General features: G+C 46.2%; 2 long non-coding RNA genes across 2 annotated transcripts; one reads left to right on the top strand and one right to left on the bottom strand.

The window, feature by feature from the left end:
• Positions 1–42,135: 42,135 nt before the first annotated feature.
• LOC144785590 (uncharacterized) lies at positions 42,136–44,732 on the top strand. Its single transcript, XR_013601977.1, has 3 exons — positions 42,136–42,202; positions 43,447–43,578; positions 44,288–44,732. It is a non-coding gene; the product is annotated as an uncharacterized LOC144785590 (long non-coding RNA).
• Positions 42,670–45,678, bottom strand: LOC144785589 (uncharacterized). Its single transcript, XR_013601976.1, has 2 exons — positions 45,193–45,678; positions 42,670–42,934 (listed from the first exon to the last, which is right to left on the bottom strand). It is a non-coding gene; the product is annotated as an uncharacterized LOC144785589 (long non-coding RNA).
• Positions 45,679–72,089: the final 26,411 nt, after the last annotated feature.

Below are 72,089 nucleotides of genomic sequence, written 5' to 3'. Positions count from 1 at the left end.
TCACACTCAAGCTCTGGCTAATGCCATCAAATTGTTTCATCACAAGCTCCAATCAGGATGCTTCATTGAACAGATAGATTTACTGCATTTCCTGTCTAAGGTTTTACCTTCAGACTTTTTGAAAGTCAAATTCCACAAGCAAGGTTGGAAGGTGTATCCAGGCTGGGGCTTCGTGAGGCTAGATACCTTTGCCAACAGGTATCGGTGAACCTGTTTACAGTGCAGTAAAAAGCACAACATTTGACTACCCTGTGTTTTTTTGTCCACGAGGGGTGTGATCTTCTGAGGAAAGGAAAGCCCCAGCACTTTGTTCAGGTCCTCTGGAAATGGAATAAACAACCAAGTCCCATGTTTTCAACTGCAGGGAAAGTTCCTTTCGGATCAGTCCTGCAGCCCCCTAGCTCACCAGGGCAAGCATCTAGGTACCAGTTATCTCTCCACTCAGAGCTTCAGGAAGGTCCAGTCTTCCAAGGGCCTTCTTGGAGGCAGAAATTACAAAGATTCTTTTTGTCCCTAAAGCAGACTAACAGGAAGCCAGCGCTTGTCCATTGCGGAGCAGTTCCAGTGCCCAAGTGGTGGTGGAATTAACAGGAGATTCAGTGATGAGTCCTTGAGTGAGTACTCCACTTCTTCTAGAAGGAGTCAGGAGTACTCTTCCCACAGGGTCTTCGTCTTCAGATGCAGACTTCCCAGGTTGAGGAATCTTCTGAGGAAGGGGTGGTTGAGGAGCAATATTTATCTTGTGCATTAGCCAGTAATTGGAAACATTGTGCCACCCAAGCCTAACTATTTGTCACAGTCCCTCACCTCTTTTACAGCACAACCTCATTACCATACTGTAAAACTATACAGGAACCCCTTCTTCAATATGGCAGAAAACAGCTTTCACCAGGCAAGCCAGTATTGAAATTTGTGGCTATTCCCCTATTTTGATGAGTACTCTCTTCTCACCTGACAGGGTCCAAGCTGGATTTCTCCCCTATTCTGAATAAAGCTGGGCTGTATAGGTTAGTGTTGGGAATAGCAGGAGAATCCATACCTGTCATCTCCATAATAAAAGGGGTAGAATTAAGGCTAGCCTTGAATCAGCACATCTGTTTGTGCCTACTGACGGATAGCCAAACCCAGCTAAGAGCTTAGACATTAAGACTACCTGTGCTTCTAGGGTTCAACAATGGCCACTGCTTGTTGAACCGGGGTCATAAACTCTCCCAGCCATGGATGTGTATTCCATTTCTGTTGATGAGAGGATCAGTAGAACTGACTTTAAATCAATTCAGACTCAGGCAGTATAAGCTACATTTTTATAAAACTTACATTACACCATTAAATCAGATTATAAAAATGATGTAGGTTAATAATGTTACTGGTATTTTCCCAGGCAGGGCTAAAAAAGTAATTATTTAATCACAATTAGGCCTGTCGTATGGAAACTGTAGCTAGACCTACACAGTGAATTAACTTTTAGGCCTTCAGTTACTACGAGGACACAGTTTTTAAATGTATAGCTTGCCACTTTTCATGTATTCATCAATCTGCATTGTGGGCTGACAGGACTCACTTTAGGGGTGCACTATTAATATCTTAAACTAGGTTTTCCTTCATGGCTAAGACATTTATCTTTGTCAAATGTTACTGTGTTGCCTTTAAGCTGCAGCTCAGCAGTTCCACACCTGGCAGACACACATTTTGATATAAATATAGGTGGTGTAATTAGACACCAAAACCCATATCTGATATTTTCCTTCTGTACCATGAAAGCTATTTCTGTGCCATCAACTGTGGCCTCACAGGAACGTTAAATAAACCACTGAGGTCAAACCAATATTATAAATGCAATTTTAGGGCAGGAGCACATGTGCATTGTTACTGTGTGGCAGTGTCACAGTTCACAGAATCATAATTCCGGCAAAATTAGATTAAATAAAAAGTGAAAATCTTGGTTGACAATACAGAAAAGGCGAAGTGCTACTGTGCAGCGTATTATAAGAAACTGTCAGCAAAATGCATGGGCAGACAAAAACAAAATTGCTAAGCTATGACTTCTTTTTTTTTTTTTTTTTTTTTTTTGTAAAATTTCTATGACTTCTTTTTATGTAAGCATCATTTTGAAGTTCACTGTGATCAATTATAACTGTTTGTGCTAAGTAATCCTGAAATGTTAACTTGAAAATAATTCTATATTGCGTAGTATGGAACATGTAAGTTCAATGTGATTGCCAAACATATATTTATTCTGGACTAGTCACCCTCACTCACACAGAATGTAACTGTTTTTCAGAAGTCTTACAGTATTCACAGTGTCCACATTTGTTCTGACATGAGGTTGGTTGTATCATTTATACTAACATATTTTCCCAAAGACACATAATGAGTAGGATCCTTTGAAACATCAGGCTCAGCATGTATTGATGAACAGATTCCACTATGGATACGTGCTACTTAAAACCCTCACCTTAAGTGATGTGCATGCCACATGCACAAGACTGTACAACACTTTTCTGTTGCTCATGCATTTTTCTGCATAAATGTTATTCTATGCATACTGATGGTCATTTAATTCTATCGGTCATTGTACAGAATCCTTTGCTACCACTTCAAGATGTTACATGCATTCAACTCATTTATTGAATTAGTAGTTTTTGGTTACAGCCTTTGTTTCAGTTAGTGGGCTGGAGGCTTATTTAAGTCTACCAATAATGTTCTACCTAACCAGGCTACATTGTGAGAATGTCATATCCAGCATTTTGCCAGAGAGTACTTAGCGCTGCCCATGTGGGTTAGGACATCACACTGGGCCAAGTTGCAAATATTTTATAAACCACTTGGCATTGAGGGGGCAATATCACTGTGTGGGATCACAATGGACTCTAGGATTTTGGCCATTAATATGACAATTTAGCGGAAAGTCAACGTTTTTGGATTAAATTACACCTGCCTAGGGAAACACCCCAAAGGTGTACCAGAGAGGGAGTAATAGAAGAAAAAGTGATACAAATGTGTGGAAGTGCCCAAAAAGGTTTTGCTTCATATAAATACCCATGACCTAGTCACCACAAGACAATGTTTAAGAATTAGCCTAAGATATGTTAGGGAGACATTGTAAGCAATTGGGTTACTAGTTGGGGGGGGAGGGGTGAACCCCTACTCAAGCACCAACCACAATTCTTGTCAGGGTGAAGCCACAGGCAAACCCCAAATTAAACTGTGCTTAACCCTCCTTCTGGTATATGGCACCCAGCAGTCAGGCTTAAATTAGAGGCAATGTGTAAAGTATTTATCCAGGACTTAGCTGTAGTAAAGTGAAAACACAAAACAAGAAAAATCCCACACCAAATTAGGAAACTACAGTACGTGTTAGTAAATAAAACAAGGCCAGAATGACAAACATCTAATCAGTAGAATTGAACATATGCAATTTCAAAGATTTCAGTGAATATAACACCAAAAAACACAAAGCATCAACTGTGGATATTTGATCTCTAGTCAGATAGAAAGTCACAAGTTCAGGCCACGATTAAGTGTGCTAAAGAACGGTGATGGATTAAACCCAGATCTGTTGACTGGGTGTGAGTGTTTGATTGGTTCAGATGCTCCGTCCATCACCACCCCCTTTTGTACCACTTTGTTCGCCATAAGCCTTGCTCACTTTGCCACTGGATTCAAGCAAGCCAGGCTGAAGACGGCTGAAATGCCAGAAACCAGTCCTCGGAAGCTTGTTTCCGGTCCAGGGAAGGCATGGCTTGGCAGTTCGGGCTTTACTGTTCACATGAGGCACAGGGTCAGACTGATTTGCATATGGCCATGTCTGAACTGGGGTGGCAGAGTGGGCTATAGAACAGTGATGGATTAAACCCAGATCTGTTGACGGGGTGTGAGTGTTTGATAGGTTCAGATGCTCCGTCCATCACCACCCCCTTTTAGTCATATATGATATGGACAATGATTTTGTGTAGGCCTTCCTTGTTGAAATACAGGGGCAAAATAGAGGTTCATGACTCTGTGGAAGTTTTGTTGTGTTTAGACCTCCGTCCATCACCACCCCCTTTTGTACCACTTTGTTTGCCATAAGTTGGCAGGGTATGCTCAGACGTGAGTCCCTTGCTCATTTTGCCACTGGATTCAAGCAAGCCGGGCTCGGCTGAAATGCCAGAAACTGGTCCTCGGAAGCTTGTTTCCGGTCCAGGGAAGGCATGGCTTGGCAGTTCGGGCTGGACTGTTCCCATTAGGCACAGGGTCAGACTGATTTGCATATGGCCATGTCTGAACTGGGGCGGCAGAGTGGGCTAAAGAATGGTGATGGATTAAACCCAGATCTGTTGACTGGGTGTGAGTGTTTGATTGGTTCAGATGCTCCTTTCATCACCACCCCCTTTTGTACCACTTTGTTCTCCATAAGTTGGCAGGGTATGCTCAGACGTGAGTCCCTTGCTCACTTTGCCACTAGATTCAAGCAAGCCGGGCTGAAGACAGCTGAAATGCCAGAAACCGGTCCTCGAAAGCTTGTTTCCGGTCCAGGGAAGTCATGGCTTGGCAGTTCGGGCTGAACTGTTCCCATGAGGCACAGGGTCAGACTGATTTGCATATGGCCATGTCTGGACAATGAATTTGTGTAGGCCTTCCTTGTTGAAATACAGGGGCAACATAGAGGTTCATGACTCTGTGGAAGTTTTGTTGTGTTTAGACCTTTTTGGCTACCTTTCTGACATTACTGATTTTGTGTCACCAGAATGTCATCCTCAGAACCAAATGAACAGCCTAGTGCTGTTCCTACAACTCAGCCACCCAATTTGTCCTGTTGTGGATATTTTTCAAAATGTGGCCAGGTGGGAAAAAAGTATCTGAGAAATATAACCTACGTAAAATATGCTAAAAGGAGTTTAGTAGGGAAAACAGGAACTATCATTACAGCAACAGTACCAGTGAAATGTGGCAACATTTGAGAGCTGTACACCTTACTCTGGCTGAGTTAGCCCATGCTGCAGAGATTGATAACTCCTCAGGGGCATCCATGTCTTTTGAACCTGGTGACACTGTGCCTGCCCAGGTACTCTGCACTCAAGCACATAACAGCACTCCTTATTAACCCTGGGCGGTGAACTACTCTCTGTTCGAGGAGTTTGCAAAGTTTCGATAACTTTGCGGTTCGGGTAGAATGCGTAGTTACCGAATACTATGCAATCTACAACATAGTGTAGCTGGTTTTCTTCTTCGCGCGCTCAATATGCGTTCTTGTGGGCGCGGTAATGACTAACAGTGATACTGCGTTTGCAGACTCGATTTTCTATCCGTTTGTGTGCGCCACGAGATTTGGAATCCGGACGCATGATCCTACGAGACTGTGCGAACGCGAACTCGTCATTCGGACACACTATCTTCCTTCCGGCGGCAGTGTTGGTAGGATTGCGTTCCTGAACACGCAGAAACTACAATCTGGCAAAGTATATCTCTCTCGCACGATAAAACCTTCTCGAAAATAATCATTTTGCTCAGAAAAACTCCTCAGATTGTGATTTGGCTGTGGTCTTTTGTGCAAGGATACCTTTTTTTGTTTTTACTCTTTTTTTCAAGAGGAAAGAAGTGCCCCTGAGTCTCCAACTTTCTATTCCTGTCTAGCAGGCTCCTCCCAGTGCTTTGTCCATGTGCTGTTCACTTTCATTTGGATTTGGAGCTGGAACGATCACTTTTTGTTTCTGTCTGCTGCATCATGTGATTGGATTGGATTTGAGGATTTTTAGATTAGAGATTTCATTTTACAAGTAAGTTGGAGAATTGGTGTACATCTTTGTTTGATTGGGGCTTGTTTGTACCTTTCATCATTTTTAAAATGTATTGTTGTGGGTGGCATGTAGTTTCAGTAGGGGCCTAGTTGTTTTTCGTTGACATTTCAGCCAGTAGACCCAGAGGTACCCATGGGTGCATGTTTCTGTGGTGTCTGTGGAATTTAAACATCATGTAGGGTATGGATGGCTTAGGATTGAATTGCTAAATGTGGTTGTGTTGTATTTCACTGTTTGGGTGTGTGTGTGTTAAATACCTTTGTTGGATGTGTATTGCTTGATGTGTAACTTTCCAATCCTTTCGTAGCCCTGTTGATTTTCGTTTTTGCATTTTTGTATTAAAGGTGTGTTGTTTAGCAGGCCTCCTTTGTCTGGTCATATATAGACCTTCTTTAGCTCATTGTTTTCCATGGCATGTTGTGACTGTGAGTGACCATGTGGTGTGGGGCCATTTTGTGGTGATAGTTTAGTAGTGTGCTTCTTTTTCCAAATAGACCTGCATGTCTTTTCTTTGATTCCCTTGGCTTATGCTTGTTGTTATTGTGGCCTGGCCATGTGGGTGGCAGCCTTTTTGTGAAGGCAGGCAGTGTGCTTTTGGCATATCCTTGCATTGTCTGTCTTCCATTTATTTTTGTTGTGGGTGGCTAGCGGCCATTTTGTGGAGCCATCCAGGCAGTGTGCTTGCTTTTGCCATGGGCTTCTGTTCCAAGCTTGTGGCCTAGTCTGCCAGTAGGCCCAGAGGTAGTCCTCATCATGGGTGCATAAAAACTATTTCTGTGTTGTCTGTTGAATTTTAACATCATAGATGGCATTTAATTGAATTGCAAAATGCGGTTTTGGTCGTGGAATTTCAGTTTTTGGGTGTGTGTTAAATAAATAGGGCTTTTCAGCCAGTAGGTAACCCTAGGCGTTCAGCTCGCGTAGTTTTGGCAACTCTGCACAGCTCGACAATGCGGACTTACAGTTTTTGCCTTCATTGCGTGCTCAATATGCATGTTCACACACGCGATATTGACTTTTTTTACAGATCGCGATGCCTGACACGCAGAATTTGCAATCCGGCGAACAATATCTCTCGAGCAGCATAAAACCTTCTCGAAAATGATGATTCAGGTTGTCATTTGGCTTTAGTTTTTAGAGCATGGAGTCATTTTCATTTTTTTTACAATTTTTTAAAAGAGGAAGGAATTTTCCCTGAGACTCCAACTTCCTGTTCCTGTCCTTTGTATGCACTTTTTTGTTAGTGTGGGTGGCCAAACCATGTGGGTGGCGGCCATTTTGTGAAGCCAGGCATTGTGTTTTTGCCATAGGCCTGCATTGTCTGTCTTGGATTCCTTTTCTTGTTTTTGTGAGTGGCCTGGCCATGTTGTGGCAGCCATTTTGTGGGACCAGCCACTGTGCTTTTGCCATAGGCCTCCAAACTTGTGGCCTAGTCTGCCAGTAGGCCCAGAGGTACTCATCAATCATCATGGATGCATGAAAGTTAAACAACAGTTTTTGTGTTATCTGTTGAATTTTAACATCATTATGGCATGGATGGCATTGGATTGAATTGCAAAATGTTGTTGTTTTTTTTCTGGGGTATATTTCACTTTTTGGGTGTGTTATATAAATGGCTTTTTTGCATGTGTATGTGTTGTTGTTGCTCCCTGATCCTGCATCCATCCCACCTGATGCACACATTCAGGGCAAACAGGCTCCACTACATTTATGTTTTTGTTCTTTGCTATTCCTATTTTTCCTGAGTGTATACAGTACACCAGGAAAGCCCTGACCTTGTTGTCAATGTCTCATAAATGGCTACACTGTTGTTGTTCAATGGTTTACTAAAATGTAATAATTCTGACCACCACACACTAAGAAGTTATATTTTATATTAGTTTGATATTACTATCGTTTGACTGATGTTCTACTGGCTTTTTTACTTTTAGGTGCACAAAAGACTAAGGAGGAGGTGTGTCTTCATCGCCCGTTGTGGTGCCAGACAGATATCCTGTTGCTATACTTAACATGATGTGTCAGTGACCTGACCAGACATCTCAGCGACTTGTGCAACTAAGAGCTGCTGACATCTGAAGAAGATGGCCCCAAAGAAAGCAGGTACCAGGTTCTCCAGTACCAAGAAAGTTGCTATTGAGAAGAAGGAACAGAAGTAGAAGGAAGTGTCACTTAAGTCTGGTGTGCCGTCCAAAACCTTTTTTGGGGCACCAAAAATGAGGCCTCCAGGTGCGGTGTCCTCCAGGGGCCAATCTGGGGACAGCACCTCCGCATCAGTGGGCTCAACCTACCAACCCAGGCCCAAGCAGATTAGTGTGGAAGAGGTAGCCAGCCTAATGGTGGAAAGCAGTGATGCTGAGCCTGACCTAAGCTTATCGCAATCTCAAAGTAGTACATAATCAACGTAGGAGGAAACACAGCAGATAAGTGGTCAACAAAAACAGCGGCAACCACCGCCCGCAATAGTAGTTGTTGTTCCTCCCGAAGTAGGGGTAGTTCAGGAAATTGAGCCACATGCAGAGGAAGAAGAAGAGGAAGTCACTCCTTCAGGAGAACCATTCTCTTCCAAATCCCCAGAAAGTAAAAGGAGGGTTAGTCCATCGAGTTCTTCACTAAGCATCCCTTCTGATGATCTAGATGTCACTTGGGAGCCACAACAACCTGCGCATGCGAGGGAGACACATCCCAAGACCAGGCTAGGGAAAAGGAGGTCGATGTAGAACAGCACAATAATGATGAGGATGAGCCAGTCATAACGAACATCACTCCCAGCCCCGAGGAGATGGAGACCAACATTAGTACCCTATCCAAAATGGCTACGAGGGATGTAACACGCATACCTCCAACACAGGTAACACCAACACGCCCTCCAGCTTCCATACTTACATTAGCAAAGGCCCAGCAGCGTCCTACATCCAGCACAAGCACCACCTCAGTAGAAGTAGGTAGTGGTACTGCACAGAGTCAAATTCAACGCACACCCTCCAGTTCATCCGGCATTAGAAGTGGCACCTCCAGCAGGAGACAAAAGTTAAGCTCCCCAGTGTGGGACTTCTTTACGGTTAGTGAAAAGGAAGAGAACATTGCTATATGCTCAGTTTGTAATACCTCTGTTAGTCAGGGTAAGCTTGGTACAAACTATGGTACCGGAGGCCAAATGACCCATCTGAAAAAACACCCCACGATCAACTGGGAGGACCACCTTCGCCGCATAAAAGCTGGAACCATTGCTGTTGGTGGCGATAAATGAGTAGAAGGTCCGATCACGGTGGAACAGGAAGAAGAGGGAGACATTCTCTCTGGTAGTGGTACACAAAGTAGCCCTGTCCCCAGCACTGCAGTGGTACCGCCCACTTCCTCAGCAACATCTCAGTGGCACAAGAGTAAGAGTCAGCCTATGAGTACTGCATTGAAAAAAAGTGCGGCTTTAGGCTTAACAGAAAAGAATACCATGCAGCCTACCATTATTAGCATGTTTCCTAGGCCAGAGGGGCAGAACAAATGCAACCACACAATAGCACGTTTGTACAATGCGAAGCTGGCTAAAATGTTAGCACTGGGCCTTCTCCCTTTTTCTTTTGTTGAAGGGGTCGATTTTCTGGAATTTGTGACAACCATCTGCCCAAAATGGAAGGTTCTCAGACGCTACTATTTCGCGAGAGTTGCTGTTCCTGCACTACATCATGACATGCTGGAATTGCTTGGAAAAGCCTTAAAACAGAGTGCTGTTCAGAGTATCCACCTGACAACAGACATGTGGACCAGTTGCCAAGCCACTGATTACATGTTCATCACTGCACACTGGATTTCTTTTTCGGGTGTTAGAGAAAAGATATCTGCAGGTGTTGACACTGCTGAGATTTTTAATGACACTCGCAAACATGCAACTGCAGCCATGTTTGCAATGGAGAAATGTCATACTGCTGCAAACATTTTGGATGAGTTTAACAGCAAGGTCTTTAAGTGGCTGCGCTCAAGAGTGCTTAACATTGGTATTGTTGCCACGGACAATGGCAGTAATGTAGTTAGGGCCATGAAATATGGTGGCTATTTCAGGGTCCCATGTTTGGCACACTGCATTAACATTTTTGTTCAAGACTTTCTGAAAAATGAAAGCAAAGTCAGCAACTTACTGACCACCTGCAGAAGAATATGCACACACTTCAACCATTCTTTTAAAGCCTGGAAGCAGCTCAGGGTCATTCAACGTGAGCATAAAATGCCAGTCAAAGCACTCATCCAGGAGGTGCCAACACGTTGGAACTCAACTTATTACATGCTTGATCGTCTGCTTGGGCAGTACATACCACTCAATGCTTATGTCATGAAAAGATTAGGGGATCCTACTGTGAGAGGCATGACCGTTGAGATGGGCCAATGGGACCTTGTCAAATGCCTGACAGAGATACTACTCCCTTTTGAGACCGTCACACCTGAAGTCAGCAGGGAGGACTGTACTATGGGCCAAGCTATCCCATTGTTGCACATGCTAGAGCAAGAGCTGAAGGAGGTGTCTGAAACGTACACAGGTGTGGATGACAAACTATATGCATATTATTTGGCGGACACCTTAGCAGTTCGCTTATCTGAAAATACAAGGATTCAAAATAACATTATGTCACATCCACATTTCATTACTGCCAACATTTTGGATCCACGGTACAAAGTATTACTGAACAGTAATGCAGTAATTCCTTTTTCAGAAGTGGATGTTGCCACATACAAAACTTTGATAGCTGAGGAAGCCACTGACTTCATAAAAACAAACAGCTCTTAATTAGAGGCCGGCCACCCCAGGCCAGAACAAGTACTACAGGGCATCCGGAGTCAAGTTCTACTTCAGAGCCGGAGATCAGTGCGTTTGGCTCCCAGCAGTCACCAACAGTACCAATAACATCAACAACAGGATCATCAGCCACATCGAAAAAATTCGGCAACTGATTAGTTTCTACGGATAGGGTATGGTAAGTCCATTGCTGTCAAAAGAGGCCAAGCAAATCGGAGCACCCCTGAACATTGAGCGGATGGTTCAGGCCCATCTGGATGGTACAATAGAGGTCTTCATAGATCAAAGCCCATAAGTGTATTGGTATAGGAAAAGAAGCCAATGGCTAGTGCTCAGCAGGCTGGCGATAATGTATCTGGCTTGCCCTGTCACAAGTGTCTCTTCTGAGAGTGTTTTCAGTGCTGCTGGTGCCATTGTAACTGTGAAAAGGACCAGTCTCTCTCCTAAAAGTGTGGAGAGATTAACCATGATCAAAATGAACCAGCACTTTAATACCACCGGAGTACAAAATACCCGAATCACAGCATGAAGAGGAGAGGGACTTGACGGAAGTAGTGTGTTACTGTTAGATGACCTTCTACTTCGAGTCAAACCACCAGAGTTTGAGGACAATCTCCACTTCCCTGACAACTAGGCTTTCAAATTGTTACTTTTTTCCTTACTTTATTTGTGTGTGTCTCTGTCTTTCTGGTTCGAACCACAAAGAACCCATCACCACCGACTTCTCTTGTTATTTGATTTCCATATTGGAGTTGAACCTCTGTGCATTTCACTGTCCACTCCTCAGAGTCCTGCTCCCTCTTCCTGACTCACCCTATATAAATGTTTTCCCTCAAGCCAGACATTGAATAGAGAACAGTACAAGAAATATTGCCTCTAACAGTCCCTCCAGAACAAGTGGAATATGACTATAGCTATCAGCCTTTTGATTCTGAGCCGAAACTCATCACTGTCAGAACTAGGCTACCATCTCAGAGTCGGCTGGCATTCAAAAGCTCATCAATGTCAGAACAGAAGGTACTTGGCAGAGAAAGACAATACTCTTTAAAGAACTTGCAAATGCCTGACATGTCACATTTCTGCAAACTCAATTGACCAATGACTGCTACCCAGGCCGCGGCCCATCTCACGGCACTGACCATCTGAACCAACTTCAACAGTGACAAAGTGCCACAGTTGAATACGAAAACCAAATCAACGACTAACACTCAAAATGTATGTGGAGTAATAATGAGGCCACCGCCTCTACAAAAAAACACACACCTGTCAGAAGAACTATGCAGGCATCTGACAGCCAAAGCGAAGAGCAAGACAGGTTATGATGGCATGCGTTGTTTGCAGACTCTGAGTGATTGCTGTTTTTTGTGTTGATGACGGGTTGTGCATTAATGAAGTCAAACTGTACTAGTAATTAATCTACCAACTCAAAGTGACTCAAGTGACAGTCAATGTTATATTTTCTTTCTTGTTTAGTAACCAAATTGTACTCCTTCTACTGCATGCCAATATCCGTTGCATTTTTTTAATATGGAATGTGGACTTAGTCAGAGTTGTACTCAGTACACTACAGACTAGGTTGGACTTGGACAACAACACACATACAATGATGATGACCATACTATCTTCGCAGTCAGTCAGTTGGATCGGAGATGATTGATGGAATCACTGTGTTTCATGAAGTGGCATAAAAGGTAAACACAACAATTCATTCAGAACCACAGCAGACCTACATGTCCATGTAGTGGTGGAATAGAGTGTAGTGGTATCAGTGACAGTGGCGCATTGATTTAGTCAATTTATTTTGAAAATGCAAGTTTGCTATATATGTCTTTGTCTGGCTCTGTCAAAATGTAAGCTAAATGGAGGTTGGGTTACGGCCCAGTGCAGTGTAGGCCTGCTTTGTCCTGTTGTTGTTGTAGCTTAATGCTGTAAACAGAAGAGTAGACACAATGTATCCAAGCCGCCTCAGTCTGAAAGTGTTTTCTCTTCTCTTCTTGCACTCCAGCGTAATTGATGCTTTTTTTTATTCATTAATTTTTGCAATCTCCTTTTTGCTTTTCCATCTACACTTACAGGCCAGCCTTTATCCTGTGCTATACTGGGAGAACCAACTCACACTTACCATACTAATCCGCATCAGTCATGCAGTGGCACCCTACCAAGATTGTTTTGCGGAGCATCCGTGGAAGGGAGGACCAAGACAAAAGACAAGATTCAACTCCTCAATTTGACCAGGATAATACAGTAACTTTAGTATCATTCATCATTCGTCTTTTAATTTGATTCCTTTTTTCTCTTCAATCATTACGACTGTGTGTTTTGTTATTGTTTGTTAGCTAACTGATCCCTACAACATTTTTTTAATTTTCTTTGCTATCTTTAAAAGTAAGCCCGGTACAACATGTAATTTCGGTCTCTCTGAGGGCATACACCCAGGCAAAGCAATATACTGCTGCCCTGTACTGTCTAATTGTCTAGTAGTAGTTAGTAAGTACTACTCAATATCATAAACCATCAAGTTTTCTTCATCATTATGCATGCATTTCCTTTATCTCCCTTTATAGATTTATTGGATAAGATCATGCTCGTCTGGCAAGATTGTGTTTTTCTTTTGTTGTGTCCATGCATACTGTTTTTCTTTGTCAAACGTTTCCCCAAACCCCCCTCCCCATCCATTAATCAAACCATAACCCTCTTCCCCCAGGCTGTGTGATTTATATTGAGGTGTGATGTGACCGCATTAAATGTACACCAACAATTATCACACTGATAGGTTTCAGTTTTCGATGCCCCGCCCACTGCATATATTACGCTTATGAGTTAGCAGAATGTGTCTAACTAATGATATATTCATTTATGCATTTACGTTTATATTCCTTTCTTAGTTATTCATTTATGCGTATGACATTATTTAAGTTCTCTTAGCTTAGCCTGTGTGCCACCATTTTGGAGTGCTTCTCTCTGCGTGCGAGTCACACTTGCTCACCCCCTCCCGTAGGAATAGGAATATTCCGAATGTCATCAGTTTTTGTTTCTTGGCTAACTGTGACCGAAACTAATAGCAAAACCCCTTATCAAACCGTTCTCATGTGCTGGAGAAGCTGAGGCTCGGCTTCATGGCCTTGGGTGCCAATAAGAAATGTTGCTACTGCAGGTGTGGATGCCTCTTGTGTGAGACCATTGTTCGCCTTCTCTGGGGTCCAGTATTTTTCCAGTATGGGCGTGTTTTATTCTGCTGTACCATGTTATAATGTATTACTGGTGATGAGTTGAGTCAGTCCTCTCGGCGCACTCTTAGGGGTGAGGTCGGACGGGGCCCTCTCATATGGGAGTTTGTGGATTAATAAAATTGCTTTGTTTATTCTTCTCCACTGTCCGGCTGACTTATTACTGGGTAACTATAGGTGAGTGCGGTAAGTCACTCGGGTGGTTTTGAGCCACGCTTATCAGATGGCGCCCGAACAGAGACTCCGTGATAAGGATCTTTCTCACCCGTAAGTGGGTAGCAGAAGGCCGAGGACCCTCTGGTCGGCACGGTGGGTCTGGGTACCCACTTTGATGCCGAGCTTGGTTCTCGCAGCGCTGCGCCACCCTGCTGATCGGGAGAGGTCCCGGTTCATGATCCTGTGCCGGAGTCTGGAAGGCGGAACTTTGGAGCTGACCGTGTTGGTCCTGGCAGCCGGCGGTGGAGAACGGTAGTGGTCGGTACTGCATACAGAAGGTGAGTGGTCCGACTGCTGATTGAGGGAGCTGGAGTGCTCCAAAGAGACCGGTGTATCTCCGAGACCGGTGTGTCTCTGGTGATTGGAGGAGCTGGTGTGCACCTGGGGCTAGTGTGCTCCGGGGAACTCAGAGTGCGAGTGGTGCTCTGACAGACTTGACGGAGGTTGGGTGGACGTTGGTTTGTAGTCATCCGACCGGGTGGTACTGCGGTCGAGGCGTGGTTCGCTGCAGAAGGATTCTGGGACTTACCTGAACCCCTAGGGTGGCGGTTCGCTGGGGACGGGTCCCGGATCTCATGCAGTGTAGTGCGCAACGGTCTGTAGTGTTGCCCGGGAGGCGGATGTGTTCCCCAATCTCGTAACAGCGGGTGTGCTGTTCGGTCTGGGGTAGAGTCCAGGTTCCCCAGGACTTGGTCGACGGGCCTTGTCCCATTTTGGTAACACGTGTTTTGGCAGGGATTTGATGCATAGGGAGCGTGAACATAGGTGTGTGTATTTAGTAGTGATTGTGTGATTTGTTGGGAGTGAGTGGGTGAGTGTGAGTTTTATGTTGGTGTGTGATTGCGTGAGTGGAGATGCCGTGTTTCAGTAAATTACGGTGTCTCGGGTGCTGCTGCAGTGCCTCGGACACTAGATTGGCCGAGAGCCAACCCGCCCCGGTGGAGGGCTCCCCGAATTTCGAGATGTATGTTAAACATGGATTGACTCCGATCTTGTTTACTACTTTGTGGCATAGATATACAAAGGGAAATGTGGATTTACAGTGGCCTTTGACTAGTTCTTTCGATGGAGCAAAATTAGACTATTTACAAGACAGATTGTTTGCCAGGCGCAGTCGTCAGAGTATGTTTGATTCCTTGAGGATGTGGCAGAAGGAGGTAAAGGAACGACAGCTGAGAGAGGAGAAGGTGGCTCAGAAGAGAGCGGCACAGAGAATGGCGCAGAAGGCGAGAGAACACACTAAGAAAGAGAATGAGCAGCGGATTGAGCGCGCAGATAGACTCTTCAGGTTACAAGACAATAAAAGTTATGTAGTGAGAGAGGAAGAACAAGATGAGATGGAGGACATTTTGAATACTCGGCCCTCTCCCCCATATGTCCCACAGTCATTGTATCCCATGCCGGCGGTGGTTTCAGTTCCCCAAACGGGTGTCCCTCCCCTGTCCGGCACCCCTGCTTCCTCTGTTGTTGAGCAGGCTTTGTCTTCTGTCACCTCTTCATTGCCTACGCCCTTGGTCTCTCTCTTTGCGACAAGCCCACCTGCCCCTTCTGTGATTTCCTCTGCACTTCCCACTGTTTCTGCCAGTACTACCCCCCAGGGCACATTACTGACCCCGACTCGAGGTACGGGAAGTGGGCTGTTTACTCAGGTACGAAAGTTGCTTACGCGTTCTGCTGTAGGGTTGGATGAAAAGACGGTGGTGGCTAATCAAGCCTGTCAGTGGGCCAGGAATAATATTTACTCACTCGAAGACATTTGGTCCACAATGAAAGATTACGAGCCTTTGATGCAACAGCACGCTTTATGACATATGTCGACGACATTGATAGCGTTGTGGGAACAGGGATATGGTGGAGAGGCACCGGTGATTCTTCATGACATTAAGAACAGAGCCTATAGGGCTAACACTGGAATGAAGGATGTGTTGCGCAGTTTGAGGTCCTTGTTGGAGTATAGAAATGAGTTGCCGTCGGCGGGAGAGCCCCGTTTTCCTGGGGTACATCCAATGCGCGAGGTACACCCTATTTTCCACCCTGAAGTGTTAGACCCGGTAACAAATAATGTCACCCGAGCTTGTGTCGACGCTCATTTCCAAGAACAATGGGTATATACGCCTTGGAAAAGGAGCGAGGTATTAGCACTAAAATCTCAGTTGCCTGACTCGAGAAAAAATCCGACTGCTTATTACAAAGAGTTAACAGAAGCAGCTTCCTCGACAGTCATGACTTTAGCAGATATAGAATTGTTTTTTGGGTTACTGGTTCCGGTGGATGTGTGGAGACAGGTGAAGGGTACGGACCATGCAGAAGAGCTGGGTGGTACCTGGGAAGAACTTAAGGATTGGGACAAGGAGCGAAAGCCAGGGAAGAAGCCGAAGGCTGAGATTTTAGCGTTACCAGGACGTATAATAAAATATATGCACTCCCTTATCCCTCCTAAGAAGGTAGATTAGGATAAGTTGACTGCATGTAGACAGAAAAAGGATGAGGCGGTTTCAGATTTTTTCACTCGTTTTGAAGAGACTTTTATGGACTTCAGTGGTCAGGATATCTCCCAAGATGGAGGCCTGCGACTTTTCGTTGATAGATTCGTAACTAATTTGTTACCGGAAATATCAGCTCGATTGCAGGCGTCAGCGAGTACGTGGACGCATCCACTCCCTCTGGTATTCTGAGTATGGCTCAGTATTATGAACATAGGGAGAATGAGAATAAGGACAGACAAGAAAAGAAGGCCAAGGATTTAAAGACAAGAGTGTTACTGCAGCAGGTGGCGAAGGGTCGGGGACGTGGAGCCCCGCCTACGGTAGCGGGTCGAGGCGGAAGTAGTTACGGAAGGGGAGAGAAGAGAGAGCGTTTGGGGCAGAATCAGTGTGCCAACTGCGAAAAGGAGGGGCACTGGTGGAGAGATTGTCCGGAACTTCGGTCCACTGCCGGACAAGGCAGGGGACGAGGTCGGGGTGAATCTCGCAGGGATGATAGACAGTCTGACGAAGGTAGGCGACCGGGAGGGAATTACTTTGATGGAGACAGGGATCGACAACACTTTTAAAGAGAGGGTGACAATGGTGGAGATAGACAGTACTACAATGATGCATATACTATGTTCGACATGACTGGATTCTCTTATAACTAGGACAGCGTAGGACAGAGCATGAGACCGGTTTCTGTGGATATTGATCAGCGAGGGCCCCACGTGACTGCAGATTTGTCGGGTTCCCCTCAGAAATCTTTAGTGGGTATGGGTGCTCTGAAAAGTTTGTTGGCACGTTCTCAGGTCCCAGGGGCGGCTCTGTCTGGCAAGAATAATATCTCCGTAGGGTTCTCAGGTACTCCGGTGATTAGCCCCATTTCTAAGCCTCTAGCTCTTACGATTGGTCCTTTCACTGTTGATTCTCCTTTCCTTCTGACGTCGAATTGTGGCGAGAATTTGCTTGGTTTGGATTTACTGAAAAGATTGCATGCTACCATTTACTGTTCTCTGGACGGTGTGTACCTCACGCTGGGTTCTACTGTTGCGCATGCGCAGCAGTGCTTTTCAAAAGATGAGCCCCTCCCGGCTGAGTTTGAGGGGATCCCCGAGAGTCTGTGGGCTAGTAGTGATACCGATGCGGGAAAAATGGATATTGCCCCTGTGTCCATCAAGGTTAAGGTGGGAGCCCGACTGCCTCGGATACCCCAGTACAAGATATCTAGGGATGGAGAGAAGGCTTTGTTACAAATAAAACAGGACTTGATCCGCTCAGGGGTAGTAGAGGAGACGGACTCTAACAGTTGTAATAGTCCTATTGTTCCGATCCTTAAGAGGCCCTCCACTGATGCCAGTGATGGAACACCTGATGTCTACCGATTTGTGATTGATCTACGCCACATTAACAAGGTGGTTGAGCCCCAATATCCGGTGGTCTCTGATATTACCACGATCTTGACAATGATCCCTCCCTCTGCCAAATATTTCTCTGTTCTGGATTTGAAGAATGCGTTCTTTAGTATCCCTGTGCACCCAGATAGCCGTAACCTATTCGGATTCTCATTGGCTGGCCGAAGTTTTAGATTTTGTAGAATTCCCCAAGGTTATACAGAAAGTCACAGCATTTATAGTCAAGCTTTGAAGGCACAATTGGATGATTTGGAATTCCCGAGGGGTAATGTTTTATTGCAATATGCGGATGATATTCTCATAGCATCAGACACTGAGGAAGGGTGTCGAGAGTCCACTGTTAAATTGTTGCACCATTTGGCTCACAAAGGACATAAGGTGTCCCTTCCTAAATTCCAATACTGCCGGCTGGAGGTTACCTACTTAGGTCATCTCCTATCGAAGGAGGGGAGGAGGCTGACACCGGAGCGCATCAAGGCGATAACTAACATGGCTGTATCTAACACGCAGCGAGAGGTGCGCGCGTTTTTGGGCATAACCTCGTATTGTCGCCAGTGGATACCTAATTACGCCTTACTAACAAAACCCCTTCTGTATCTGACTACTAAAGAGGTGCGCGAACCCCTACCTTGGACTCCAGCATGTCAAGAAGCGTTTGAGTTACTAAAAACTGCTTTATGCTCTGCACCTGTTTTGGGAACACCTGATTACCAGAAGCCTTTTGTTCTTTATGTACACGAGGCGGAAGGTTGCGCACTGTCTGTCCTAACTCAATGTTTTGGGGGGAAACAGAGACCTTGCGCTTATTTTTCTGCTATGTTTGACAATGTGGCGAGAGCGTTGCCGAGCTGTCTAAGGGCTACAGCGGCTGCTGCAGTCTCAATTAGACAATCGGCAGGGCTCGTGCTGGGTTCAGATCTCACAGTAATGGTACCGCATGCTGTGGACATTTTATTGAACAGGACGCAGACGCAGCATTTAACTAGTGCTCGTCTTACTGGCTATGAGATGACATTATTTGCACCCCATGTTACGATCAAAAGATGCGCCACTTTGAACCTGGCTACGTTACTACCTATCCCTTCAGATGAAAAGGACGATGAAGTCTATGATTGTTTGTTTCGGGCAGAGGAGGAGACGAAGGGAAGGATAGATTTGACGGACACCCCCCTTGATGATCCCGACGGGGAGCTGTATATTGATGGTTCCTGTTTTAAACTTGCGGATGGTACCTCAACTGCAGCATACGCAGTCACAACATTGAAAACAGTGGTGGAGACTTCTAGGGTCCCGTACCACTCAGCCCAAGCTGCAGAAATAATAGCATTGATGTGAGCGTGTGAACTGAGTGAAGGATTGGATGTGAATATTTACACTGACAGCCAATACGCCTTTGGCGTGGCTCATAGCTATGGGCGACTGTGGGCAGAACGGGGGTTTTTGACATCACACGGACAAAAGATTCAGAATGGCCCATTGATATTATGACTATTGACAGCCTTGACACTTCCTAAACGACTGGCTGTGATCAATTGTAGTGCACACAAGGCGGTGATAGATGATGTAGGACGGGGAAATGCATTTGCAGACCAAACATCTAAGGAAACGGCTAGGACAAAACTCCCACGAATGTTTGTGGCAGGACCAGCTAGGTGGGTGCCGGACGTTAATATGTTCGCGAATACTGTACAGAGTGTGCGGAACATACAAGAAAAAGCGACTGAGGACGAGTTGAGAACATGGAAGAATGGTGGGGCGGTTGGACTCGGATGAGTGTTGGACGGATGTGTCAGATAAAAGACGATGGCTACTCCCCGATGCATATGTCCTCCCAGTGGTGACAATGGCCCACGGGTGGGCTCACATTAGTGCAAGGGGGATATGCAAATTGTTAGACCCAGTGTGGAGCAATAAGAACATTGCCAAGGTGGCAATGCACTTAGTGCAGCAGTGCATGGTTTGTCTAAGACACAATCCTGGGAAGGGAACAGATGTTCCAGTTGGCAATTTTGCCCCTCCATCTTTCCCTTTTGAAGTGATACAGATGGACTATATTGAGATGGAGAGGGTTAACAACCTTAAATACGTCCTAGTGGTGGTATGCTCATTTAGTAGGTGGGTGGAGGCTTTCCCAACTAAAGATTGTACAGCCATCTCGACAGCTAAGATGCTGATTAAAGAGTACTTTTCGAGGTATGGCTTGCCCCGGGTGATCTGGAGTGACAACGACGCGTCTTTTAATGCTGAATTAATGAAGCAGATCTGTAAAGGATTGCAAATCTTTTAAAAGTTCCACGCAGCCCAGCACCCCCAGGCTGCGGGTCTGGTTGAGAGATTCAATGGCACCTTAAAACTCAAAATGGCCAAGATACAGGAGAGTACAGGGTTACGCTGGCCAGATGCACTTCCCCTGGCTTTGCTTTCCACTAGAGTGACAGTTAATTCCGAGACAGGTGTTTCCCCCCACAAGGTTATATTCGGTAGGCCTGCCAACGTGTGGGGTGTCCCTAGACCTAAATGTGTCTCGGAAATTGAATATCCTTTGTTGATAGATTACCTGTATGCTTTGACTAAAGATCTTCGTTCTATTCATCAGCAGGTAGCAGACACCCTGAAGCCGTTGCCGGAGGGGCCAGGCCACAGCATTCAACCCGGAGACTGGGTCGTCATGAAGAAGTTCCAATGGAAGTCCTGCTTGGAACCCAGGAGGTCGGAGCCGAGGCAAGTGCTCCTGACCACCCACACCGCACTTCGGGTTGAAGGCCGGAAGGCATGGACACATGCCTCAGATGTTAAGCGCATCCCCCTACCACTGCCATATGACGAATGGGTGAGAGGCGGTGTTGCTGATCACGAATGTGAGATGGTTCCACGCTACGTTCCCTTTTCGGATGTTTCATTGAGGGGTGAGGAGCCAAATGAAAGTGAAAAGAGGCCGGTTCTGATTGCAAGTGGTGAGGCCTCTCCTGATCACAGTGAGCAAACATCGGAGGCTACATCTCCTGCTATTGACCTCCCCATTCTGTTCACAGATCCTGAAGTGCGAGGGAGCACCCGTTATAATCTGCGGCCCAGAAAAGAGAGGAGGAAAAATTGAGCACTGGAAGAAGGGCTGAGCTAGGGACTAGGCATGGACAATGCTGGACAGGTTAGCTTACTGGTAGGGATGGACTGCTGGTAAGAGCCCGGGTGCACTATCGAGACATTGTCAAATGGGACACTAGGATTGCGTCTGGGCCCAGGTTTAGTGCTCCTGAGTTGCTGCAGTTGTGCGACTCCGTCGAGGGATTAGGGAATAAAGATTGGAAGTCTGCCTGTGAGGCTATAACGGACACAGGGAGAAGATCCCTTTTGAGGGTGAAGAACCCCTCTGGCCGGTTTCGGAGTGACTGGAACTTTTAGAATATTCTCTTAGTTTAGTTTTGGACTTTTAGCTAGGTGATATGTATCCTTTTGGCCGTCCTATCCCAGAGGAGGAGCAGCCTTTTGCAGCTCCTCGCAGACCAGAACCAGATTCCCCATGGCTTGCTCTGCCCCGAAAAGGAAAAATTGTGGTTATTGTGATATTCATCATTATATTTTTAATAATTCTTGGGATACTGTTCTTCCTGGATGAAGCCTACCCTGTTCATGAGTTTATCCCTACTCCTTCTGTCCTACCCGAACATAATATGGTTTCTGTTGATTATGGGGAACAATGTATGCGTAAGGGCTATCGAGATAATGTTTTTATCAAGACTCTACACCACGGGTACTCACAAACTTTCTCTCGGGGGCCAAATTTACAGTGTGGTTTGTGGCCGAGGGCCGCACCGGTGGAGGCGGGGTTAGTGGGGGAGGGGGAAGGGGCTAGAAAGAAAAAAACTGTGACCATGAAGTTGAACACAGGCCCCTGCAGCTGAGGCGTTCATCCACTGAGCCAACAGAACAGCATACACACACCTCTCTTTCTCTCTCTCTCTCTCTCCCTATCTCTCCCTCCCTCTGTCTCCCTCCTTCTATTTCTCTCTCTCGCTCCCTCCTCCCCTCTCTCTCTGTTTCCCTCTGTCTCTCCCTCTTACTCTCGGTCTTACCTCTCTTTCTTTCTCTGTCTCCCTCCCTCTCTTTCCTTCCCTCTCTCCGTCTCCCTCCATCTGTCTCCGTCTATCTGTGTCCCACTGTCAATCTCCCTCTGTCTCCCTCCCTCCGTCTGCCCTATGTCTGTCTCCCTCCCTCCCTCTGTCTGTCTCCATCCCCCCCTCTTTCCCCCTCCCTCCCTCTGTTTCCCTCCCTCCCTCTGTCTCCCTTCCTCCCTCTGTCTGCCTCCCTCCCTCTGTTTCCCTCCCTCCCTCCCTCCGTCTCCCTTCCTCCCTCTGTCTGTCTCCCTCCCTCTGTCTCACCCTGTCTGTCTCCCTCCCTCCCTCTGTCTGTCTCCCTCCCTCCCTCTGTCTGTCTGTCTGTCTCCCTCCCTCTGTCTGTCTGTCTCCCTCCCTCTGTCTGTCTCCCTCCGTCTGTCTCCCTCCCTCTGTCTGTCTCCCTCCCTCTGTTTCCCTCCCTCCCTCCGTCTCCCTTCCTCCCTCCGTCTCCCTTCCTCCCTCTGTCTGTCTCCCTCCCTCTGTCTGTCTCTGTCTGTCTGTCCGTCCGTCTGTCTCCCTCCCTCCGTCTGTCTGTCTGTCTCCCTCCCTCCCTCTGTCTGTCTCCCTCCCTCTGCCTGTCTCCCTCCCTCTGTCTGTCTCCCTCCCTCTGTCTGTCTGACTGTCTGTCCCTCCCTCCCTCTGTCTGTCTCCCTCCCTCTCTCCCTCTGTCTCCCTCCCTCTGTCTGTCTGTCTCCCTCTGTCTGTCTCCCTCCCTCCCTCCCTCTGTCTGTCTCCATCTCTCCCTCTGTCTCCCTCCCTCTCTCCCTCTGTCTCCCTCCCTCTGTCTGTCTCCCTCCCTCCCTCTGTCTGTCTCCCTCCCTCCCTCTGTCTGTCTCCATCTCTCCCTCTGTCTCCCTTCCTCTCTCCGTCTCCCTCCCTCTGTCTATCTCCCTCTGTCTGTCTCCCTCCCTCTGTCTATCTCCCTCTGTCTGTCTCCCTCCCTCTGTCTGTCTCCCTCCCTCCCTCTGTCTGTCTCCATCTCTCCCTCTGTCTCCCTCTATTCCTCTGCCTCCCTCTGTCTCCCTCCCTCTGTCTCCCTCCCTCTGTCTCCCTCCCTCTGTCCCCCTCCCTCTGTCTGTCTCCCTCCCTCCCTCTGTCTGTCTCCATCTCTCCCTCTGTCTCCCTCCCTCTCTCCCTCTGTCTATCTCCCTCTGTCTGTCTCCCTCCCTCTGTCTCCCTCCCTCTCTCCCTCTGTCTCCCTCCCTCTGTCTATCTCCCTCTGTCTGTCTCCCTCCCTCTGTCTGTCTCCCTCCCTCCCTCTGTCTGTCTCCATCTCTCCCTCTGTCTCCCTCTATTCCTCTGCCTCCCTCTGTCACCCTCCCTCTGTCTCCCTCCCTCCCTCTGTCTCCCTCCCTCCCTCTGTCTCCCTCCCTCCTTCCCTCTGTCTGTCTGTCTGTCTCCCTCCTTCCCTCTGTCTGTCTGTCTCCCTCCCTCTGTCTCCCTCTGTCTTTCTGTCTCCCTCCCTGTCTTTCTGTCTCCCTCCCTCTGCCTTTCTGTCTCCCTCCCTCCCTCTGTCTGTCTCTCTCCCTCTGTCTGTCTGTCTCTCTCCCTCTGTCTGTCTGTCTCTCTCCCTCTGTCTGTCTCCCTCTCTCCCTCTGTCTCCCTCTGTCTGTCTCCCTCTGTCTGTCTCCCTCTGTCTGTCTCCCTCTCTCCCTCTGTCTGTCTCAGTCTGTCTCCATCCCTTCCTATGTCTGTCTCCCTCTCTCTCTCTGTCTGTCTCTATCGCTGTCTGTCTCTGCCTCTATCTGTCTCCGCCTCTAGCTGTCTCTGGCTGTCCCTGTCTCTGACCCTATCTATCTCCGTCTGTCCCTGTCTATATCTATCTCTGCCTCTATCTGTCTCTATATGTCTTTATCTGTCTCACCTCACCCAGCTCTCACTTGCTGCTGCCCTCCACCTCCCTCACCCGGGCTCTCACTCCCTGCTCTGCCCTCCCACCTCACCTGGCTCTCACTCCCTTCTGCCCTCCACCTCCCTCACCCGGGCTCTCACTCCCTGCTCTGACCTCCCATCTCCCTCACCCGGGCTCTCACTCCCTGCTTAGCCCTTCCAACTCCCTCACCCGGGCTCTCACTCCCTGCTCTGCCCTCCACCTCCCTCACCCGGCTCTCACTCTCTGCTCTGCCCTCCACCTCCCTCACCCGGGCTCTCACTCCCTGCTCTGCCGTCCCACCTCACCTGGCTCTCACTCCCTGCTGCCCTCCACCTCCCTCACCTGGCTCTCACTCCCTGCTCTGCCCTCCCACCTCCCTCACCTGGCTCTCACTCCCTGCTGCCCTCCACCTCCCTCACCTGGCTCTCACTCCCTGCTGCCCTCCACCTACCTCACCTGGCTCTCACTCCCTGCTGCCCTCCACCTCTCTCACCTGGCTCTCACTCCCTGCTGCCCTCCACCTCCCTCACCCAGGCTCTCAGTTCATGCTGCCCTCCACCTCCCTACCCGGGCTCTCACTGCCTGCTGCCCTCCACCTCCCTCAACGGGCTCTCACTCCCTGCTGCCCTCCACCTCCCTCACCTGGCTCTCACTCCTTGCTGCCCTCCCACCTCACCTGGCTCTCACTCCCTGCTGCCCTCCACCTCCCTCACCTGGCTCTCACTCCCTGCTGCCCTCCACCTCCCTCACCTGGCTCTCACTCCCTGCTCTGCCCTCCCACCCCATCCGGCTCTCAGCCTGGCTGACACAGCCTCCGGGACACCCCAGTACTTAACAGGTCTTTAAACGACCATTTGTTTGTTAATGAGGCTTTGTTTACCTCTTAGCGCCCCTGCAGCTCCACTCTTGACTGTGGCTGGAATCGCCCGGGCCCCCACAGAGCAGTGTCTCTGACTCTCACTGCTGCTCCCCGAGGTGTTTGCTGAAGTTAAAAAAAAAAAAACCACACACACAGGTGCGATGTCTCAAGCTCCGCGGGCCGCCACTGTAGGCTTGCCGGGCCGCTACTGGCCCGCGGGCCGTACTTTGAGTACCCCTGCTCTACACCATGCTCATGCTGTGTATAATGTGACAGATTGTTGGGTTTGTGGGTTGCTTCCTTCAGCTGCCTATAAGAAAGATAGGTTGCTGGCACTTCCTCTAACACCTGTAAATAGCTGTGTGGGTTAGTACACCTTAATAGGTATGGTGAAATATTTTCAACAGCCTGATTTTTGGGACGCTCGATTGCCTGGTACTGGGTCGACTTTGACGATGCGTGTACGCCCTATGCCCCCCTCTTCTCTTGGACGGTTGTTTACTGACGGACGTTTCGATCAGACATTTATAGAGACATGTTCGAGGAAAGTGGGACGATTTATGACACCCAACGATACTGACAAAGTGAGGGAGAGTTTCCTCCAGTTGAACTCCTCTCTGACTTATAGACACCCTCTTTCGACAAATAGTAGTGGCCATTCCTTGGTACCCTTGGCGGTTGTTGGGCCTTCACCATTTTTCTGTATTCAGGGGAGAGGTCCCATGAAGGTTGGAAACAGTTCCTGCAATGTCACTGCCTCAATTCGCCTACCCCTTGGTCCTTCCTTAGTTACTCCCCCGAACATCTACTTTGTGTGTGGGGACACTGGATATCTGTGGTTGCCTGAGGGATGGGGTGGGATTTGCTATTTGGCTTAATTACTTCCCCCTGTTTATGTAGCACCCTCGTACTATCATAAGACTCATCGACGGTTTACTATAATGCCTGGGCAGCGTCAAAGGAGGGCCCTCCAAGTTGAAGACGTAGATCAGACGGACACTTCCTTACAGCAATGCACAGATTTTTCAAAGGGTTTACTGCCGTTCTGGGGGCCCATCTTTAACAGTAGAGCCATTCGGAGACTGTCAAGGGTGATGGAAAAGGTAGTGACTACGGAGGCTGATATTGCAGCCAATGTGACGATTGAGATGCAAGCTATGAGATTATTTACAATTCAGAACAGGATGGTGCTTGACGTCATCCTTGCAGATAGGGGTGGAGCCTGTCGCGTCATCGGGACGTCTTGTTGTGTGTACATCCCTGACTCCGCCCGATGGTTAATTTAGCTGTGCAGAAGCTCCATAGGTTAGCGGCTGAACTCCATCAGGACACCGGCACTTGGTCACTACAGACATGGTTGTGGGGCATTTTCTCTTCTTGGGGTTGGAAAATATTGATGGGGTTGTAGGAGTTGTTGGTGTATTACTGACTGGCTGCCTGTGTGTTTATTGCCACCCCCTTGTTGTTCCATGTGTGCCAGTACTATACGAGTTTCTAAAAGACCAACACGCCAATATCTTGTTTCCAATGATGTTGAGCTTCATGATATACATTGGTTGATGCTTATTGATGATGATATCTTCGATTAGTGTAGTGCCCGTCCCTTAGCATGTTGTGTAAAGACTCTCCTTTTGGCTAATAAAGGCTGCACTCATGTTAGCCACATCCTGCTAAAAGGAGGGTCTGATAGGTTTCTGTTTTCGATGCCCCGCCCACTGCATATATTATGCTTATGAGTTAGCAGAATGTGTCTAACTAATGATATATTCATTTATGCATTTACGTTTATATTCCTTTCTTAGTTATTCATTTATGCGTATGACAATATTTCAGTTCTCTTAGCTTAGCCTGTGTGCCACCATTTTGGAGTGCTTCTCTCTGCGTGCGAGTCACACTTGCTCACCCCCTCCCATAGGAATAGGAATATTCCGAATGTCAGCAGTTTTTGTTTCTTGGCTAACTGTAACCAAAACTAATAGCAAAACCCCTTATCAAACCGTTCTCATGTGCTGGAGAAGCTGAGGCTCGGCTCCGTGGCCTTGGGTGCCGATAAGAAATGTTGCTACTGCAGGTGTGAGACCATTGTTCGCCTTCTCTGGGGTCCAGTATTTTTCCAGTATGGGCGGGTTTTATTCTGCTGTACCATGTTATAATGTATTACTGGTGATGAGATGAGTCAGTCCTCTCGGCGCACTCTTAGGGGTGAGGTCGGATGGGGCCCTCTCATATGGGAGTTTGTGGCCTAATAAAATTGCTTTTTTATTCTTCTCCACTGTCCGGCTGACTTATTATTGGGTAACTATAGGTGAGTGCGGTAAGTCACTCGGGTGGATTTGAGCCACGCTTATCAACACACTTGACGGGGCAGATGTGATGAAAGCAACACTAATTCAATTTGAAGGCAGGGCGAGGATCTTCTTCTGCTTGCCTACCCATGCTCAGTCTATGTGCAAGTAATTTTTTTTTATAAAGGGACATCATACATCATAATTAATTGTCAGCATTGATTTCATCATTATCATTACCATCATCCTATCACACAGCAGTAAAGGTTATGAATTATGATTGTGTTAGGTGACTCACTCAACACAACTACAGTTTGTAACTTCTTTTTACTAAGCTGTCCCCGCCTCCATTATGTTTTATTTTAACTTAGCAGTTGCAATATTGTTTGTTTGGCAGTCTTCTTCTGTACTGTACTTTACTTAAGCTCTAATACTTCCCCCACAGTCTCTCTCAGGCACTGACTGTCTCTGTTTTTTTTTGTAAATGCTACTGCCAGTGTCTACTACTACCACCACCACCATGGCATCTTCTCCATTCTCTTGGGAAACCATACAGCCATCGCTGTGCCAAACTTAATCATCACCAATCACAGGTAAGATAAGTTTGGTTGGAGGTATATTGGGCAGGAGGAGAGACTGACAGTACTAGTAGGACAAATAACTCAGTGAGGGGTACCGCATCTATCTGCTTGTGTGTTACAAAATTGACAGATTATTTAATTCCAACACTGGCTGCTGCCCTCCAGCAGCAAGGAAACCATGTGACATAAATTCGTAAAACAGTAACCCCCCCACAAAACATTAACATTGTATGTTTAAATATAAATAAATATAATTTATTACCCTAACAAAAATAAACTATTCCGCACCTGACCCACCCCTTTCCCTAACCCCAACCAAGGTCCAGAACGAAAAAATCCTAACAATGTCCATAAACCCCAATGCCCAATTCCCACCCACCAACAAAAGAAATAAAAAAGGGGCAATGCATCGGCGTCCCAGATAGTTCTAGATTTGGCGGGCTTTAAGGCGTTTGTCCACCAGGATTTTAACCAGCTCCTCTAGTTGCTCCTCTCGGCGTGCCACCTGGAAGAGCATCTGGCAGCGAAATGCCCTGCAGTTGCATCCAGGGTGGGGGGGCAGCAGTGCTTGACAAAGTTTGGCGGCGGGCGGCTGCCTTACTGTGGCCCCGTACCACTGAAGGCAGGGCCTGGCTGGGGCCAGAAGCATTGGAGAAGGCTGCAGCTGCGGCCACCTCCTCCCCCCCTCTGCCTGAGTCACCAGCCGATGGTACTCTTGGCACATGGCCTCCAGTTTCCGGCGCCGGGCCCTGGCTGCCAACTCCTTCCGGGTAGGTTTTTCTTAGGAAGGAGGATCTATATCAAGAAAGAAAAAGAATTGTAACAAATACAAGTAACACAAAATTAATTCAACACATAGTGGCACAGTAGCACTAGCAAGTGCAGTGCATAACATTTGTGGTAAGTATCTATCCTCCCACTTACTCAGCCTCTAACATTTGTTGGAGTTTCAGGCATTATACTAGCACTATGGACTCCAGTACACAGAACACCAGTCTTTTTCCCATCTCTAGTTTAGCTAAACTGCATAACCTTGTTGTAGCCGGCATGCCAGCTAAGCTTGCACCCAAGACAAACATACGAGTCATGACGCAGACTCCTGTTAGTTTTATTTACTACTGTCTGCAGGTGGAGAAGCTCGTATGTTTCTATTATGGATGGCACTGGCCATACTCTCTCTGTTACATGAAGGTCAATTGCTCAATTTCACTTTTAATCTGCCCTGGTTACTACAAAAAGGCAGATTATTATTATATTTCTGATCCAACGATCATTGCTTATATATGGAATGACGACATAAGGTCAGTACAGTAGCGGTCAGTGGTGGGAGTGCTGGCTGGCTGGCTGGCGGTGACGTGGGGAGGGGGAGGGGCAGGGGGGTAGTAAACTATGGATTATAACAAATTACAGGTAAGTAAACATAGAAATAAATAAAACTAATTTTGTTGTGTGCACTACATTGCATTTGGCGGTGCAGTGCGCACAATGAAATTCATTTTTATTTATTTTTATGTTTACTTACCTCTATTTGGCCGTAATACATAGTTTAATACCCCCACCCTGCCCCTCCCCCTATCCACATCACTGCCCGCCAGCAGTCCCACCACTGACGGCTACTGCATGAGGTACTTTGTTTTCATTGATTGTGTAACCAACAGCTGGCTGACACCATTCGAAAATAAATTAACATTCTCTGCATCCTGTGACAGTCTCCACCTATGCTGTCTATGATGAATACATCTAGGCATCCATCCATTAAAAGTAAATGTCTATCATTCCTTTTTATATATCTCTTAGCAAACCTTAGTTGGTTTCACCAACAACCACCCATGCGTCCGCTCCTTCCTTACTTGCCTTGGCTTTGAGTTTGACTCAAACACCGCTGATGATTCTTGGTATCTAGTATCCACCCATACTGTATCGCTCACCGAGACAGGCATCTTCTTTCGCCTTCCACCCATCCTTCAACAACCCATGCATCTAATCTGATTCCTATCAGCCACCAATGCATGCTTCCAACGTATCCTTCTCTGCCAGTCATATTACATCTCGCCCATCCTTCCTCCTTCCACCCTTCTTTCCCTTTTTGTTTAACACATCCATCAAGGGCATCTGATCTGACTTTTAGTCTTCTCCATAAAATTTTCACAGCTGAGTTGGGGTCAGATAGAAGAGGCCATTAGTTACTCAACTCACACTGCTAATGCTATTGGTAATGCATTGCTAATGCTAAGTAAAGGGTGTCTTCTTCAACTGTTGTATAATGTTCACTACAACTTCATACTTAATAAGTCTCAACAGTACAGTGAGTGAAGTGAACACCCTTCCAGCTAGTAGTAATGTTAATAAGTAATGAATATAAATTACCTCCACACGCCACTGCTGCTGTCTCCCCCCGCAACTTCTCCTGCCCCCTCCGGAATGGCTGCATCGCCATCGCCGCTGGCCCCGCTGGCACTGGTGGTTGGTAGTATGCCTAGAAAAAAACATTGTACATTTTTAGATGTCTGTGCACCTCCCCCTATTTATTCATCTCACTAGGAAGATTGGAAAAAAAGTTAATACATACAAATACAACATACATCACTAGTCCAAATTGGGTACTACAGTAGAGTCAGTAGACACTGGTAGTGTTATGGTCCCTAGGGTCATATAGTCCTACTCTACTCTTTGCAAAGTTAGCCTGAGCCATGTAACCATTTTAGATTCATGTCTCTTGCACATGTTACCTCGCAGCTTGTTGTGCAGTAAGACGCCTTTGAGCCCACATGACTGTTGCCTACAAGTGAAGAGGTCAAAAAACAAGCCACTTTGTTATGGAGTTCAGTTAGTCCGTGTTGCTTAGCAATAACATGTTACACTTTTTGGCATGACTGCGAAATGATTGCATAATTGCATTATACTATCTAACGCGCACCATTTTTCTCATAACAGGCCGAAGATTCCCTTCTACATACCAGAGATTTGCAGAGCTTATGATGCATGTAACCAGTATTTCTACGTTGTACGGTGAGGGGTCTCCCAGAATTCACACAGATCTTTTGTCTTGTAACAATGTTTACTGTTTTAATCTTATGCATTTTGCTGTTGGAGCTGGCTGTAGTAATTTCATAGAACAACGTACAGAGCTTGTTATTTGAAAATAAATCTTTTGAACTTACACATTGACCCTGTGGTATTTGGTGTGGACTTACACGAGTGAGTGAGCGAAACGGTGTTATGTTCTGGGTTGTGTAATCATTGGGTATCTTCGTGTGGGGGTTCGGGACATAATGAGACACTATAGCTAGTCGGTCACGGGATTGTGGGTTCTGACTGAGGTGTGAGTAAGGTCCAACCTCCCATGACCAACATCCTATTTTCGTGTGCATAGTTCTGTATGTGGCTGTGCAGAAGCCCCACAACAGTAGTAGTATGTACTATCGTATCAAAAATACTAGTCAAATATCTGGTTGGGCATTTTGTGGGTGGAAATTGTCGAAGCCTCAAGATTAAGAAGACTTGACGAGGACAACCCAAAGGACAGGACAGGACCCAGTGGCTAGAGCTATTGGTCAATCTGAGTTTTATTCAAAAGAAAACCCTAAATAAAGAGTGGCCAACTGGGCAAGCTTAGCTACAGACTGACTAATAGTAGTAATACAGAGAGTCATAGCAGAGGCAATTAGAATGAATTTAGAGGCAGGGATAACCAGAATTTGGAAACAGATAGTCAAGATCAAAGAAGCTTTTGTAAAAATTAGAATTAGGAAGTGGAACCAGAATTAATAGTTCAGAATAAATAAGGTGCAGTAAAAGTTGTGGAAATATAAGTGCTAATATTAACCACTGGAGGACTTACTGGGGCCAGCAGCAGGGCCCTCGGTAGAGGAGTGGTCCTCTGGTTGTCCCGCCGACTCGGACCCCGTCTTCTTGCCCCTGGGTGCTGGTGATCATGTAAGATACAATAAAGAAAGAGATAAACATTAATGATTGCTGTGAAACAAATAAATTATTTTACAAAACGCTCAAAAAACATTAGAAAACAACAATTGCAATAAAATTGACCTATCTATTCAGATAGACTACTGGCTTGAAGGATTCACGGACTGTCTACTAATTTATGAACACTAATCCAGTGTTCCATAATCATTCTGACTGTAGAATACTAACCAAGCCTAAGTACCACCTGACCTAGCCCACCTATTCCAGACGGGCCAATTGTTCACTAAGTCTGCACTTCCATTTTATTTAGCCTTCAAAAATGCATGGATGAGATGGAGGACACATGCATAAATCTGTGCATACACCAAATTGTTGGTTGATCTGGTGTTCTGCTACTGACTGACACTGCTAAGCCTACCACTCACTAAACTACAAAGGATTCTATGAAGGACTGGGGTAAGCAGCCCTCGGTGACAGAGGAGGCGTCATGCAGACCGCAAAAAAATATGAACTAATACTAACTAAACCTAGTATCAAACCATCCACCACTATTTCACAGGAGGACAATGGAAGGACTAGAGTCTCTCTAGCAATAGCATTACCTAACTTAAGTTCACTAAAGTAAACTCTCACATAATAATCTGGTCATGCGAGCGTAAAGTTGCAAACAAGTAAGAGTAGCGTTGGGCACCTGTGTCCTACAATCACAGAAGATTTTAAACGTAATTTACCTGCAATGTAAGCAGCAGTAATCTTGTTATTCATCAAAAAATGCACAATACGTATACTACTATATATTAGCTACTCACCAAGCCCTATGACCTTGACACTGAGACGCAGCGCGAGTTTGCTGAGCCTACACAGAAGTACTTTGACCTACCAGGAGGCTGCGGGAGGACGCGGCAGGCGGCGGCCACACCCCCTTGTTACTGGGGCATTTAAAAATCGGACCTCGCACCTCCCGCTTCGCGGGAGACGCAGCACGAGTTTGCTGAGCCTACACAGAAGTACTTTGACCTACCAGGAGGCTGCGGGAGGACGCGGCAGGCGGCGGCCACACCCCCTTGTTACCGGGGCATTTAAAAATCGGACCTCGCGCCTCCCGATTCACGGGAGATGCAGCGCGAGTTTGCTGAGCCTACACAGAGGTACTTTGACCTACCAGGAGCCTGCGGGAGGACCCGGCAGGCGGCGGCCACACTACCTTGTTACCGGGGCATTTAAAAATCGGACCTCGCGCCTCCTGCTTCGCGGGAGACGCAGCGCGAGTTTGCTGAGCCTACACAGAAGTACTTTGACCTACCGGGAGGACGCGGCAGGCAGCGGCCACACTCCCTTGTTAATAGTGGCTATTTAGCTAGCTTTTACATCCGACCCCGCGGGACGCGCGCGCGGGCGAAGCCCGGGCCAAGGGCAGTACCGTTTAAGCCCGTTCAAGACCGATCAAGGACGGGACGGGCCACCCCCTTAACATCTACAGTACCAAAGGTTAGTGAGTCCCTTGGATGTTCTGTCAATCAACATCTAAAGTGTGGTTAGGACTCATATCCATTGACCTAAGAGGATAGTGTGAACCATGACTACATCCCCAGTTGTAGTGGGAACCTGTGGGAGAAGTACTGGTGGGTCTCTCATGGGCACTCTAGACAATTTCTTGATAAGAATTTCTACCGCCCTGGCTAAAGATATCGAACTTACTGAAAAGAGATTATCGTTGGATCCACTCTTGGGTAAGCGGTCCTCATTGGGTAGTCTGGCAAGGGCAAGATCACCTACTCCCCAAAAGACCGATTTACATGATACGGGGTCCTCTACTGAGGGGAGAGAAGGAAGTGTCATTATACTGCAGGAAGCAAGCCCTGAGGCTGGACTTATTTGAGTAACTTCGCCAAGAAGTGGCCTTCCCCCAATATGAAAACTAGGTCAGCCAGATGTGCAAAAGTCGGAGTGGTTCAACAGTTACAGGGCCCCAATATCCAAAAGGAAACGCACAGGGGCACAACAGCAAGCGGCAGATGGAAAAGGGAAAAAAACTAAGGAGGTCGCGCCCACAGAGACGTTGTTAACAAGTGCTTCACACAAACCATCACCTGCAAAGGAAGGGGCAAACGTATTGCGATCCAGGGATGGAGATGCCCCACGGGTTTCGGATGTTGCCTTTTGGAAAAAATTGGAAAGTACTGTACACAAACTTACCCTTCCGATACATGATAGACTGGACCGAATTGAAAATAGACTGGTGTGTTTGGAACTTTTGCTTGCATCACTACAGGCCAGGGGGGTTCAGGGGAGAGATCCAACCCAGAGGCAGTCAAATGGGGGGGGGGGCAAGGCATTGTGGGCACTAGTTCTAACGCTCTAACTAATTCTAATATATCCCCAAAAGGTAGTCAAAGCCTTGCAGCAAATAATGTATCAGCTTCTAGTGCCACTGTCCCCCTGAGAATCCCTGCAGGGGTACCTCATATAGAACAGGCAAGCAAGGACAAAACGGTGAAGGTTCTTAGTCCTTTAGCAAAACCTCAGACAACACACAAACCCCCTATAACTCACGATGTGCAGAGGCAACAAACAATTGACCTTCCCCCGGAATCAGCCCTGTACGTGGTAGTTCTGACAGGGGTGCCACTGTTAGAACATGGAAAGAGGGAGCCATATAGGGAATTGAAAAGTAAGTATTTTTTGGCTGAATGCTAACCGGCCATTGCCTAGCTACTAACCCTGGGCGTAGTTCGCGTAGCCGCACTCCGCGAAGCTACGCGAAGCCGCACTTGCACTCCGCGAGCTACGTGTAGCTCCGCGGACATGCGTAGTAGCTTGCTAGACCCGTTCGCGCGCCGTTTTTCGTCTTCGGGAGCGCGGTGCGCGTGTTCGGGGCGCTGCCTGCATGCTCGCAATAGCTAGCGCGCTAAGTTACTCAATGAGGTTTGTCCCGCCCGCTTGCGTTCCCTTATTTCCGGTTCCGGGTCACAAGTAACGTGTTCGCGTTGTGTTAGACATGTTCGGGAACTCATCTTCTCGTTCGCACTGCCAAAGTGCGTGATCGCGTCAAATATCGCGCGAACTTACCGCGGCGGTCGCGACGGGCAGAGCCATCTTCGATTTCACACTCTGGCTATGGTTTTGGGCCTACTTCAGCATCTCACTCCTATCTCTTCCATCCTGGTCTTTTCCCTCAGTTTTTCTAACTTTCTTTACTTCTTACCTATTTCTGTCTGTGCCTAGGTGTATATTTCTCATTTTATTTTTACTTTTACCACTTTTTTTGCAACTTTTCTCTTGTTTTATATTACTTCCTTCTTTTATCTTTCTTCTTTCTTCCCCTAACCTTTTTGTCTTCAACTTTCCTTCTCCCCTCCACCCAGAACCATGGTGAAGGGTGCCAGCAGAATCGGCGGCTCAAAGGGCAAGGCGGCTGTGCCTAAAAAAACCAGGCTGCCTTGCGGCAGAATGCGCCCGGCAGGAGTGACGCCCCGCCAACTTTTTGGGGAGGAGGAGTTGGCCGCCCTGGTCTTTTTTATCCAACGTCACCTCCCCTTGACTTTGGCAGCAGGCGGCAGGCCCGGCTCCGGATACCAGCACATTGAAGAGCGTCTCCGGCGGTGGGCGAAGGTGCGCCGTGCAGTCTTCCGCTGCTCCGGTATCCGGCGTACCCACCATCAGCTGTCCCACCGCTGGGCCGACATTTTGGACCGGGAGCAGGACCTGTTGGACCTGCTTGGTGTGGAGGTTGTGGGTCTTGGTGAGTGGCTACCCCAAAAATAAAGTGTGTATATATATATATATATATATTCACTGAAAAAACCATAGGTTATAGACCATATATAGTTAGGAATTAGCATTTACAAAACCTTGAAAATTCACTGAAAAAACCATAGGTTATAGACCATATATAGTTAGGAATTAGCATTTACTAAACCTTATTTTACTCACACAAAACCATTGAAATTCCATATATAGTTAGTTGCACTAACTATATATCGCGCACCCGCAATCCACTGCTGATGATGTCACATATTACATCATTCATGACATGGTCAGTGACATCACTGATGACATCACTGATGACATCTCAAATGACATCACTGATGACATCTCACTTGATATCAATGATCACATCACTGATGATATCATTCATGTGATAATACAATGCATCTCCTCACACTCTAATATAACCTCCGTTACACCCAGTGTTAAATAGAGAGTATCATTTTTGAAACCATTGACACACCAATACTAGTTACTACATACGCACTCACTGATTCCTATGTCTACACACACATTCACTCATACAATCATTCATACATACAATCACTCATCTTTACAACACTATCATATGCACTCATACACCTATACAGACACTCACACTCTGCCACTCATCCATGGAGTTACTCACACACCTAGTCAGTCCTGAAAAGAATCAATCACACTTCCATTTTCTTATCTATACAGTTAAACACAGAACACCTTACATTTTTGAAACATATACTAACACATAGTTACTCTCTTATAGAATCACTGATACAAGTACACATTGATCTGCACAGAGTCACACACCTCCCAGCCAGCCATACACACACTCAGTCTCCCATACAAATACTTGTGCAACCAATCAATAACCCATATAGCTACTTATATAGCTACTGATGAACACGTGCAGCAGCTTGCACAACAACAGACATACTGATGCACACTTTTAGACAGTTTAGTCACTAACCCGTGCATTCAGTAAGACGCATTTAATCACTCACTCATACAGTCAATCACGCACCTACTAAAACCTTCATTCAGACACTTATACATCCACTCATTCTTCAATATGTAAAACATATTTAAACTTTACAGAAACACATAATCACTGGATGTTGTCATCAGTGATGTCATCAGTGATGTCACTGACCATGTCATGAATGATGTAATATGTGACATCATCAGCAGTGGATTGCGGGTGCGCGATATATAGTTAGTGCAACTAACTATATATGGAATTTCAATGGTTTTGTGTGAGTAAAATAAGGTTTAGTAAATGCTAATTCCTAACTATATATGGTCTATAACCTATGGTTTTTTCAGTGAATTTTCAAGGTTTTGTAAATGCTAATTCCTAACTATATATGGTCTATAACCTATGGTTTTTTCAGTGAATTTCATTGGTTTTTTAACAGCTAATATCTGTAGCTGTAAAATTTATTCTTCTTTAAATCCAAAAATATATTTTATATGTTTATGAATAATTATTTTTTTAAATATTTTTTTTTCTTCGTTCCCGCTTCGCGAATCGGGAACCTTACAGTAAAAAAATGTTCAGAAAAATAAAAAAAAAAGTTCTTTTCAGAACTACCTCCCCGTTATTAAAAAATTGGTACAATATTTGGAACTGTGCCAACCTCTATTTCTCTTAGTTCGCTTCCTAGTTCGCTCGCTGGTACGCGAACTGGAAGCGAACCAAAAACAGTAAGTATAAGGGAAGGAAACACACACTTATGTTAAAAGAAAGACAGCTATAGGGGAGTAAACTAGAGATACTATTACCCATAATCCACTACTGATGATGTCACATATTACATCATTCATGACATGCTCAGTGACATCATCAGCAGAGGATTGCGGGTTTTTTGGCACCATGCCTTATCGACGGTTTAATAACGCTGCCTTTTGCTTTATATAAGTTTTCAAATTGTATGAAATATATACCAATAGGTCTTTATGAACCTTTAGGTAGTGCTTTTGTTCATGAGGTCTGGTCGCTTCCATACACATACAGATGTTTCAAAGATGATCAAGAAGTTTATCTGAATGGAGAGGAATGCACTGAGACGCCAGATCATTCACTAATGTGTAGGCACATACAGTTACACGATTCATGCAACAAACAGCGACCAAATATGGCTTGCGTGATGCAAGGCACGCCAGTTCCTGCTATCATCCCCACGTTCAAGTTGTTGCAAAATGGTAGTTATTTGATGCTCAATAATGAAGATTGTTCTGAGTTAATTAAAAGTATTCCTTTTATCGTAACAGTAAGTGAACGGGTTATTTGCTGCAGAAATGTTCTATTTCCTCCCACACATGAACATAGGGAGTTTTCAATCTGGCCACAAATACCAACCTTGGGACACGTTTCAACGGCATGACAAGAATAAGAGCTCTTTTGTTTCAGAGAGAGGTGGCCTTGAGTTCGGCCCGTGAAACTTTCGTACTTCACATAGCGAACACCCGTACACAGGTTTGCCTTTCAATTTCAGCAACATGTTTCCGACTATCTTTAACGCATCCTCCACAAAATCCCTGGCACACTTTTTTAAAGTTGTTACCAGTGGTCTCGTGACTTCATTTGAGAAAATCTTTCGAGTCATCCCTGCTCCCTTTCATTCCATTTTCTCCACTCTGGTTCGTGGATTGCATTTTTACTTGCATTACCAGCGGACGCTCTTGTACTTTTTTACATTTTTAAATATGGATGTCCCTCCTATGCAACCTCCGACCCTGCAGCTGCTGACACTGTTCCGCAATCGCATGCTAGAATATTATGGCACAATGCCGTTGGCGATATTAAGCACGGCATATGGATTATCTTTTCGGTTCTCCTACTTCACCTGTGTCCAGCCTGTATTTCACTGCCTGACCTGTGATTTCGATTGGGCCATTGATTTGTGTCTCTGCGGACCGGTTTCTCCTGACGTCGACTTTAATCAGCTGATGACTCCTATCATTACTCACGAGTTGATTTGTCCTGGCGAAAGGATTATGGCTGTGGCATTGATGCATGGACTACTTGGTCCCTGGAATTTACTGGCGGCAGCACAGTCTTTCTTGGAACACAGCTTTCTTGAAAACCCACCGAGCTGTCCTCTGATGGTGATAGAGGATCCGGTGCTGGGAGAGCACGTATGTTCTTTTCCGCTTTTAAATTGGATGGCTGAACTGTTTTCGGATGAAGACGGTGACTTCCTGTTGGAGGCTGTTGCAGCTTATTTTGCATACACAGTTATGTCATAGACCTTTTTCATGTTTCATATGCTGAGTACTAGCATTTCATTGACAATTCATTGACTTAATTGTCAAGTTTTTATTATTTACCTTGCCTATTGGCTTAAGACTCGATAAAGTACTTGGCTGTTTTATTTTTCTTTAGCATTGAATTTTCCTAGTTTTTAATGCTTTACCTTGCGGACCGTCCACATATAAACTTGCAATCTGCTCTCATGAGATGGCACTTCTATTATCTTATTCAGTTCGTTTCCGGATCATGAGGAGGTGTCATCTAGGTCCTGGATATCTTTACACCGTGTTAAGTTAGCATGGGCTCATTACCGGTTTAAACGCCATTTTTCCTTTTTTGCAACTTCTGCACACGACATTTAGTTGTTGCTTTAGCTTTCAACCTAGTAGTTCATCGTGGTTTACATGAGAATAATATGTTATTGCTCTACTATCTGCTTTGCTTGTTAAACTATATCTGTACAGCGAGTGCTAAAGTTTCAAGAACAACACGATACAGAATTGTTATGAGGTCTGATCTCCACGACTTCATACTCATAACATAAGTGCAACTTCTGCCAATTCTGGGCATGAGGCGGGTTTTATATTGCTTTGCCGAACACACATACACAACAGTTGATGCGGTTCACATGAAGAGAGAGCTGGTGTATGCTGATGTGATTCCTTCAAATCTAAGACACTAAAGTATGGGCACGCCCTAAACCAACACAAAGAGACCTTCTTAGCAAATAATATAATATGTGTATTAGGGAGGGTGAGATATAAGCAGCCGCGGGCCGTGGAGGGAGTTACGATGGGGCAGGGAGGCGGGGAGGGGGAGGGGCAGGGTGGAGCCCTCTCCACCCTGCCCCTCCCCCTCCCCGCCTCCCTGCCCCACCGTAACTCCCTCCACGGCCCGTGGCTGCTTATAAGTGTTGCTAACTCTTATTCATTTACAGCATGTTAACATACTGTCACCATTCGCTTTTTATGTACTAGTAACTATGCTGGCAATTTTGCTACTGATAATATGTGTACTTGTATTCTCCACCCTGCTTCTCCCCCTCCCCGCCTCCCTGCCTCACCGTAACTCCCTCCACGGCCCGCGGCTGCTTATAAGTGTTGCTAACTCTTATTCATTTACAGCATGTTAACATACTATCACCATTCACTTTTTATGTACTAGTAACTATGCTGGTAATTTTGCTACTGATAATATGTGTACTTTTATTATCTAAGGTACTACGCCTGAGAAGACGGCATTAGTAAATAAACATTTCAAATACACATGTGTTCTTCTTAACTCCATGTTCTGGTTTCTAAGAAATATATAACGACCGACTGTTCATGAGTTCCACGTATCCTGAGGTACTATAAGTTCATATTCTGGATTGTCTAAACATTGAGAGTTTGTTATATCCAATGTGACACTGTACCTAGCTTGCTAAATAGTTTTTGATTACTAACGTGAGTTTTGGGACACCCTAATTCGCCGAGGTTCCAATCCTCTGTCCACAGTTCTGTGTGAGAACAGAAACCCTGCGACAGGGGCACCCCCGACCCTTGCTGGACCTTCATCACACTTGCGATACAACTCCAGCAATGCGCCACCTTTACGGCACAGATACATCACGCATCTGTGCTGTTTTTGCCCCGTGATGCGCCGCATTGTAAATGCAGCACACCATAGGTGACGGAACAGCGGCACAGAATGACTAACACATCCCTGGTGATGCGCCAGTCATCATAAATCTATCCCTATGCTTCTTATCTTGTTAGAGATGAACCGCCATATGTATCATCAAAGTTATTTGCATTTCCTAAATAGCGAACTTTAAGGAATAAATAGCGATTCTTTACCATTCCTAGTTTGCGATGAGCTATTTGCTAATTAGCCGAATGTAGCCCAATGAAGCCCAATGTAGCCCAATGTAGCCCAAAGATGGCCGCCAGACACACAAAAAAACAAATGTAGCCCAAATATCAGCCAGATGTAGCCCAACTATAGCCCAGTGACAGAATGACCAATCAGCTTCGCAAACCTCCGTTACGCGAAGCGGAGCGCTGTTACAGATATATATCTTTTTTTGAACGTTAATTTCTCAAAATCCACTGGAGCACATATATTGAGACCTAGCAAAGGCACATCGGGCTACCAGTCCCTAATATTTTGCCAAGTTTCGTGCAAATCCATTCAGCCGTTCAATTATTATTTTTATTATTTTTTTTTGCCCCGCGGGGCCCTTTTAAAACCTCCACATCAAACCTAGGGGGTCAGCGAGGATCTACTATGCCCCCTTATAGTTATTTCCCCCTTTGTTTTGACCTCCTCTTGTCTCTCGATCCTACCGAGAGACAAGATGGCGGCCGCTACGGACTGTTTGGAATGTTGACAGACGCCGGAGAACCAATCAGCTTCGCTTCACAAAGCTCCGTTGCGCGAAAAGTCCGCGAACCAGAGCGCTAACCGGTCCGCTGTTACAGATATATATCTTTTTTTAAACGTTAATTTCTCAAAATCCACTGGAGCACATATATTGAGACCTACAAAAGGCACATCGGGCTACCAGTCCCTACAATTTTGCCAAGTTTCGTGCAAATCCATTCAGCCGTTCGGGCTGAAAGTGAGGCCAACCGCCCTATGGAAAACTCAATGTTAAAAACACGTTTTGGGACCCCCCTTTTTTCTCGGCCCCCACTGGACGAACCCCCCCCAAATTTTCAAGGGCTGCTCAGAAACAAAATGTGCCATTTTCCTGAAAATTTCAGCCAATTCCGTCCACAAACGCCAAAGTTATTAGACATAGAATTTTCAAAAAACCCATAGAGAAAAAATCCTAACTATATATACCTACTGGCGACCGCCAGTAGGTAATATATATATATATATATTTATATACATATAGATTATATATATATATATATATATATACATATATATATATATATAGTTGTATAAATATTGTTATTGTATCTTTGTAAATATTGGCTGAATAAGTAACGCGATGACTGTTGCCCCTAGTTACATTTGCGATGTATTCCGGTATATCTACTGTCATTGTATGACAGTGTTCTTGTTCTTCACTGGCTCTTGCGTGTTGTTTCAACTTGGCGCTAGCTGTTGCTGTTTATTGATGTGAGATTTTCTTTATTGCTGAGAACTGAAGTTAGTTAATGCTATTAATAGAGTCTTGTCCTTCCTTTGTCCGTCAGTGAAATAACGGTGGATGGATAATTGTACGTTGTTTGCATATTGTAGCATTTTTTTCACGGCCTTCTCTTCTGCATGAATGGAATCCTTTTCTTGCAAAGAATGCTAACGTTACTTTGTTCTTCTTACCTCAGCCAGGGCCGGCTCTAGGGGGCATGTGCAAGCTGTGCAACTGCACAGGGGCACCAAACTTCAGGGGCCACCGCACCAATAGATATCCTTAATTTAATAATACTCTAAGGATGGATACATATTTGCGTTGCGGCCCCTGGCATGGATTTGTTGCCTCCGGCTCTGTTCCACTGTAGCAGTGTGATTTGCAATTATGTCTATGTTTCACATCACTCAATGTATTTATCTATGTTTAATATTTTAATTTTTACATGAACCACAGAACCCAGGGGCAAGCAGAATACAGGGACCGAGTCGGCGGGTGAACCACCAGTTACACAGAGCTCCTCTACTGAGGATCCTGCTGCTGTCCCCAGTAAGTCCAACAGTGCTTGTTTTTTCCTCTGTAATGTGTCTGCAGTGCTTTGTCAATTGACAGCAACCAAGTAGGCATCCAGAATGATGTTTGTCTAGTATTTTTGTAAACGTTAGTATACCACTACTAGTCTTGTGGGTATTCTTCTATCTCCTATGGAGTTATATACATATTACACAACTATGTAACTATGCACACGAAAATTGGATGTTGTTGGTACTGATAGGCAGGTTGGACCTTACTTACACCTCAGTCACAGAACTCTGAGGAACGCACAATTCACTGAACGTCAGCCTATATGGCCTGAGTCATTGGTCTATTGTTCAAATCACACTCCTGAACCCCAATACCAAGATGCCGAATGCTTTTAGGACACAAACCGTTACCTAAGAAACCCCCTTTTGCTCACTCACTCGTGTGAGTCTCTAAGACAACAGACACTGAAAATAAACTTCAGAGTCAAAGTGGTCATTCAAAAGCTTTATTTTGTTAGAAGTAAGTAAGTAACATCAATGTTTTTAAGTGCTTCCGTCCAATACGTTGAAGGGCCCACCAGAAAAAATCCAGAGTTAAAACAGGCATAATAAAGTAATCAACATTTGTACAGCTACTAGTGCACAATAGGGAAATGTGGCAACTATCGGAGACCTCTCACCAACGTATACTGGTCAGATATTCCTCTTTTTTTGTAAGCTATGGAAATGTCCGCTTCGTAGAAGGCAATCTTCTCACCTGCCGAAAAATAATGACAAAAGTGGTGCACGTTAGACAGTATTAAATACATTTATGCCAGTTTTATGCAGCCATGCTAAAAAGAAGTTGTAACCTGTAAGCAAACTCTATCCCACAATCCACATAGAAAACTTAAATACGGGCCCTTTTACTTTCCCACCTCTTCAGGTGTATGCATTGAACAATGATGTGTTGCCCCAGAGCGTCTTCTCGTACTGCGCAACAAGCTGCGAGTTAACACATGCGCAAAACTGGATACATTGATGTACAAAGGTTACATAGTTCACTTCCAATTTCCAAGGACTAGAGTAGCAGGACAGATGAGATGAGCTTGGGTACCATACCATAACAATGAATGCTAATAATATGTGTAGTGACTCTGCTGTACTATGCAATGTGGACTCATACTGATTACGTACGTTGGACTTAACTGTTTTGAAGAACTCCATTCTTGGTGAACAAGTACAAAGGGGGCTGTGCATCCATCTAAAAAGGCGTACTTATTTTTATAGGTGCAGAACCCTTACCATCGACCAGTGCCGACGGGGACAGCGGCGCTGCTTCAGCGCTCCCGGCGGGGACAGGAGGAACAGAGGCACCTACACCAGCAGCAGTGGGGGGGGAGCCAACAGCGGCGGGCGATGGTAAGTTACATTCAATAGTGATCTGCATTACTTGGTGGGAGGGGAAAACTTTCTCACTGTACTCTACTGGAAAATATATGATGTTACCTTTACTTGTCATTAGCATGCTAAGCATTACCACTACAGTAATGCAAGTGCCTGATAGCAGTCGGATGCATGGGTTGTTGTTAAAGCATGTAAAGGGGAAAACACAGCTGCCAGCGTGGTTGGGAGACACACCCAATACCGGTGGTTAGTGGATAGTCTCAGCAGCTGCGGTGTTTTGGGCAAACCCAAAGGCAAGGGAAGGAGGGGACGACTGGGTGCATGGGTCGTTGCTGGTGAAACACAAACCAAATAAGGTTTGTTGCGCGGTATAAAGTATTATAGTCTTTACTAGACATGTGCTACTAGCTGCCCCCTGTTAATTAATGTTACTTTGAGAGTGTTCCCGCCTTCCCGGAACAAAAGGAGATATGTAAAAGACAGGTGTTCGTTCTAATGTGTGTGACCGTTGAAGTACACCCATGCTAATAGGGCAGGCATAAAGCCGTGACAAAAAGTCCGACAAATTAATAGAGGCTGTAGAATGTTCAAGATAGACGCAACACAATTTCTGGTACTCAGCTTGCTTGCTAGTGCTACTGTGCCGCCCACTATGTGTTGAATCAATGTTGTGTTCTTGATTTGCGGGGAGTTTGGATTAACAATTCTGTTTCTTTCTTTATAGTTACTCCTTCCCAAAAACCAACCAGGAAGGAGTTGGCAGTCCGGGCCCGGCAGCGGAAACTGCAGGCAATTGTAGAGGCCTACCGCCGGCTGGTGGATCAGGCCGAGGAGGAGGAGGAGGAGGCGGCGGCAGCAGCTGCTGCCTCTTCCAATGCCCCGGGCCCCAAGCCTGCAGGACTACGTCGCCGTGGTCAGGCAGCCGCCCGCCGCCGCATTGTTACATCTTCGGCGGCCCCCCCACAACAACAACAACAACAACATGCATGCAAGTGTAGGTGCCGTGATTTCAAAGCAAAGATTCTCCGCCGGGTAGCGAAGTTGGAGGAGGAGCGGAAGAAGCAGGAGGACGGTCTAGAGGAGCGTGTCAAGATACTGGTGGACAAACACCTGAAAGCCCGCCGGCTTTGAAATGGACCCTGTTTTTTGCCCCTTTTTTAATCCTTTTGTTGGTGGGTGGGATGTGGGAGTTGGGGTGTACATTTGGGTTGAAATTTGGTTGGGGTTAGGGGAGGGTAGGGACAGCTCTGGGTCAGGGGGTTACATTAGTTATATATTTTATTTTTCTATTATCATTATTAAAATATAAAAATAAAACAAAGATATTATTTTCACAAGAAAACATTTGAAGTTCATTTGTGTTTGTTGGGGGGTGGAGGGGGGACTGTTTCACCAAATAATGTACGTTGTGCAACATGAACATGCACTACGAACGATAAATTAAGTACTGACTGCACCTGTAGTAGTAGGGTCACAAGTGCATAAATAATTTATATTATTAAATAACATGGGAAAATTGCCCATCACGTGAGTCTGAAGTTACTACTAGTATACTTTAATTCCATGCACATTTGCTCAGAGTCGGCTAAACAATCCTATGCAATGCATTGCATCATTCCTTTAACATACCTGTCCTAGTTGTCAGGGAAGAGGAGCTCGTCCTCAAACTCTGTGCGTTCAGACAGAAGTAGGTCATGTAACCCAGTAGTGAGGACGTCTTCTTCACACTCGCTTTCTTCATCCGGCGGTGATTCACGTACTTGATAGTCTGGTGGTATGAAGCGTTGATTCATTTTTATCATTGTCAGCCGCTCCACGCTTTTGGGGGAGAGACTAGTCCTTTTCGATGTGACAATGGCACCAGCAGCACTGAAAACCCGCTCAGAGGAGACACTGGCTACAGGACAAGCCAGATACTTTATCGCCAGCCTGCTCAGCACTGGCCACTGTCTCCTTCTTTCATACCAATAGACCAATGGGCTTTGCTCCATGAACACCTCTGTTGTGTCATCCAGATAGGCCTGAACCATCCGCTCAATGTTCATTGGTGCTCGGCTTTGCTGGTCCTCTTTTCCCTTTGCAACAGCAACGGACTTACCCATCCCTTTCTGTATAAAAAAAGCAGTTATGCTTTTGGTTGGGTCTGCTGAATCAGATCGTGTAGGTGCTGCTTTTGGTACTGTTGGTGCCTGCTGGAAAGCAGACGCACTGCTCTCACGCTGTGAAGAACTTGCGACAGGAGTACTTGGACTGGCCTGGGCTGGCAGTGGCAGGCCTTTAAGTAACAGCCGTTCAGTTTCTAACTCATTAGCTTCCGCAGCTATGGAAGTTTTGTACTTGTCAACATCCTCATCTGAAAATGGAATTACTTCGTTACTGCTGACAAATAATTTGTACCGTGGATCCAAGATTGTTGCAGTTATGTAATGTTCACCTGACACAATATTGTTGAGCCTTACATTTTCACACAAGCGGTTGACTAAGCCCTTGGCTAAGGTATATGCATCAACTTTTTGTTCGTCACCTTCGTATGTTTCACAGACCTCCTTCACCTGTTGCTCAAGCATGTACAACAATGGGATGGCTTGGCCCATAGTACAGTCCTCCCTGCTAACTGCACGTGTGAAGACCTCAAAGGGTTGTAGCATCTCTGTGATGCATTTAATGAGGTCCCACTGCCACATCTCAATGGTCAGGGCTTTAAGATTAACAGTAGGATCCCCTAATCTTCTTGACATGACATAAGCATTCAGTGGGATGTACTGCTCAAAGAGACGCTCAAGCATGAAATAAGTTGAGTTCCAACGTGTTGGGACCTCCTGTATCAGTGCTTTGACTGGCAACCTATGCTCTTGCTGAATGACCCGTAGCAGCTTCCGTCCTTTGAAAGAATGGTTAAAGTGCGTGCATATTCTTCTGCAGATGGCCATTATGTTGCTGACTTTGGCTTCATTTTTCAGAAAGTCTTGCACGACTAAGTTTATGCAGTGTGCCAAACAGGGTACCCTGAAATAATGTCCTTCTCTCATTGCCTTCACTACATTACTGCCATTGTCGGTGGAAACAAAACCAATCTTAAGGCCTCTTGGTTTCAGCCATTCAAAGACCTTGTCATTAAAGTCAGACAAAATGTTTTCAGCAGTATGACTTTTGTCCATACCAAACATGGCTATAGTTGCATGTCTGCGCGTATCATTAAAAATTCCAGCAACGTCACGGAGGCCTGAAGTTAACTTGTCTTTAACACCTGCAAAAGAGATCCAGTGTGCGGTGATGCACATGAAATCTGTAGCATCGCAACTGCTCCACATGTCTGTTGTCAGGTGGATACAATGGACAACACTCTGTTGTAAGGCTTTCCCAATCAATTCCAGCACATCGTGGTGTAGTGCTGGAACAGCCACTCGGGCAAAATAGTAGCGACTGGGAACGTTCCATTTTGGGCAGAGGGTTGCCACTAATTCCAGAAATCCAACAGCCTCAACAAATGAAAATGGGAGAAGGTCCAGTGCTAACATTTTCGCAAGTTTGGCATTGTATAAACGTGCTACTGGGTGGTTCCGCTCGTACTTTCCCTCCTGCCTTAACATGCTAGGAATGGTAAGCTGCTTTGCATGTCTTTGAGTTGTGCTAGACGGACCACCTTGCATCGCAGACTTTGCACTCCTTGGTGTTTCCAGCTGACTCTGGTGCCACTGAGAAGTTGCAGATGCGGAGGATGTGGTCTTTACCACTCCAGTGCTGGCGACAGGGGTCGATTGTGTACCACTCCTAGATAGAAGGTCATCGTCTCCCTCTTCTTCTACCTCCTGATCAACCATGAGTGGACCTTGTACCACTGTATCCCCACCAACAGGAGTGCTAACATTTTTTAAGCTTGCAAGGTGGTTCTCCCACCTGATCACGTGTGTTTTTTTCAAATGGGTCGTTTGGCCTCCAGTCCCATAGTTTGTACCAAGCTTACCACGACTAACATTGGCATGACAAATGGTGCATACAGCAATGTTCTCCTGAACTGGGTGAACCGTAAAGAAGTCCCACACTGGGGAGGTAAACTTTTGTCTCCTGCCATAGGAAGAGGAGGACCCACTGCCAATGCCGGATGGACTGGAGGATTGTGGAATTTCACTATGGGACAGCTCAGTCCTAGTACTGCCACTACCTCCTTCTGTTGAAGTGGCGCTTCTGCTGGATGTCGGATGCTGCCGGGCCTTCGCTGTTGAAAAAATTGGAGCTGGTGTTACTGTGGGTGTTGAGTGTGTAGGAGTTATGCGTGGTACCTGCTCATCAGTCATTGCAGCATTTCTGGATAGGGTGAAAATGTTTGTCTCTACATCCTCTGCACCAGGAATAACGCTTGTGATGATGACAGTGTCAGACCCGTCTTTATCACCAGCAGTATCCTGCTCACCTACATCGACCTCCATAAGTTCAAGCCTGCCTGGAAACTTCCTTTTTCCTAGCATGGTCTTCTTGGGATGTCTCTCCTTTGAATGCGCAGATAGTTGTGGCTGCCAATCCGTATCAAGGTCATCGGAAGGGATGCTTTGCGAAGAACTCGATGCACTAACCCTCCTTTCCCTTGGTGAATTCGAAGGAAATAGATCACCTACAGAAGTGGCTTCCTCTTCTTCTTGCTCGGAAGGAGGCTCTACTTCCTGAACTGCCCCGACTTCGGGAGGAACAACTACTACTATTTGGTGCGGAGATGGTGGTTGTTGTTCTTGAGGAAGTACTATTGCGGGCTGGGGTTTTTCAACAACAACTGTTGCGGGCGGTGGTTGTGGTTGTTCAACAACTGTTGCGGGAAGTGGTTGTGGTTGTGGGTGAACAACTCCTATTGCGGGCGGTGGTTGTGGTTGTTGAACATCTACTGCTGGCGGTGGTTGTTGAGCACTTCCATCTTGCGTGGATTGTGTACTACTTTGAGACAGCGATAAGTTTAGTTCTGGCTCAGTATCACTGCTCGCAAGCAGAAGGCTGGCTACCTCTTCGACCCTCATCATGTGCTTGGCCCTGGGATGCTGGCTTGCCCCCACTAATGCAGATGTGCTGGTCCCAGCTTGCGCCCCAGACCCCGCTGCTGCAGGCGTACCTTTTGGGGTGCCAAAAAAGGTTTTGGGGTCCATACCAGACTTAAGTGACACTTCCTTCTGCTGTTCCTTCTTCGCAGCAACTTTCTTTGTGGTGGAGGACCTGGTAGCTTTCTTAGGGCCCATCTTCTTCTGATGTCAGTCAGCTCACAGCAGCACAAATTGCAGAGATGTCTGGTCAGATGAGTCACACACCACACGTGGCGTACAACTGAAGGAAGTCCGTCTGGCGGTAGAACGAGCGATGGATGAAAAAACAACCAGCACCTCCTCAGTCTTTTTTGTGCACCTACAAGTAAAGAAGGCAGAACAACATCAGTCAAACAAGCAGTAAGGCAACATGAACAATTGAAAGACACACAGGTCAATGTATAAAAGACAAAACAGAAGACTAATAATACCAGTCCAGCAGCACCACAGCTCAAAGGCCACATGAAGTCCAGAAAGAACCAATAAAGTGAAGCAGGCCTATAGATACCAATATGGACAGAAAAACGAGGATGCCTGCTGCACATGACAGGTTAATGTGCAAGGAATAAATAGCCCATGGCTAAGACAGAGGTTGTAAACATAACACCGCAAAAACACATACAAAGAAACCCCTGCCCAGGCTCCCAAAACAACAACCAAATGACAAATTCTGTTTTTTTGGGTGCACAAGAAAGACCTGCAACATTTTTGAGAAACTTTTATGCAACTCGGGACATATTGTCCGCGAGAATGCTAAATCGGCATGTTCGGCAGCGCGAACGGAATAAAAAGTCGTGTTCGCGTTCCCGAGCAAGTACATTGAGTGCGCGAACACGACAAAAAATGTAAGTTCACGTGCTCACATGGTGCGAAGTTACCAAAACTACCCAAGCTGTATTCCTAGGGTTACCTAATGGCAGAAATTGACAGAGTATTTAAAGTTTAAACACACCCAAAACCAGAAATACCCCACACATAAAAATAAGATTTTCTATATCAATCCAAGCCATCCATGATTTTCACATTAAGGGTACACCACAAAAACAGTTGATTAACTTTCATGACCCTATGAGTAGTACCTATGGCCTACTGCCAGAGTAGGCCACAAGGTTGGAGGCCTATGCCTATGGCAAAAGCACAAAGGAAGGACACACAAAATGGCCGCCGACATAGGGCCTGGCCACCAACAACAACATGGCAAAATCACAAAGGATGTATACACAAAATGGCCTCCACCACATGGCCTGGCCACCAACAACAACATGGCAAAATATATCACAAAGGAAGCATACACAAAATGGCCGCCACCACATGGCCTGGCCACCAACAACAACATGGCAAAATCACAAAGGATGTATATACAAAATGGCCTCCACCACATGGCCTGGCCACCAACAACAACATGGCAAAATAAATCACAAAGGAAGCATACACAAAAAGATCACCACCATAGGGCCTGGCCACCAACAACAACATGGACAACTTTACAAAATGGCCTCCACCACATGGCCTGGCCACCAACAACAACATGGCAAAATAAATCACAAAGGAAGCATACACAAAATGGCCGCCACCACATGGCCTGGCCACCAACAACAACATGACAAGAAAGAGAAGACAGACAATAATGCCTATGGCAAAGGGACAATGCTTTGCTTCAGAAAATGGACACACCACACCACCGCCCAAATTGGTCACCCCACCCCAAAAAAAAAAAAATAATAACAGAGGAGAGAAAATGGAAGTGGTCCATGCTCCAAAAAGAGAAAAGTACTACCAAAATGAGAACATAACATAAATGAGGAATTTTTAGGTGCACAAGAAAGACCTGCAACATTTTTGAGAAACTTTTATGCAACTCGGGACATATTGTCCGCGAGAATGCTAAATCGGCATGTTCGGCAGCGCGAACGGAATAAAAAGTCGTGTTCGCGTTCCCGAGCAAGTACATTGAGTGCGCGAACAAGACAAAAAATTTAAGTTCACGTGCTCACATGGTGCGAAGTTACCAAAACTACCCAAGCTGTATTCCTAGGGTTACCTAATGGCAGAAATTGACAGAGTATTTAAAGTTTAAACACACCCAAAACCAGAAATACCCCACACATAAAAATAAGATTTTCTATATCAATCCAAGCCATCCATGTTTTTCACATTAAGGGTACACCACAAAAACAGTTGATTAACTTTCATGACCCTATGAGTAGTACCTATGGCCTACTGCCAGAGTAGGCCACAAGGTTGGAGGCCTATGGCAAGAGCAAAGTGGCTGGAAACATTAAATGGCCGCCAACACATGGCCAGGCCAACCACAGAAAGTTAATACAATGAACTCATGCATGCCTACACACTAACTACATGGGGTACTAGGGTCACATATTGGCTTAAAAATTAGAAACATTTTAAATTCCACAAAATGCAATGTTAGAAAAAAATTACAATTTGGGACCTCATGAAAGTACAGGCCTCCATCAATAATTTCATTCCAGGATTGAATACTGTTGTTAAAAAAAAAATCAAATCAAACAAGCACAAGTCTACATCACTCATACATTACACAAACTTACTTGAAAAAGAGAATTCCAATTCAAAAAGTCCTCATTAAATCCAAGGTAAATCAGTAATGCAGCCAACACAGACAGAAAGTGATCCTTCCAGCTCAAAATCCAAAGGAAAGTGAGCACCACATGGACAAAGCACTGGGAGGAGCCTGGTGGACAGGAACAGGAAGTTGTAAACTCAAGAGCCCTTCCTCCTTACTCTGCAAAACAAGAGTAGAAACAAAAAGAGGGGTCCTTCCCCCCTAAAAATAAAGCCAAAGGTACAACTTTAAGGTTTTTTGCTTTTTTTTCCTAACCAAAATGGTAATTTATTATGGTTTTAACATGCTCGCGAGTTATTCTGTGCAAGAATGCAGTTTCTGCGTGTTCGGCAACTCGATCTTACCAAAAAGCATCCTCGCGCATCCTTATGACGCTATCTCGCATCAAAATGACGTTATCGCGTTCGCACAGTCGCACGGGACTGTGCGAGAGTGTTTCCAAACATGGTGGCACAAGCGACCAGGAAAAAACGAACGCAGAACGAAGGTAAGCCATTGCCGCGCACGCGATAATGTTATTCAGCGCGCGAGAACTACGCTACGCACCGGATCACGGAGTTATCGACAGTTACGCGTTCTCCGCGGAACGCGGAGCTGCCGAAACTCCGCAAGCTCCGCGAACGGAGCGTAGTTCTTCGCCCAGGGTTACTAGCTACGTCTGTCCAGAGATATTATTTGCTGGGAGAGTAAATTGGGTGGGAAGACGGGTAAAGTCGACTGAAGGTGATTGTATTATCATTAACTTCAGGGACACAAGATGTGCCGAATTTATTTGTAATGGGGGACAACTCGGCTCCAGATCTCGAATCCAATCACTTCCCCTAAGGTTTTTTTTATGCCCCTGAACAGAACACAGAATGGGGCACCCCATTAGGAGGTGCGGCTCCGAACTATTACAAGCCACAGAACATCAGGTTACAAAATAGGTTTGGGGCCTTGTCAGGATTGGAAGATTGTGACTGACAGTTAAGCATGGCAGAAGGGGAAACTAGAAGCAGTTTATTACAAGGACTAATAACTGTGGGGAAAGTTATTGAGGGATCTCCGCCAGGCAGGAGATCAGTAAAACTGAATGAGTGGAACACTGTAGATCTGTTGTCATGGAATGTGGCGGGACTTTCAACCAAATTTTCTAATAAGGAATGGCTGGATTATGTAAACAAATTTAACGTAATCTGTGCCCAGTAAACATGGGAAGTTGACCCAACAAATTTCAATCTTGAGGGGTATAAGCTGTTTGGGACCCCGGCTGTAAGATCTAGGGCAGGCAGAGCAAAAGGAGGTCTCGTTCTGTGGGCGCATCTGACTCTAGATGGGACCTGGACAGATCTCAACTGGAAATCAGATTGTATGCTTGCAGTTCAGTTTAAAACCAGGGATCTTAACCTGATTATAGTTAATTTTTATAATGCAGGGGGATGTAGAGTGGAGGAGTTGGAGGATTAACTGGGAATCCAGATAGAGAAGATGAATAATGCACTCGCTCCTCGCATCGTGTAATCTAGTGGAGGGCGCCCACTTTGACCACACAATAGATGGAGCTAATCTCAATGGGATGATGAATAACTATGACTTGTCTCATTCCATGGATCTTTTATCTCTCAACTCCAAAAGTGGGGTTAATCCAACCTTTAGAGGTAGAGGATGTAGCTCATACATTGACTTTGTTATTGTTTCCCGCTTACTCAAAGAGAGAGTTTTAAGATTTAACATCGACTGTAGTGGCTTTAGCGACCACAACCCCCTTACAGTGAGTATTGTAGTGTCAAAGGCGAATAGAGAAATAAGGAAGAGACTTCTGGACGTTAGGGAGATGGTCACAGACCAAGGCAGAAGACTAAAATGGGCTAAAATGGATAGCGGAAGTTTTTATAAGTCCCTAGTCTCCAAAGGGAAACAGCAGTTGGAGGTATGCCTAAACCCGGAGATTAAAGGGCCATAGGTGGTGGAGTCATTTGTGGAGATGGGTAGGCTAGTAGATCGCTTAATGCATGCAACAGGGAAAGGGAAGGAAGCCCATAACTGGAGATGGTTCGATAGGGGATGCTCTTTGGCCCAGAGTAAGCTTAGAGCCGCCCTCAAACAGAAACCCAGAGATGGTGTCAGGGTTACCCTCTGCAGAGCACATTATAAGCAAGAAGTTAGGCGCCGTAAGCTAGCCCTTCAAACTGAAACGTGGGAAGATTTACGAGAGGCTGCGGAAAAACGCGATCTTACCAGGTTTTGGTAAATAATTAATAAACGCTGTTTTCAAGAAGGGAATAGTCCTAGCATTGCCTCAAATGTACTCCCAGCACAATGGGTGGAACATTTCAGTGCTCTATACAACAGAGGGACCATGCTGGAAGGTGAACAAGATGACCATAGGGACATCGTAGCTGGGAGGATAGAATTTACCCGAAAAGAGTTCAAGTTCAAGTTCAAGTTCAGGAATTTGTATAGCGCACTACTCACCCAGAGGGTCTCAAGGCGCTTGGGGGAGGGGGTGCCTTATTTATCAAATAGCCAGGTTTTAAGTTCCTTTCTAAAGGAAATGTGGTTCTGTGTAAGGCGAAGGTGAGTGGGGAGAGAATTCCAGGTCTTGGCCGCCAAGTAGGAGAAGGATCTTCCTCCCATGGTGGATCTGTGGATGCGCGAAACTGCGGCGAGGGCATGATTGGAGGATCTTAGTTGGCGGGTGGGTGTGTAGAAGGACAGTCTTGTGTTGAGGCATTCGGGTCCTAGTTTATAAAGGGCCTTGTGTGCGTGGGTGAGGAGACGGAACGTTATTCTCTTGTTGACGGGAAGCCAGTGGAGGTCTTTCAGGTGACCGGTAATGTGAGCTTGTCGAGGGATGTCCAATATGAGTCTGGCTGATGCGTTTTGGATGCGTTGGAGTTTTTTCTGTAGTTTGGCTGTGGTTCCGGCGTAGAGGGTGTTTCCATAGTCCAGTCGGCTAGTGACTAGTGCGTGGGTGGCAGTCTTTCTTGTTTCGGTGGGGATCCAACTAAAGATTTTCTTGAGCATACGAAGTACGTTGAAGCAAGAGGATGAGACGGCGTTGACTTGTCTGGTCATCGAGAGGGAGGAGTCTAGGATGAAGCCTAGGTTACGTGCGTGGTCTGTGGGTATGGGTGCCGTGCCCAGGGCCGATGGCCACCATGAGTCGTCCCAGGCAGAGGGGGATGATCCTAGGATGAGGACTTCCGTTTTGTCGGAGTTAAGTTTTAGGCGGCTGTTTTTCATCCATTCGGCTACTTCTTTCATGCCTTCGTGAAGATTGGTTTTGGCGGTGTTAGGGTCTTTGGTGAGGAAGAGGATCAGCTGGGTGTCGTCAGCGTAAGAGATGATGTTAAGGTTGTGTTGTCGAGCGATGGATGCGAGGGGACTCATGTAAACGTTGAAGAGGGTGGGACTGAGTGATGATCCTTGTGGAACTCCGCAGATGACTTCGGTGGCCTCTGATTTGAATGGGGGGAGTCGGACTCTCTGGGTTCTCCCGGCAAGGAACGAGATGATCCAGTCCAAGGCTTTTCCTTGTATGCCGATGTTGCTGAGGCGTTGTATGAGGGTGCTATGGCAGACTGTGCAAAGGCGGCGGAGAGGTCGAGTAGGATGAGGGCAACTGTTTCTCCATTGTCCAGAAGCGTTCGGATGTCGTCTGTCGCTGCAATGAGGGCGGTTTCGGTGCTGTGTTTGGCTCAGAAGCCGGACTGTGAGGTGTCGAGGGAGTTGTTGGGTTCAAGGAAGGCGGCGAGCTGGCTATTGACGGCTTTCTCAATGACTTTGGCAGGGAATGGGAGGAGGGAGATGGGGCGGTAGTTCTTAAGTTCAGAGGGGTCTGCTGTGGGTTTCTTCAGGAGGGCGCTGAGTTCGGCGTGTTTCCAGCTTTCTGGGAAGGTAGCGGAGTTGATGACATCACGGAGATGGGGTGCGATGATGGAGTCTGCTTTGTTGAAGATGTGGTGAGAACAGGGTCGGTTGGCGAACCTGAATGGATGGAGTTCATTAGACGGATGGTGTCTTTAGTGGTGATTGTGTTCCAGGCGCTAAGGTTGTTAGAGGGCGGTTTGGGTTCGGAGGTGGGTGGAGTGGACTGTTCAAAGGAAATGTTCTCAAAGCTGTTATGTATGTCGGCTATTTTGTTGTAGAAGAAAGAGGATAACGAGTCGCAGAGGTTTTGGGAGGGAGTGATGTCGTTTGAGGCTGCGGTGGGGTTGGTAAATTCTTTGACGATGTTGAATAGTTCTTTGCTGTTATGGGCGTTGTTGTCGAGTCGATCCTTGAATGCTGATTTCTTGGTGGATCGGATCAATTGGTGGTGTTTGCGGGTGGCTGTCTTGAAGGTGGTCAGGATGTCAGTGGATGGGTTTTTTCTCCATGTTTTCTCGAGAGTACGGCATAGTTTCTTGGATTTCTTAAGGTCATCGTTGAACCAGGGGGCCTTTTTGCTACCCTGTTTGGTTTGGTGGTTTTTCACGGATGCTAATTCGTCAACGCTGTGAGTGATCCATTGTTTGAATTTGGTGGCAGCTTGGTTTGGGTCCGATGAGAGGGCGGGAGGGTTTTGTTTGGGCGATGTGAGGAGTTGGTCGGTGGTGATTTTGCTCCAGTTTCTTCGCGGAATAGGTTGTGGGGGGTTGTGGGTTGAGGTAGTTTTGTAGTTGAAGTGAACACAGCTGTGGTCCGTCCAATGGAGAGCTGTGGTGTGATCAAAGGAGATGTGCTTGCTGGAGGTGAAGATTGGGTCGAGCGTATGTCCGGCTACATGGGTAGGGGTGTCAACAAGTTGTTTGAGTCCGAGATTGGCCAGGTTTTCCAGAAGGGTGGTGGTGTTGCTGTCGGTTTTCTTTTCCAGGTGGAAGTTGAGGTCTCCCAGTAGAATGTAGTTCTCGGAGGTGAGGGCGTGTGGGCTGATGAAGTCAGTGATGTCTTCGCTGAATTGTTTACGGGTTCCTGGTGGTCTGTAGATGAGGGTGCCTCTAAGTGTGGTCCTGGGGTCGGTGTGGATCTGGAAGTGGAGGTGTTCGCGGTTGCAAGGTTGTCGTCGAAGCTGGTCGTGATTCTGATGGTGTTCTTATGGACGATGGCGATGCCTCCTCCTGTTTGGTTGGTGCGGTCTTTTCGGATGATCTTGTAAGCATCCGGGATGGCTATGGCGATGTCGGGTGCTGATGATGCGTTCATCCAGGTTTCTGTAAGAAAGGCGATGTCCGGTGAAGCAGTGTCGAGTAGGTCCCAGAGTTCAGTGGCGTGTCTGTGGACCGAGCGGGTGTTCAGCAGGATGCACTTCAGGTGGTTGAAGTCGGAGCTGTGTTTGGAGTTAGTGGGTTTGGTGTGGGTCTTGATGCAGGCGAACTTGCAGGATTGGCAGGCGAAGGGACCATGGGTACGTCCTGGAGCAGCTTCGTAGCATTGTGGTGTGCGTTCGGGGTTAAGGGCTAGGAGGGTGGCGGCTTCATACGTTATGAGGGAGGGGTGCGGTTTGCGGGGGCCAGGGGGTCTGGTGCTGGGCGCGGTCCAGGCACGGACGGGCGTAGACGGGCTAACCTTTGGCGCGCCTTCGGCACGCATGGGGCGCATCCGCTGCGCGTGGACGCTGCGCGCAAGAGCATCTGTCATATATGGATGGTGGAAGGGGAGGGGCGAGGGAGAGTCAGCTGGGAGGCGGGAACGGGGCGGAGATCCGGCCAGGGAGTCATAATAACAACACCAAAATGGCCGCAATCCGTGAAACGAAACCGGAATTGGGGTATCAACAATGCGATGTCTATGGAAGTGGCAGCGGTACAGTCGAGCACAATGGTAACAACAGGCAGCACAGCGCAATACAAACGATGATAAAAGCGCACTTTGGAAGAACTAGCGCTACGGTATACTTATGTTCAGCAAGGCAGGCAATCTAGCGATGCAATAACCTGGGCAAGCAGAGAGCGGTCTAGCGTTGAAGCGCTACGATACCAGGTGGCAGATAGCAGTGTAGCGTAGCAGCGCTAAGGAACCAGGCGTCCTGTAGGGCAGGGAGCTGTGTGAGGAGCGGCCGCCGTTGATGGATTCAGGGCGGTCACAGCACAATGAGCGGCAAAGCGGCTGATAGTATCAGTGGGAGGGAGGGTCAGCTGGGAGGCGGGAACGGGGCGGAGATCCGGCCAGGGTGTCACAATAACAACACCAAAATGGCCGCAATCCGTGAAACGAAACCGGAATTGGGGTATCAACAATGCGATGTCTATGGAAGAGGCAGTGGTACAGTCGAGCACAATGGTAACAACAGGCAGCACAGCGCAATACAAACGATGATAAATGCACACTTTGGAAGAACTAGCGCTACGGTATACTTATGTTCAGCAAGGCAGGCAATCTAGCGATGCAATAATCTGGGCAAGCAGAGAGCGGTCTAGCGTTGAAGCGCTACGATACCAGGTGGCAGATAGCAGTGTAGCGTAGCAGCGCTAAGGAACCAGGCGTCCTGTAGGGCAGGGAGCTGTGTGAGGAGCGGCCGCCGTTGATGGATTGAGGGGGGCATAAAGGGATTGAGAGGGGGCATAAAGGGTCTTACACGCAATAAAGACCCTGGTCCTGATGGGATCCCGCCGGACATTTTCTTAAGTAACATAGAATTATGGGGCCCGGTAGTCACAAGAGTTATAAATGAGGCCATAGTATCGGGCTTACCCCGCTCATGGTCAACAGCGACAATAGTACCAATTTTTAAGAAGGGTAGCAGAGATAGCCCCCAATGTTACAGGCCCATCTCTTTAATTGATGTAACAGCTAAAGTAAGGGGCAGGGCTATCCTGAACCGCTTGATGGACTGGGAAGAAGAAAATGGTATCCTCACAGAAGTCCAGGATGGCTTTCGGGCCGGGAGGTCCACGACAGACCAGTGTTTAAATTTATATTAACTGGTCACCAATTATACAGTTGCCAGACAGGAGAAAGTTTATTCAGCCTTCATGGATCTGGCAGCTGCTTTCGATTGCGTAAATCGATCGAAGCTATGGGACACATTGTCGGATCTGGGGGTTGATGTTGGCCTCATTTCTATTTTGAGGAACCTTCATCAGAACACCACCGCAACAGTGAGATATAACCTGCAGGGTGACCAGACAGATTCCTTTAAATGCACAAGCGGGGTTGGGCAAGGGTGCATATTTGCACCCTTCCTATTTTCCATTAACATTAATGGGCTTGAACGTTTTTTACTGAACCTGAAAGCAGACACGCCCAAAATAGGAAGTAGATCTGTTCCAGTTCTGCTTTATGCGGACGATACGGTCCTGCTGGCTCGAACGCCAGTAGGACTGCAACGTCTGATTGATGGGTTTGTAGAGTTTATGTCTAGCCTTGACTTGTCTGCCAACTTGACAAAATCATATATAATGGAGCTGGGCCTAAAACATAAAGGCAAACATTTTAACTACAGAATAGGCGCTACAAGTCTGGCAAAAGTGCAGACTTTTTTATACCTGGGCATTTTATTCGATAGAAATTTGAATTTTAAACCATTGATAGAAGAACATGGTAGTAAGTTGGCAGCGAGTTCAGGAGCGGTTATGAATTTTGGGCGCAGACTGGGCCGCTGGGCTCCTGAACAAATGCTGACCATGTACAACTCAATCACTGTTGCTAAGGTTGTGTACGGGGCAGAGTTATGGGGAATGGCAAATGCAACCAGTTTACAGACCAAGGAAAACAAATACGTAAGGAGGCTGCTTAAAGTCCCCCAATCTGTACCGTCACATATAGTACATGAGGAACTTGGCTGTAAGTACCTGGAGGACAGGGTGAGGAACAGACCCCTCATGGCCTGGTTAAAACTATGGGTAAATCAGGATGCCAATCTGTCGCGGATGATTATTATAGATTGTTTGGGGAGTGAGAAAGGTATGTCTATTCCCTGGTTAAAGTATGTGAAAGGGCTTTGGAGAGCATTGGATGTGGAAACTTGTTTTCAAATCCACAGAGTATTACAAAACAAGATCAAGCAAGAGTAAATGAGAAGCTCTCCAAACTTACCACTAGGTTACGAGAAATGAGGGAAAGCAATAAGCACACTGTACAGGTCTATTTGACAGTGAAACCCTCTAGTGGGATGGAGCCCTATCTCTCCCTTGTATACAACCCGCACGATAGGTTTTTATTAACGCGTTTTAGACTCAACTTGCTTCATCATCTTTTATCTGAACCTGCGGGATTCACTAATGCCGTTGAGTCAAAGGGTCCCTGTGGCTGCGATCATCGATCTCGACAGGATACCCTTCATTTTGTATTATTATGCCCATTTTATCAAGTACCTAGACGCTGTTTTTAATACATCTTTTTAAAAAAGCTAATTTAAGATCAGCAAGAGATGCACTTGTTTTTTTAAAAGAGTCTAGATATCCCCTGACACTATTCTGTGTGATGAATTTTTTAAGGATTTCAGAAAGATTAAGGTCCACTAGATGAATTTGATTTTTGACACTGTTAAGAATGGAGAAAATGTGGAGGTGGATGTACATTATATATTTGATTAGTCTATTCCTGCTTCTTTTTTAATGAAATGTTTATATAGTTTGAATAATGTCCTTTTATAGTGTTGTTGAAATGCCGAATAAAGGAATTTTGATTGATTGATTGACCTTAACACCTAGCAGGTCCAACAGGTCCTGCTCCCGGTCCAGGATGTCTGACCACCGGTGGGCCAGCTGGTTATGGGTGCGCCGGACCCCTGAGCAGCGCCCCTATGCCCACTGACAGTGACTTTCCTGGGTAGGGTACCCAGAGCCTGGCCTGCTGCCAAGGTCAAGGCGAGGTGGCGCTGGACAAAAACAACAAGGGTGGCCACCTCTGCCTCGGGAAAAAGCTGCCGGGCCTGCACCCCTGCAGGGCGCATTCTGCCACAAGGCAGGCAGCTCTAGGGCGCAGGCGCCTTGCCCTTGGAGCCGGTAGTACTACCCTTCGCCATGGTGATGGGGTATGTGGGAGGAGGAAAAGAAAAGATAGGAGGAGAAAAAAAAGTTAAGGGGAAGAAGTAGGAGCTTAAAGTAAGAAGTAATATAAAACAGTAGAAAAGTAAAAATAAACACAGTAACAGTAGAATTAAAATGCAAAATATAAACTTAGCTACAGAGAGAAATAGATGATAAATAAAAAAAAATCAGAAAAACAGTGTAAAAAAACTAAGGATTGCAAAGATTGAGGGAGGATAGAAACGCAGGCCCAGAACCATAGCATAGAGTGGAAAACAAGATGGCCCGCCCATCGCGACCAATTCGGTAAGCCTGTGCGATATTTCCCCCTGAGCTTGCAATAATCGTCGCAAACAAGTAAAAAGTGTTCCCAAACAGGACATGCGCTTCGTGAACACGCTATACGCAACCCGGAACAGGAAATAAGGCATCGCGAACGGGCGGGACAATTGAAAAACAAGATGGCTGCGCCCATAGGCGACCGCATGGGCAAGTTCACGAGATACTATCCCCCGAGCACGCAAACAGCGTCCCGAACACGCACAATGCATTCCCGAACAAGAAAAATGCATTGCGAACGGGCGCGACAAGCAACTATGCACGCTCACAAAGTTCTGTGTAGCTTGCGTAGTGCAACATCATCTTCCCGTAGCTACGCATAGCATGACTACGCAAACTACGCCCACGCTTACTCCTTATTCAAATAAAGCTGATTAATGCAGCGGATCATTTTTTTTTTTTTAAGTAGATATTTTTTTTACTCCCAGTTTATTGTTTTTGTTGTATCCTTTAAAAAATACAAAACAATATAAAACAACCACATAAAATTACAGTTGTTCCAAAATGTTAATTACAAAAGCTCTTTTTATAACCACCCTATACTTTCAATATGTATGTTGTTTGTACTATGTTGCCCTTTTTTCCTTCTTGATGACACTCCTTTTGTGAGAGCCAGGCACACTGTCCTTGGTGTCCAGCTCGGGGGAAGGGGGGCTGTGTTTGATGCTTCACACCCACTAGCGTCTCATGAGAGCTTAGTTTTATGTTGGAATTTTACATTTTTACTGAACATATCCTGTTGTAATATGTATAGTTCATATTCACCAGATTTACGGTCTCCCGTTTTTTCATATGATCTCACAAGACTCTCGCAAGATTGAAAAATTACTTTAGTGGAAAAGTTTACATTTTCCCTCATTACAGTACTTATCCCTTATAATCCTCATTGCTAGACTACACAGAGAGACTAGCCTCTCCACTGAGACTTTGCTAGAAGGTAACCAGTGTACAGCATAGGGTGTCAAGAGACACTTCTTCTCCACTCACACCTTTCCCCAGGCTCAGTAGTATGCATAGCAAGGTGGGGAAGATACTCACCTCACATGTAAGACCTCACAACTCGATGGTGAATATAAAAAGTACTAGCCTCCCCACACAGACCTCTCCCCAGGGAAATAACCATATATTTTAGCATGTAGGAATGGATTTCACTGTCGACTCACAGCTCTCCCCAGCATGATGGACATATACAGTAGCAAGCAGGGAAAGGGAAACATTTTCTTCTGCAATAACACCTACTTCCAGATGACATGGATGTGCAGTATGGTGCAGTGAAGCAGTAGCCTCTGTGGTGACACGTCTCCTTAGAACAACAGCAATATGCAGTGCTGTCTAGCTCTATCCTTACACCTAGGCGAAATCCCACAGAAATGGAAGCAAGTGATAGAACTTCCTTTGCAGAAAAAAACTTCTGCTGACCCTACGCAACTAGAACATTTATGTCCAATTTCTCTGTTACCATTCTTCGCCAAAATTGAAGAGTAAGTGGTGAATAACTAACTAAGGGTTTTAGAGCCTTTTCCTCTAAGAAGTCTGCCCTACTTCTTGCTACTGAAACCATGAGAAAATGTGCTGATGAAGGACAAACAGCTCCATTGGTCTTACTGGATCTAAACACTGCCTTCGATACCGCAACATATAACCTACTTCTCCAGAGGTTAAGTCGATGAGGGATCAGGGGTACAGCTCCACGTTGGATGACTTTCTTCCTTCTATCACGTTGCTTCCAAGTTGCCCAGTACCTGCATATGTCAGAGTTTTCCTCTCATGCAAGGGGTCCCACAGGGCTCTATCCTGAGCCCAACCCTGTTCAATCTTTATATTGGGCCCCTTGCAGATATCATGGGAAAACACAATGTAACAATTGTGTCATATGCAGACAATAAGCAGCTCATTGTAACCTATCTAAGGACACAGAAGCAGCTGCAACTCAATTATCTTTAGATCTAGAGGCACTAGCCTCCTGAATGTCCAATAATTGCCTAAAACTAAATGGCAATAAAACGGAAGTAATGATCAACGGGAAAGCGCCTTCTATCTGGTCACCAGCCTGGTGGCCTGACGCCCTGGGGGAAACGCCTTTTCAAAAAGCAGAAACTAAAAATCTAAGGGTGTGGTTTAATCCTAAACTCTCGTTGAGTCCTAAGGAAACTCCTAGACCTACTACCTATAGCAGCCAGAAAAACTATTGTTCATGCCCTGGTTAGATCTCAAATGGACTATAGTAATAGCCTTTATCTGGGAGCTTCTAATGGAAGTGTAACTAAACGTCAAAGCATCCAAAATGCTGCTGCAGGTTTGTTCCTGAATTTACCGAAAAGAGCATCTACCTCGAAAGCTTTGTCTACTCTTCACTGACTGCCAGTGGAGGAGAAGATTACCTACAGGGCCATGTGCTACTGCCACAGAATTTTGTGGAATGAGGGCCCGAGCTGCCTACGATCCATGATAACTCCTTACATACCTGTACGTAATCTAAGTTCTGTAGGGGCTACTTTGGTCAAGGGGTCAAGATTTCAAAGAACCAGGATGGGAGCCCTATTTCTTTAGCTATCTTGCAGCCAAAAGGTCTCCGCAGGATGACAGATGTACAAGTAATGTGTGGGGATGAAATTAACTTTATGCTGAAAAGTCTGTCTTGCGTAACAACTGTAGAGACTATGAAAAGGAAACACACTACCCTGTCAGCAACACATGGGCAAAGTAGGCTATGGGTAACGCCTGCTTTTTCTGCACATACCTCTCTTCATAGTGATGAATGGCCACAGTAGAGTCTTGCAGCACCGCTACACTATGCTTTATTTTTAAATGCATTTCTTATTGTGTTCTCTGTTGAAAATTCTGTTGTGGGGACTGGGGCCTTTTTAACATTCTACTCAGTTTTAGAGCATGATGCATGTGTCGAAGTGTCCTGCTTACTTCCTCATTACAAAGCGAACATTTTGGCTGGTCTGCATTGGCTGTGCAGTAAGCAGTCTAGTTTAGGCACACTGCCTCTACTTCTGAGCGGCTGTGGGGCAGACTGACAGACACTGGTAAGGTGTCTGGCGGCACTTCCACACTACCATTATTTTTTAATGCATTTATTGTTGTGCTCTGTGTTGTAAATTCTATTGGAGGGACCAGGGCCCCTGTAATTCTTTTTGCTCCGTTTTAGGGGGCATTTCAGAGTGTGATGCATAAGTTCAAGTGCCCTGCTTACTTCCTCATTACAAAGCAGGTATTTTGGCTGGTACGCATTTGCAGCTGTTAATTGTCTAGTAAGTTCATGCACATGCAATCGACATAAAAACGAGCGTAGCACAGACACACAGTGGATGCGCGCAGCAGATGCGGGCATGGTGCGCAAGGCATGCTCAAGGCAAGCCCATCTGTGCCTGTCCACGCCTATATGCACCGGTCCACACCCATCTGCACCCCTCCATGCCCGCCCTTGCCCGAACTGTTCCCAGTGCCAAGAACACTGCATCTTTTCAGCTAAATAGAAAGGTCTTTTCCATAGAACAACTTAAGGCACTTTGTCCAGCCTGCTCAGAGGCCTGCCTGACCTCTGTATACCCTCAGGTGAGCCTCAAAAGCCGCACTCATTGCAACTTCTCATTTAGCCCAGATTGTTACTCCTATAACTCTTGCAGTGAAGATGTTTCTTGATCTTCTGGGTCATTGAGAAGTGGGGCCACCACCCTGTGTAGAGTGTTAGGGAGTACATTTCCCTTCCACAGCATTAACTGCAGCTCCCTGTCAAGTCATCATCAGCATATACCGAAATGTGTTTATGGATATTGCCTCTGATACCCTGTTCGGACTGAAACATGGCTCAAAAGGCTTCATTACCTTATGTTTTTGTCACTCTACCCTAAAATTACTGCATTGCTAAAAAGGATTGCAAGGACAGGTAGGAGGTGGGATAGCTATAATTTTTAAAGAAAATTATGAATGCAAAGTTCAAGAGTTGTCTCTCTCTGCCTGTAAAACATTGCTTTTCTCACTCTGCCTTACTCACAATCTCACAGTGGCTGGCACCTTTATTTATACTGCTTGGGGACTTAAACATTCATCTGGAGGATTCCATGTGCAGTTCTGGCTTGGCCCTTATAGCAGATCTTAGCACCTTGAATCTTGGCCTAATCAAATCGGTACCCACACATAAGGTTGGCCATGTATCAGATCGTATTATGTCGAACATGAATGCCTTACCATAGACTTCACCCGCTGCTACTTTGGTCTGACCACTTTGCAGTGTCTTCCTCTATTCAGACTCATTATATGCCCTCCACGGCTGTGGCTGGACTTCAAGTTTTGTCTAGGAACTGGTCCAAACTAGATCTACCCTTTCTTGATGCTCAAATTTGGAACACGTCACCAAACGTGGTGCACGCTGTTGATTCAGACCAACTTTTGGTGGATGACTGGAGCCCATGATTCCCTGGATGCAATCCCGCTGGCTAAACTTAGCTCATCTGCTAGAATTCACTCAAACCCCTGGGTTTATTGAGGATTTATGGGGGGCAAAATGAGTTGAGGGGGCCTGGAAAGGCCGTGGTGGAAATCCTATGATGAGGATAAAAAACTCACAACAAAGCAGCAATCAAAAACTAGTATGCAGAGCCTCCCGGGCAACATTCTACTCAGTTATACTCACTGCCACTCAGAACTGTTCTGAAACACTTTTTAAAGTAGTTAAATAACTTTCAGATCCTAATAATGTATCTACTTCCCTTTCACTGTCACAATGTGAGAAGCTAGCACACTATTTTGTAAAAAAAGTGACAGGTATCGAACATTCTCTCATAATTACTCAGATGTGCAAATCCAAGTGGAATAATAACATCCCCAACACCAGCTTACAGATGGACTATCGATTGAACCAGACACCTCGGAAACACTTCCCCTCTCAGGGACATCAGTTTTATTAAAAGGGAGGGGGGCCATGCGCCCACTCCCTGACCCTTGAATTCCCCATCCCCTAGAGCCAACTCACTTACTGTGTCCTGGGGAGCCAACCAACGGGACACAGTAATTTCCCTGCCCGCACTAGTGCGGGCAGGGAAACATGTGTTTGCTAAGTCGGCTACCAGCAGACTGGCACTTTAGTAATACAACATATTGCTCCTGCCCAGAGGGAGCAGCTTAAATAGCTCCTCCTGGTGGGTGGGACAAGTGCTGGCTTTCACACCATGCGAGGAACTGGCTGGGGGGGCCCGTGACTTCCTGCTGCCCCCAACGTTATGCTTGGTGGGTGCCCTAATGTCATTTGAAATTTCATTAACGATGTCATAAATTATGTCATAGAGCATGTTATGAGTGAATTAATATGTGAAGTCATAATCAGTGCTTTGCGGAAGTGCAAGTTTAAGTTAGCTCTGCTAACTGATTAATTTCCGTGTTTTTGTGTTCAAAATTGGAATGTTGTGATTAACATATTCACCTAAGTATAACATCACTTTAACTTTTGGTTTATTTCAGGGAATATATGTATATATATATATATATATATATATATATATATATATATATATATATATTACCTACTGGCGGTCGCCAGTAGGTATATATAGTTAGGATTTTTTCTCTATGGGTTTTTTGAAAATTCTATGTCTAATAACTTTGGCGTTTGTGGACGGAATTGGCTGAAATTTTCAGGAAAATGGCACATTTTGTTTCTGAGCAGCCCCTGAAAATTGGGGGGGGGGTTCGTCCAGGGGGGGTCGAGAAAAATGGGGGGTCCCAAAACGGGTTTTTAACATTGAGTTTTCCATAGGGCGGTTGGCCTCACTTTTAGCCCGAACGGCTGAATGGATTTGCACGAAACTTGGCAAAATTGTAGGGACTGGTAGCCCGATGTGCCTTTTGTAGGTCTCAATATATGTGCTACAGTGGATTTTGCGAAATTAACGTTTAAAAATAGATATATATCTGTAACAGCGGACCGGGCAGCGCTCCAGGACGCGTACTTTTCGCGCAACGGAGCTTTGTGAAGCGAAGCTGATTGGTTCTCCGGCGTCTGTCAACATTCCAAACAGTCCGTAGCGGCCGCCATCTTGTCTCTCGGTAGGATCGAGAGACAAGAGGAGGCCAAAGCGAAGGGGCAAATGACCATAAGGGGGAATAGTAGATCCTCGCTGACCCCCTAGGTTTGATGTGGAGGTTTTAAAAGGGCCCCGCGGGGCAAAAAAAAAAAATAATAATAATAATCGAACGGCTGAATGGATTTGCACGAAACTTGGCAAAATTGTAGGGACTGGTAGCCCGATGTGCCTTTGCTAGGTCTCAATATATGTGCTTCAGTGGATTTTGAAAAATTAACGTTCAAAAAAAGATATATATCTGTAACAGCGCACCGCTTCGCGTACTTTTCGCGTTACGGAGCTTTGCGAAGCGTAGCTGATTGGTTCTCCGGTGTCTGTAAACATTCCAAACAGTACGTAGCGGCCGCCATCTTGTCTCTCGGTAGGATCGAGAGACAAGAGGAGGCCAAAGCGAAGGGGCAAATGACCATAAGGGGGCATAGTAGATCCTCGCTGACCCCCTAGGTTTGATGTGGAGGTTTTAAAAGGGCCCCGCGGGGCAAAAAAAATAAATAATAATAATAATCGAACGGCTGAATGGATTTGCACGAAACTTGGTAAAATATTAGGGACTGGTAGCCCGATGTGCCTTTGCTAGGTCTCAATATATGTGCTTCAGTGCATTTTGAGAAATTAACGTTCAAAAACAAGATATATATCTGTAACAGCGCTCCGCTTCGCGGAGATAAAATTATATCTGTATTACCTAGCTGTTGCTAACACCAGTTAGCGACGGCTAGTAGGAGATAGCGACCATCTTGGGCCCCACTTTGCATGTGAGTGATATTCATCACTAATGACATGCAAAGTGGGCATGCCAAGATGTTAGCGACTGGAAACAGTCGCTAACATCGCTATCTCCTATTATCAACTTTTGGAAATATTCGAGATAAGCGCGAATATCTCCAAAAAGTAACAGCTGCCCTGAGCAGTTCTTAGCCATGTTATCCAATGGGAGGTGGATAACATGGCTAAGAGCATTAGCTCGGTAATGCATGAATATCGCTGAGTTTTCAGCGATATTAATGCATTGCGGTCGTTTTTTATCGTATTTGCGATAAACCTTGATATTAGCAAGGTTTATCTGCGATAATTTCTGACGGTAAAAAAATCTTTGCAATGCATCGTTAGGGATAAATATCGCTTAACTTTGGTAATATGCCCCAACGTCTGTTAACGTTCGATTCGAAGGAAATCAGGAAGTGTTGAAAAACATTGTCTGCGCCATCTTGTCTTTTTTCAAATGCCACACTTTTGTCGTGCACGGCAGCCATTTTAGATGCCTTGACCAGACCCACTCTGTGCACGCTGACGATCCTTAGCATGGCTCCCCACCCTTGCAAGCATCTCACCCAGGCAGTGGTCACCCCCGCTCTCTGTCTTATGCATGGGTAATAAACCTCCCCCCATCAGCGCTGCTCTTCCCTGAGAATCACACCCTGTGCCCACCCGACACCTCCCTTTCGCCCTATTCACTACCGCACCCTCTGACACTCCTTTTCCTCTGTGTCCGATTGTCCAGGCCGGTCCTAGGCTATCAGCTAGCCCTGCAGATGTAGTTTATGGCCACAGCTGTAAAGAATCACCCCTCTTCAAAGGAGTTATAGTAGATCAAGGCCCACACTCGATGAGATCCGTCACAGCAGAAGCGTTGCTATTATCTGAAAACCATCCTGTATTGTGATTGGGGAGGGGACCGAGCGTGAAGCGGAAGATTCCAGGGATGACTCTTTGTACATCAAAGTTTTTACCATTATGTGTCACATTAAAAATATATAGCACTCCGACAAAGTAGTAAGATTATAAAACTTTTATAATTTATAAATATATACAAGAAAACAAAAATAGTAATAACATATAAACATTTTTAGGGAAAAACAACGAAGTAGCGGTCGGCTGTGCGAATAGTCCCAACGCAGCACAACGTCCAGATTTCCGGCGTGGGGCGTCGCGGGGGGTGGGTCATCAGTAGCAAACTGTTGTGCGAATAGTTCCAAGGCAGCAGAACGCGCCGAAATCTAGATGACACGAAAGTGATGTCTAGTAAGTTGCCACCCAGCAAATAACGGCGTGGGGCGTCACGGGGGGTGGGTCATCAGTAGCAAACTGTTGTGCGAATAGTTCCAAGGCAGCAGAACGATGGCACCAAGGTGATGTCCAGTAAGTTGCCGCACTGGTTTTGGTATCCTACAATGCTGCTCCGAATAACGGCGTGGGGCGCCCCGGGGGAGGCGGCGTGAACGGGCCTCTCCAGGTGGAGTGTCATCTGTTGTAGTGGGGCGCCCCTTTACCGTTTCAGTTGCCATTCCGTCCGTTTTTGGTCCACTGTGTCAAAAGCCGCAATTCAGCTGAGTTGCGCCCACTCTTGCGGTGCAGCGATAGGCGGCTGTCACAGGACTCTCAAAATGGCGGCAGGCTCTTTCCTTTTTGGGCCTGGTCCACTGAAATGGCCCTGGGACACCTTGGAAATCGGACGCTTGTCTGCTAGGTCTTGGACCCCATTCTCGAAAGCGTCCCCTCCGCCTTGAGAATTCATCAAAAGTTTTGGGGGCCCCGACTCCTGCAGGCTTCTGGTGGGGAGCGGCTGCCATGATTGCTCGCGGAATGACCACGACGGAGCTACGAGATGGTGGTGCTCTCATGCTGACGCCAGTTTAGTCTGAAACATCCAGAAACAAGGTGGGGCTTTCATCGTTTGGGAAAAAAAAAAAGTTTTCATCCAATGAAAAGTGTTGTTTTTAGGTCATATGATCAAGCCTTCCATCATTAGGAAACCAAAAGTAAAATGAACCAATGAAAAGTTTTATAAACAAGTCACATGACCTGTTATGCGGCATAGGGTATAAAATGCGGAGAAAATACGTTGGCACGTGAGGCGGCGTCAGTAGCGGACCGATGTGCGAATAGGCCGAAGGCAATACAACGCGCCAAGATCCGGATGGCACCGAGGTGGTGTCTAGTAAGGTGCACTGGTGTGGCCATCCTACAATGCTGAAAGTCGGCGTGGGGCGCCCCGTTGGCCTGTGAGTTTGCGTCAGTAGCGGACCGATGTGCGAATAGGCCGAAGGCAGCACAACGCGCCAAGATCCGGATGGCACCGAGGTGGTGTCTAGTAAGTTGTCGCACTTCTGTGGCCATCCTACAATGTTGAAAGTCGGCGTGGGGCGCCCCGTTGGCCTGTGAGATGGCGTCAGTAGCGGACCGATGTGCGAATGGGGCCAAAGGCAGCGCAACAATATTTTCTGACTGACACCACAAGGCGCTGAGATGCCAAGATCCGGATGGCACCGAGGTGATGTCTAAGTTGCGGACTGATGTGCGAATGGGGCCAAAGGCAGCGTAACAATATTTTTTGTATGGAAGATACCACTAGGCGTTGAGATGCCAAGATTCGGATGGCACCGAGGTGATGTCTAGCAAGTTGCTGTACTGGTGTGGTCATCCTACAATGCTGAAACTCGGCGTGGGTCGCCCCATTAGCCTGTGAGATGGCGTCAGTAGCGGACCGATGTGCGAATAGGCCGAAGGCAGCACAACGCGCCAAGATCCGGATGTCACCGTGGTGGTTTCATAGTTGAGAGGCACTTCATCTGCAGTGGGGCGCCGAGATCCGGATGGCACCGAGGTGATGTCTAGCAAGTTGCTGTACTGGTGTGGTCATTCTACAATGCTGAAAGTCGGCGTGGGGCGCCCCATTAGCCTGTGAGATGGCGTCAGTAGCGGACTGATGTGCGAATGGGGCCAAAGGCAGCGCAACAATATTTTCTGAAGAGAAGACACCAAAAGGTGCTGACATTCCAAGATCCGGATGGCACCGAGGTGGTGTCTAGCAAGCTATGCAGTTGAGTTGTGTGCGCACTTGCGGCGAATAGGTCGAAGGCAGCATAACAATGTTTTTTGAATAGAAGACACCACAAGGCGTTGAGATTCGGTTACCACCGAGGTGATGTCTAGCAAGTTGCCGCACTGGTGTGGCCATCTTACAATACTGCTCCGAATAACGGCGTGGGGTGCCCGAAGGGGGGGGGAGCCGGCGTGAATGGGCCTTCCTAGGTGGAGGCTCGTCTGCTGTGTGGGGCGCCCCTTTACCGTTTCAGTTGCCATTCAGCTGAGTTTCGGCTGCTCTTGATGCTACAGCGACAGGCGGCTGCAAGAGGACTCTCAAAATGGCGGCCTGTTCTTTGGATTTGGGCCTGGTCCACTAAAATGGCCCTGGGACACCTTAGAACTCGGACGCTCGATTTTTTTTTCCTTTCCTGTACATGCAAAAAAAGGTAAATGCCCGGTACGTTACACGCTTCATCTGCCACGATGAACTCTCCAGAGGAACCTAAAAAAAATATAGTTGTGGTAACTATACCATGCATCGTCATATGGAGAGGTGGCACCAATTAATTATAGTGCTGCATAAAAGAGAGATTTGGAGGAGAACCCCTGACCTGCTAGTACATTCATCAAAGAAGTGGCACTGAGAGCTTCAGAGGCAAGGGAAACGGTCCCAAATATTTAGAAGAACTTTGGAAAGATTAAAATGACATGTTTAGATTGTGGCAAATTAATTTCATGTGGACAGATGAGTGTTAATCTAATAAATACAGCATATGAACATCATCATAGTCGATGGTTGGTAGAGACATTTTGACTATATCCTGGACCTGCCCGTCCTCGCCCAAAATGGCGCCGGAATAAATGGGACTCGTAACTCCTTGTTGTGTACTGGTTGCAGAACCTTGAAATCACGAGATACGTATGCAGTTTTGAAGCACATGGCGGGCGGGGACGAGAATTGATTGAATATTTCGACATCCCTATTGATATTAAGTTCTGATGTGTTATTGATTACTGTACTGTTGAAAGTTCGAATTAACGTCACCCATGGTACTTGCCCGCAAATGTATATCTAGATAATTTTATTGTAACTGGCCCTGTCGTATTTTAATTATAAAATGTACGTCCACCGATTCAGTAACTGTTAGACACCTTAGTTCTTGCAACCTAATGGCCCGCCCGTTACGTTCCTCTACAGTGTAAATGTCTATTCATCATATACGATTACAGTTTGCTCTGTGGCAGGCCCACGTAGTTATAGGCTCGTATTTGTATAATGAAATTTTCACAATAAAGGTTTTTAAAAGAAAACATGGTAGTAGTATATACATTGGTAAAGTTTTTAATAATAGTGACTGTTTTAGAATCATTAAAAGGCAAGTGAAATAAAGCAGACCAATTACATGAAGGGTAAAAGGTATAATACGAAGGAACGCAGTAAAGATAAATGGTCAAGGGCTGTTGTGTTTTCTATTCCTGCAACATAAAGTGATCGATAAGAATCTCATATTCAGGCGTATCGGCGACTGAGACAGCAGGTCGACCCTCTTTTGCTCAACGGCTCCGTCATGGGACGAAGAAACGCTCTCTTTCTCGAAAAAAGAATATATTTTACTTGCAGGACAGTTGTAAAATTTCCGGGAAAGTACATTAGCCTGGAACATTATAACATATATTTAAGAAAAAATAATGT

Source organism: Lissotriton helveticus, chromosome 10 (assembly GCF_964261635.1).
Source record: "Lissotriton helveticus chromosome 10, aLisHel1.1, whole genome shotgun sequence".
Taxonomy (NCBI): Eukaryota; Metazoa; Chordata; class Amphibia; order Caudata; family Salamandridae; genus Lissotriton; species Lissotriton helveticus.
This window is presented reverse-complemented; position numbering and strand designations above follow the sequence as displayed.